General features: G+C 52.5%; 1 protein-coding gene and 1 pseudogene across 1 annotated transcript; both read right to left on the reverse strand.

Moving 5' to 3' along the window:
* Positions 1-2,806: 2,806 nt before the first annotated feature.
* Positions 2,807-54,653, reverse strand: LOC118453565 (uncharacterized). Its single transcript, XM_087838318.1, has 14 exons — positions 54,611-54,653; positions 17,510-18,472; positions 17,405-17,443; positions 16,481-16,582; positions 13,961-14,083; positions 12,557-13,873; positions 9,952-12,445; positions 8,227-8,790; positions 5,364-5,469; positions 4,963-5,027; positions 4,524-4,875; positions 4,280-4,341; positions 3,984-4,171; positions 2,807-3,869 (listed from the first exon to the last, which is right to left on the reverse strand). Exons 1-14 carry the CDS (start codon positions 54,651-54,653, stop codon positions 3,634-3,636), a joined length of 6,654 nt encoding a protein of 2,217 aa, XP_087694444.1. The 3' UTR covers positions 2,807-3,633.
* An 8,132-nt stretch (positions 54,654-62,785) lies between these two features.
* On the reverse strand, positions 62,786-64,997 carry LOC148104275 (uncharacterized; annotated as a pseudogene).
* Between the last annotated feature and the right edge of the window lie 1,608 nt (positions 64,998-66,605).

The following is a 66,605-nucleotide window of genomic DNA, read 5'->3' on the forward strand; positions in this document are numbered from 1 at the left end:
TAAACATTAGGTCTCTCTCTTCCAAGTCTCTGTTAGTACATGACTTAATAACTGATCAACAAATCAATTTATTCTGTCAACAGAAACCTGGTTGCAGCAGGATGATTATGTTAGTTTCAATGAGTCAACACCCCCCCCCCCCCCCCCCCCCCCCTCCAATGGCTGGTTCCCGACAGCCCCCAAACAAAAAACAGAATGAAACAAGAGCACCAAACCAGGGCGGGCGGAGGGGGTCCAGGAAGGAGGGTCCGAAACAAAACAGAAAACAAGGAACATGAGTCCAGAGTAGTTTATAAGCACAAGAAAAACAGTGCAACACAAACACTGGGGGTCAGGGAAACAGGTCAAAAACCAAAAAACACTGGAGACCTAGAAACAGTCCAAGAAATCAAAAGTCCAGGAATACAGAAATGATCAAACAAAACCAGAGCGGATCTCAACAGGAGTCCACGAAAAAGTTCAGGGGGTCGACCATGCAGACGGCAACGGTCATGACGGGGAAACAATTCTAGGGGCCGACCGTGCACGCGGCAATGGCGGCGGCGAAGACAAAACAAATCAGGGGGCCGGCCATGCGGGTGGCAGTGGCGGCAACAGAGCAGGTCCGGAGGTCGGCCGCGAAGCCAGCGGAGGCGGCAAATTCTTTCAGGAGGCCGCCCTCGACGGCCATGATACCAACTTTGGGGCCTGGAAAGTGGCCGACGAAGGCGAGGTGGAACAGGCCAAGCTGGCTCTGACGGCGCTGTTGCAACCGCAGGACCAGATGAGGCAGGACCAGACGAGTCAGGACCAGACGAGGCAGGACCAGACGAGGCAGGACCAGACGAAGATGAAGACGGAGCTGAAGCTGGACCAGGTGAAGTCACGGAGGCTGGGCCAGACGAGGATGAAGACACAGAGGCTGGACCAGGCGTGGATGAAGACACGGAGGCTGAACCAGGCGTGCATGAAGGCACGGAGGCTGGACCAGGAGTGGATGAAGGCACGGAGGCTGGACCAGGCGTGGATGAAGACACGGAGGCTGGACCTGACGGCAGCGTGGCGGCTGCGGATGCTGCACACGGTGATGCGGATGCTACACGCGGTTATGCTGCAGGCGGTGATGCAGTTGCTGGTGGCTGGACGGGCTCCTCGGGCCTCCAGCTGACGACACTTGAGGCTGGAAGGGCGACTCGGGCCCCCCAGCTGACGACACTTGAGGCTGGAAGGGCGACTCGGGCCCCCCAGCTGACGACACTTGAGGTTGGACGGGCGACTCGGGCCCCCCAGCTGACGACACTTGAGGCTGGCTGGGTTCTCCCGAACCCTCCAGCTGATGACACTTGAAGCTGGCTGGGTTCCCCCGAACCCCCAGCTAACGAGACTTGAGGCTGGCTGGGCTATCCCGAACCTCAAGCTAACGAGACTTGAGGCTGGCTGGGTTCTCCCGAACCCCCAGCTGACGAGACCTGAGGCTGGCTGGGTTCTCCCGAACCCCCAGCTGACGAGACCTGAGGCTGGCTGGGTTCTCCCGAACCCCCAGCTGACGAGACTTGAGGCTGGCTGGGTTCTCCTGAACCCCCAGCTGACGAGACCTGAGGCTGGCTGGGTTCTCCCGAACCCCCAGCTGACGAGACTTGAGGCTGGACGGGCTCCTCGGGCCCTCCAGCTGACGAAACCTGAGGCTGGACGGGCTCCTCGGGCCCTCCAGCTGACCAAACCTGAGGCTGGATGGGCTCCTCGAGCCCTCCAGCTGGAGCAGATGCAGGGCCAGAGGCAATTGGGACCCCTGGCTGAGGGTGAAGATGAGTGGCTGACTGAGCAGATGACAAAGTTAATGATTCCTCTACTAACTGCGCTACTGACTGGGGTATGGACTGTAACAAAGTTTGCAGAAAGTCTGGTTGTGGTGATGACTGAGCTACGGGTAGTGGGGCTGAATGTGGTGGAGGTGTTAACTGAGCTGAAGATGGCTGCTGGGCAGGGGACACTGGAAACTGAGCTGGGAACTGCCATAAAGGTTGTAGTGATGGTGGTTGTGATGGTGACTGAGCTAATCCTCCTGAGCCTTCTGAACACGAGAAAAACTGCTGGAAGGGCTCACTTGAGCCTCCAGCTGACACAGGAACAGGTGCCGGCACCATCTGAACACCAACCCCTCCCACCCGAGGAACTGAAACGGGTGGAGGGGAACGCTGGGCCCGAGCTACCCTAGGAGCAGAAACAGGAGGAGAGAGAAGCTCAGGAACGGTCTCAAAATGCCCAATATTGCCAACTGGGTCTGGGCATAAAGTCTTAGCAGAGTCCCTGGGAAGAGCCACAGTCTTAATAGATTGTAGAGAGGTGCAACTAGAGTCCTTAAATGTCCTTGGGGAACAGACAGCCTCTTCCTTCAGAGAACCTAAGTTACAGCCTGCAATTTATGTCTCTACCAACTGCCTGTGCCCCTGCTGAAAAGTACATGGCTGAAAGGCTGGCTTAGAAACATTAACCACCTCCCTTTCAGCTGACTTGAAAACAGAACTTGAAGCCTCCGGAAATTTCACAGCAGTTCGAACATTTCTCCCCCCAGATTTAAGTAGAGTAGTCTTAGTCATTTTAACACAGAAAATGGATGGATGGATGAATGGATGGATGGACATAAAGGTATGGCTCTCTCTTGCAAGCTCACCCCCTGACATATCTGAGTGTGACACTATCAGGTTGTGAGAAATTATTGCAAAAATTCATTTAAGGAAATGACATAACAGAAACCAATCTGTAAATATTCTATTTTTATTAAAGCTTTTTACATGCAGTTGTTGCACATCCTGAAAGTTCCCTGATTTGTTTTTTATTTACCCAAACCTAAATAGTGTTAATTAATAGAGTTAATTTCTCATAAAGATGTATTCTGGTCATTTTGACTTTTCTTACAGAAAATGTGCAAATTAAAAGAGATTTCACAGAATACATGTAAAGATACTTATAAAAATACATTTGTATAAATAAGAAAAGTGACAGTGCATGTTTTGGGACACCAAAACCAAGATCTATTCTTAACACTATTACATGTAATTTGTGATCTATACTGTGTATGATATATATGAAATAGAACTCAAAATATATAATTTTACAAGCATTTAGAAACAATGAATTGATGTAAAGAATGAAAAAATGCTGTCGATAATTATATTAAAAAGATGAAAAGAAGAAAAAAAGAAGAATTTATGTACTTTTGGCCTCATATTCGAAAGAGGAATAGTTAACAGACATGAAGACAGAGATACACTTACAAGCAAAAGACCTGGACTTCACTTAATTTCAGGCCACTGCATAGTACTAATTACTAAGCCTCTATGTTACGGGACACCCACAGTATATTTTAAATGTTTTGCCCATGCATTGTCAGGCTTTTTATTGGTGATTTAATTAACCGGATGCTTAAAATTATTTGTGTCATTCTGTTCAGGGCAGGGTCATTCCCACCTGAAAATATTTTAATGTAGATAAACATACTAGAGCTACTCTTTCTGATGTGTCCAGTGCACCTAAACGAACCCAACAACCCTTATAAATAATAACATATCAGATTTCTGCTGACATTACATTTTTTTCATGTTATTAAAAGAGATTGTGTTCTGCTGGCCTTTCACATGGAAACCAGCACAGATGCTATTGCTGGCTTGATAGAAGGCATAACAACAGCACCAGGAGGAAACCAATCCTGGGATTAATCTTGTGGGATACTCCACTTGAAACTGTAGCTGTAGGTACAACAGTTGTAGCTGAAGCAGTAGTGGAACTAGTAGTCAGTGCAGCAGTAGTGGAACTAGTAGTCGGTGCAGCAGTAGTGGAAGTGACAGTGGTTGGTAGAGGTGTGGTGGAATTGTCCGTGACAATGACAGGAACTATAAAATATTTTTCAAAAATAGATTAATATATATTTCTGTACAGACTAAAATAATTTATTTATCACTGATTAATTACCAAACTAACTTTTGTTTGCATTTTCTAATACTCACCAGAAGTTACTGATACCGTCTCAGGAACTATTTGGATGGTGAAATTAATGCTGGACCTGTTAATAGCATCTCTTAAAGCTTCAACAATAGTAATATTATCTGGGACTTGTGCATTGGGAATTGTTTGATTGAACACAAGCTCCACCAATGCCTCAGTTCTATCCACTCGTTTTTGGACTATAACAGATCTGTGTCATGAAAGAGATTGAGGCAGATGTTACATGTCACTTTTAACATTCAAAATGAAATTTAATTAATAAGTGTCTGAAAAATAACCAATGTTAAAAAACATCTACCTGAACCCAACCACAATGGCACGGATGAAGTTCAAAAATTGTGCTCTGTATATTCTATCACACTGCAAAAAATAAACACAAAAAGAAAATTTAAACCAGGTGAAACAACTTCAAAATTACATTATCTAAAAACCCTTATTTAAAATACATCATTTGAAATACATCTATCTTTTGCTTCTATATTTGTTCTCTAGATACTGTTTCAGTCAATATGTAATTTGTATTAAGTTCAAATATTACTCACCGTCTCTTCAACTCGTTTTTTGCGATCTTGATATGCACTGCTGGTGGGGTCTGCGAGATCAGGTACATATGGTTCAAGGAACTGTAGAAAGAGAACAATTTGGACAGGTCCAGTTGGTGCTTTTGTAGTTGGGATAGTGGTTGTAGTTGCTGCAACTGTTGTTGTAGTTGCAGTTGTTTCTGGTAGAGTGGCTGTTGTTGGAGCAGTGTCACTGATGTTGATGGAGGCCCTTTCGATGTCAAAGCCGTTCACATTTGAGGCTTGACCGATCAAAACATTCCTAATCTCAGTGTAATTTGGGACAGAAAAGTTTACAAACTGAAGTTCCATGGTGTTTATGACTGATCCCTTCCTGCAAATGCAGAAACACAAGTTATTGTTTTGAATATTAGCTTTTTAGGTCAGTGCCCTACATGATATGTCAAAATATGGAAATTACCTGAAGCTCACCACATCCAAGGAGACAAAGGAAGAGGGGAAGGCCTTACTGTAAACAGGTTCAATCTACACACACAAAAGAGATTTTCTTAAAACTATTTTTTCTGTTGTTTTTTTTTTTTAAATATTTGACATATTTGACAATGTATGAACATTATAGACATCTCCTTGTGTGTGGAAAGTTCATCCCTTTGAATGAAGGATAACAAAAAAGAAATTATATTGAACTAAAGCGCTCTGTAGGTATTGAAACAGACTGATGTGTTAGGATTACGGTCATGGTAGAGGTGCTTATGTAGTTAAACAAAAAAACTTAACATGAAAATATTGTTGGAAAAGGGTATTAACCTAATACTGAGAGGAAATTAATTTCACAAAAGATTTTGGGAAAAAGTTACTGACCTGTTTCTTTATCATTAAAGATCGATTTGTAAAGGCTGCAGATGATGAATTCAACAAGTCTGTTTCAAAATTGCTCTGAAGTGATCTGAATGTGACATATCTCATTACTGTATCCCTGCCAGTTGTTGGAGGAGTTTTTGTGTTTTGAACTGCTGTTGTGGTTGTTGAAGGAGCGGTCATGGTAAATGGAAGGGCTGTGGTGGAGGGCGGGGCTGTGGTGGTTGATGGGGAAGGGGCCGTCAATGTTGGAGGTGCAGTCGTGGTTGTTGTTGCGGCTGTTATGGTTGTCAGAGATGCTGTTGTGGTTGTAGGAGCTGTGGTTGTGGTTGTTGGTGTTGCTGTTCTGGTTGTTGGAGCTGCAGTCATGGTTGTTGGTGCGGCTGTTGTGCTTGCTGGAGGTGCACTCGTGGTAGTTGGAGCGGGTGTTATGGTTGTTGGAACTGCAGTTGTGGATGTTGGAGCCGGTGTTGTGGTTGTTGGAGCTGCAGTCGTGGTTGTTGGTGCGGTGGTTATTGATGTTGGAGCTGTAGTTGTGGTTGTTGGAGCAGGTGCTGTGGTTGATGGAGCTGCAGTCGTGGTTGTTGTTGCAGCTGTTATGGTTGTCAGAGCTGCTGTTGTGGTTGTTGGAGCTGTGGTTGTGGTAGTTGGTGTTGCTGTTGTGATGGTTGGAGCTGCAGTCATGGTTGTTGGTGCGGCTGTTGTACTTGCTGGAGCTGCACTCGTGGTTGTTGGAGGCGGTGTTGTGGTTGTTGGTGCGGCTGTGGTGGTTGTTGGAGCGGGTGTTGCGGTTGTTGGAGCTGTAGTTGTGGTTGATGGAGCTGCAGTTGTGGTTGCTGGAGCGGGTGTAGTGGTTGTTGGAGCTGCACTCGTGGTTGTTGGTGTGGCTGTTGTGGTTGCTGGAGTTGCAGTCGTGGTTGTTGGAGCTGCTGTTGTAGGTGTTGGTGCGGCTGTTGTGGTTGTTGGAGCTGCAGTGGTTGTTGGTGTGCCTGTCGTAGTTGTTGGAGCTCTACTTGTGGTTGTTGGTGCGCTTGTTGTGGTAGGTTGAGCTGCAGACGTGGTTGTTGGTGCGGCTGTCGTGGTTGTTGGAGCTGCAGTCGTGGTTGTTGGAGCTGCTGTCGCGGTTGTTGGAGCTGCAGTCGTGGTTGTTGGTGTGGTTATTGTGGTTGCTGGAGCTGCAGTCGTGGTTGTTTGTGCGGCTGTCGTGGTTGTTGGTGCGGCTGTTGTGGTTGTTGGAGCTGCAGTCGTGGTTGTTGGAGCTGCAGTCGTGGTTGTTGGAGCTGCAGTCGTGGTTGTTGGTGCGGCTGTAGCGGTTGTTGGTGCGGCAGTCGTGGTTGTTGGAGCTGCAGTAGTGGTTGTTGGTGCACTTGTCGTGGTTGTTGGTGCGGCTGTCGTGGTTGTTGGAGCTGCAGTCGTGGTTGTTGGTGCGGCTGTCGTGGTTGTTGGAGCTGCAGTCGTGGTTGTTGGAGCTGCAGTCGCGGTTGTTGGAGCTGCAGTCGTGGTTGTTGGTGCGGTTATTGTGGTTGCTGGAGCTGCAGTCGTGGTTGTTTGTGCGGCTGTCGTGGTTGTTGGTGCGGCTGTTGTGGTTGTTGGAGCTGCAGTCGTGGTTGTTGGTGCGGCTGTTGTGGTTGTTGGAGCTGCAGTCGTGGTTGTTGGAGGTCCCGTTGTGGTTGTTGGTGCGGCTGTACTGGTTGTTGGTGCGGCAGTCGTGGTTGTTGGAGCTGCAGTCGTGGTTGTTGGTGCGGCTGTCGTGGTTGTTGGAGCTGCAGTCGTGGTTGTTGGAGCTGCAGTCGTGGTTGTTGGTGCGGCTGTAGTGGTTGTTGGAGCTGCAGTCGTGGTTGTTGGAGCTGCAGTCGTGGTTGTTGGTGCGGCTGTAGTGGTTGTTGGAGCTGCAGTCGTGGTTGTTGGAGCTGCAGTCGTGGTTGTTGGTGCGGCTGTAGTGGTTGTTGGTGCGGCCGTCGTGGTTGTTGGTGCGGCTGTAGTGGTTGTTGTAGCTGCAGTCGTGGTTGTTGGTGCGGCTGTCGTGGTTGTTGGTGCGGCCGTCGTGGTTGTTGGAGCTGCAGTCGTGGTTCTTGGTGCGGCTGTAGTGGTTGTTGTAGCTGCAGTCGTGGTTGTTGGTGCGGCTGTCGTGGTTGTTGGAGCTGCAGTCGTGGTTGTTGGAGCTGCAGTCGTGGTTGTTGGAGCTGCAGTCGTGGTTGTTGGTGCGGCAGTCGTGGTTGTTGGAGCTGCAGTCGTGGTTGTTGGTGCGGCCGTCGTGGTTGTTGGAGCTGCAGTCGTGGTTGTTGGTGCGGCCGTCGTGGTTGTTGGAGCTTCAGTCGTGGTTGTTGGTGCCGCCGTCGTGCTTGCTGGAGGTGCGGTCGTGGTTGTTGGTGCGGCCGTCGTGGTTGTTGGAGCTGCAGTCGTAGTTGTTGGAGCTGCGGTCGTGGTTGTTGGTGCGGCTGTAGTGGTTGTTGGAGCTGCAGTCGTGTTTGTTGGTGCGGCTGTCGTGGTTGTTGGAGCTGCTGTCGTGGTTGTTGGAGCTGCAGTCGTGGTTGTTGGAGCTGCAGTCGTGGTTGTTGGTGCGGCAGTCGTGGTTGTTGGAGCTGCAGTCGTGGTTATTGGAGCTGCAGTCGTTGTTGCTGGTGCGGCCGTCGTGGTTGTTGGAGCTGCAGTCGTGGTTGTTGGTGCGGCCGTCGTGGTTGTTGGAGCTGCAGTCGTGGTTGTTGGTGCGGCTGTCGTGGTTGTTGGAGCTGCAGTCGTGGTTGTTGGAGCTGCAGTCGTGGTTGTTGATGCGGCTGTAGTGGTTGTTGGTGCGGCCGTCGTGGTTGTTGGAGCTGCAGTCGTGGTTGTTGGTGCGGCTGTAGTGGTTGTTGGTGCGGCTGTAGTGGTTGTTGGAGCTGCAGTCGTGGTTGTTGGTGCGGCTGTCGTGGTTGTTGGAGCTGCAGTCGTGGTTGTTGGAGCTGCAGTCGTGGTTGTTGGTGCGGCAGTCGTGGTTGTTGGAGCTGCAGTCGTGGTTGTTGGAGCTGCAGTCGTGGTTGTTGGAGCTGAAGTGGTTGTTGGAGCTGCAGTCGTGGTTGTTGTAGCTGCAGTCGTGGTTGTTGGAGCTGCCGTCGTGGTTGTTGGTGCGGCTGTCGTGGTTGTTGGAGCTGCAGTCGTGGTTGTTGGTGCGGCAGTCGTGGTTGTTGGAGCTGCAGTCGTGGTTGTTGGAGCTGCAGTCGTGGTTGTTGGAGCTGAAGTGGTTGTTGGAGCTGCAGTCGTGGTTGTTGTAGCTGCAGTCGTGGTTGTTGGAGCTGCCGTCGTGGTTGTTGGTGCGGCTGTCGTGGTTGTTGGAGCTGCAATCGTGGTTGTTGGTGCGGCTGTCGTGGTTGTTGGAGCTGCAGTCGTGGTTGTTGGTGCACTTGTCGTGGTTGTTGGTGCGGCTGTCGTGGTTGTTGGAGTTGCAGTCGTGGTTGTTGGTGCGGCTGTCGTGGTGGTTGGAGCTGCAGTCGTGGTTGTTGGAGCTGCAGTCGCGGTTGTTGGAGCTGCAGTCGTGGTTGTTGGAGCAGCAGTCGCGGTTGTTGGAGCTGCAGTCGTGGTTGTTGGTGCGGTTATTGTGGTTGCTGGAGCTGCAGTCGTGGTTGTTTGTGCGGCTGTCGTGGTTGTTGGTGCGGCTGTAGTGGTTGTTGGAGCTGCAGTCGTGGTTGTTGGAGCTGCAGTCGTGGTTGTTGGTGCGGCTGTAGTGGTTGTTGGAGCTGCAGTCGTGGTTGTTGGAGCTGCAGTCGTGGTTGTTGGTGCGGCTGTAGTGGTTGTTGGTGCGGCCGTCGTGGTTGTTGGTGCGGCTGTAGAGGTTGTTGTAGCTGCAGTCGTGGTTGTTGGTGCGGCTGTCGTGGTTGTTGGTGCGGCCGTCGTGGTTGTTGGAGCTGCAGTCGTGGTTCTTGGTGCGGCTGTAGTGGTTGTTGTAGCTGCAGTCGTGGTTGTTGGTGCGGCTGTCGTGGTTGATGGAGCTGCAGTCGTGGTTGTTGGAGCTGCAGTCGTGGTTGTTGGAGCTGCAGTCGTGGTTGTTGGTGCGGCAGTCGTGGTTGTTGGAGCTGCAGTCGTGGTTGTTGGTGCGGCCGTCGTGGTTGTTGGAGCTGCAGTCGTGGTTGTTGGTGCGGCCGTCGTGGTTGTTGGAGCTTCAGTCGTGGTTGTTGGTGCCGCCGTCGTGCTTGCTGGAGGTGCGGTCGTGGTTGTTGGTGCGGCCGTCGTGGTTGTTGGAGCTGCAGTCGTAGTTGTTGGAGCTGCGGTCGTGGTTGTTGGTGCGGCTGTAGTGGTTGTTGGAGCTGCAGTCGTGTTTGTTGGTGCGGCTGTCGTGGTTGTTGGAGCTGCTGTCGTGGTTGTTGGAGCTGCAGTCGTGGTTGTTGGAGCTGCAGTCGTGGTTGTTGGTGCGGCAGTCGTGGTTGTTGGAGCTGCAGTCGTGGTTATTGGAGCTGCAGTCGTTGTTGCTGGTGCGGCCGTCGTGGTTGTTGGAGCTGCAGTCGTGGTTGTTGGTGCGGCCGTCGTGGTTGTTGGAGCTGCAGTCGTGGTTGTTGGTGCGGCTGTCGTGGTTGTTGGAGCTGCAGTCGTGGTTGTTGGAGCTGCAGTCGTGGTTGTTGATGCGGCTGTAGTGGTTGTTGGTGCGGCCGTCGTGGTTGTTGGAGCTGCAGTCGTGGTTGTTGGTGCGGCTGTAGTGGTTGTTGGTGCGGCTGTAGTGGTTGTTGGAGCTGCAGTCGTGGTTGTTGGTGCGGCTGTCGTGGTTGTTGGAGCTGCAGTCGTGGTTGTTGGAGCTGCAGTCGTGGTTGTTGGTGCGGCAGTCGTGGTTGTTGGAGCTGCAGTCGTGGTTGTTGGAGCTGCAGTCGTGGTTGTTGGAGCTGAAGTGGTTGTTGGAGCTGCAGTCGTGGTTGTTGTAGCTGCAGTCGTGGTTGTTGGAGCTGCCGTCGTGGTTGTTGGTGCGGCTGTCGTGGTTGTTGGAGCTGCAATCGTGGTTGTTGGTGCGGCTGTCGTGGTTGTTGGAGCTGCAGTCGTGGTTGTTGGTGCACTTGTCGTGGTTGTTGGTGCGGCTGTCGTGGTTGTTGGAGTTGCAGTCGCGGTTGTTGGTGCGGCTGTCGTGGTGGTTGGAGCTGCAGTCGTGGTTGTTGGAGCTGCAGTCGCGGTTGTTGGAGCTGCAGTCGTGGTTGTTGGAGCAGCAGTCGCGGTTGTTGGAGCTGCAGTCGTGGTTGTTGGTGCGGTTATTGTGGTTGCTGGAGCTGCAGTCGTGGTTGTTTGTGCGGCTGTCGTGGTTGTTGGTGCGGCTGTTGTGGTTGTTGGAGCTGCAGTCGTGGTTGTTGGTGCGGCTGTCGTGCTTGCTGGAGGTGCAGTCGTGGTTGTTGGAGCTGCAGTCGTGGTTGTTGGTGCGGCTGTAGTGGTTGTTGGTGCGGCCGTCGTGGTTGTTGGTGCGGCTGTAGTGGTTGTTGTAGCTGCAGTCGTGGTTGTTGGTGCGGCTGTCGTGGTTGTTGGTGCGGCCGTCGTGGTTGTTGGAGCTGCAGTCGTGGTTCTTGGTGCGGCTGTAGTGGTTGTTGTAGCTGCAGTCGTGGTTGTTGGTGCGGCTGTCGTGGTTGTTGGAGCTGCAGTCGTGGTTGTTGGAGCTACAGTCGTGGTTGTTGGAGCTGCAGTCGTGGTTGTTGGTGCGGCTGTCGTGGTTGTTGGAGCTGCAGTCGTGGTTGTTGGTGCGGCCGTCGTGGTTGTTGGAGCTGCAGTCGTGGTTGTTGGTGCGGCCGTCGTGGTTGTTGGAGCTGCAGTCGTGGTTGTTGGTGCCGCTGTCGTGCTTGCTGGAGCTGCGGTCGTGGTTGTTGGTGCGGCCGTCGTGGTTGTTGGAGCTGCAGTCGTAGTTGTTGGAGCTGCGGTCGTGGTTGTTGGTGCGGCTGTAGTGGTTGTTGGAGCTGCAGTAGTGTTTGTTGGTGCGGCTGTCGTGGTTGTTGGAGCTGCTGTCGTGCTTGTTGGAGCTGCAGTCGTGGTTGTTGGTGCGGCAGTCGTGGTTGTTGGAGCTGCAGTCGTGGTTGTTGGAGCTGCAGTCGTTGTTGCTGGTGCGGCTGTCGTGGTTGTTGGTGCGGCCGTCGTGGTTGTTGGAGCTGCAGTCGTGGTTGTTGGTGCGGCCGTCGTGGTTGTTGGAGCTGCAGTCGTGGTTGTTGGTGCGGCCGTCGTGGTTGTTGGAGCTGCAGTCGTAGTTGTTGGAGCTGCGGTCGTGGTTGTTGGTGCGGCTGTAGTGGTTGTTGGAGCTGCAGTCGTGTTTGTTGGTGCGGCTGTCGTGGTTGTTGGAGCTGCTGTCGTGGTTGTTGGAGCTGCAGTCGTGGTTGTTGGAGCTGCAGTCGTGGTTGTTGGTGCGGCAGTCGTGGTTGTTGGAGCTGCAGTCGTGGTTATTGGAGCTGCAGTCGTTGTTGCTGGTGCGGCCGTCGTGGTTGTTGGAGCTGCAGTCGTGGTTGTTGGTGCGGCCGTCGTGGTTGTTGGAGCTGCAGTCGTGGTTGTTGGTGCGGCTGTCGTGGTTGTTGGAGCTGCAGTCGTGGTTGTTGGAGCTGCAGTCGTGGTTGTTGATGCGGCTGTAGTGGTTGTTGGTGCGGCCGTCGTGGTTGTTGGAGCTGCAGTCGTGGTTGTTGGTGCGGCTGTAGTGGTTGTTGGTGCGGCTGTAGTGGTTGTTGGAGCTGCAGTCGTGGTTGTTGGTGCGGCTGTCGTGGTTGTTGGAGCTGCAGTCGTGGTTGTTGGAGCTGCAGTCGTGGTTGTTGGTGCGGCAGTCGTGGTTGTTGGAGCTGCAGTCGTGGTTGTTGGAGCTGCAGTCGTGGTTGTTGGAGCTGAAGTGGTTGTTGGAGCTGCAGTCGTGGTTGTTGTAGCTGCAGTCGTGGTTGTTGGAGCTGCCGTCGTGGTTGTTGGTGCGGCTGTCGTGGTTGTTGGAGCTGCAATCGTGGTTGTTGGTGCGGCTGTCGTGGTTGTTGGAGCTGCAGTCGTGGTTGTTGGTGCACTTGTCGTGGTTGTTGGTGCGGCTGTCGTGGTTGTTGGAGTTGCAGTCGCGGTTGTTGGTGCGGCTGTCGTGGTGGTTGGAGCTGCAGTCGTGGTTGTTGGAGCTGCAGTCGCGGTTGTTGGAGCTGCAGTCGTGGTTGTTGGAGCAGCAGTCGCGGTTGTTGGAGCTGCAGTCGTGGTTGTTGGTGCGGTTATTGTGGTTGCTGGAGCTGCAGTCGTGGTTGTTTGTGCGGCTGTCGTGGTTGTTGGTGCGGCTGTTGTGGTTGTTGGAGCTGCAGTCGTGGTTGTTGGTGCGGCTGTCGTGCTTGCTGGAGGTGCAGTCGTGGTTGTTGGAGCTGCAGTCGTGGTTGTTGGTGCGGCTGTAGTGGTTGTTGGTGCGGCCGTCGTGGTTGTTGGTGCGGCTGTAGTGGTTGTTGTAGCTGCAGTCGTGGTTGTTGGTGCGGCTGTCGTGGTTGTTGGTGCGGCCGTCGTGGTTGTTGGAGCTGCAGTCGTGGTTCTTGGTGCGGCTGTAGTGGTTGTTGTAGCTGCAGTCGTGGTTGTTGGTGCGGCTGTCGTGGTTGTTGGAGCTGCAGTCGTGGTTGTTGGAGCTACAGTCGTGGTTGTTGGAGCTGCAGTCGTGGTTGTTGGTGCGGCTGTCGTGGTTGTTGGAGCTGCAGTCGTGGTTGTTGGTGCGGCCGTCGTGGTTGTTGGAGCTGCAGTCGTGGTTGTTGGTGCGGCCGTCGTGGTTGTTGGAGCTGCAGTCGTGGTTGTTGGTGCCGCTGTCGTGCTTGCTGGAGCTGCGGTCGTGGTTGTTGGTGCGGCCGTCGTGGTTGTTGGAGCTGCAGTCGTAGTTGTTGGAGCTGCGGTCGTGGTTGTTGGTGCGGCTGTAGTGGTTGTTGGAGCTGCAGTAGTGTTTGTTGGTGCGGCTGTCGTGGTTGTTGGAGCTGCTGTCGTGCTTGTTGGAGCTGCAGTCGTGGTTGTTGGTGCGGCAGTCGTGGTTGTTGGAGCTGCAGTCGTGGTTGTTGGAGCTGCAGTCGTTGTTGCTGGTGCGGCTGTCGTGGTTGTTGGTGCGGCCGTCGTGGTTGTTGGAGCTGCAGTCGTGGTTGTTGGTGCGGCCGTCGTGGTTGTTGGAGCTGCAGTCGTGGTTGTTGGTGCGGCCGTCGTGGTTGTTGGAGCTGCAGTCGTGGTTGTTGGTGCGGCCGTCGTGGTTGTTGGAGCTGCAGTCGTGGTTGTTGGTGCCGCTGTCGTGCTTGCTGGAGCTGCGGTCGTGGTTGTTGGTGCGGCCGTCGTGGTTGTTGGAGCTGCAGTCGTAGTTGTTGGAGCTGCGGTCGTGGTTGTTGGTGCGGCTGTAGTGGTTGTTGGAGCTGCAGTAGTGTTTGTTGGTGCGGCTGTCGTGGTTGTTGGAGCTGCTGTCGTGGTTGTTGGAGCTGCAGTCGTTGTTGTTGGAGCTGCAGTCGTGGTTGTTGGTGCGGCAGTCGTGGTTGTTGGAGCTGCAGTCGTGGTTGTTGGAGCTGCAGTCGTTGTTGCTGGTGCGGCCGTCGTGGTTGTTGGTGCGGCCGTCGTGGTTGTTGGAGCTGCAGTCGTGGTTGTTGGTGCACTTGTCGTGGTTGTTGGTGCGGCTGTCGTGGTTGTTGGAGCTGCAGTCGTGGTTGTTGGTGCACTTGTCGTGGTTGTTGGTGCGGCTGTCGTGGTTGTTGGAGCTGCAGTCGTGGTTGTTGGTGCGGCTGTCGTGGTTGTTGGAGCTGCAGTCGTGGTTGTTGGAGCTGCAGTCGCGGTTGTTGGAGCTGCAGTCGTGGTTGTTGGAGCTGCAGTCGCGGTTGTTGGAGCTGCAGTCGTGGTTGTTGGTGCGGTTATTGTGGTTGCTGGAGCTGCAGTCGTGGTTGTTTGTGCGGCTGTCGTGGTTGTTGGTGCGGCTGTAGTGGTTGTTGGAGCTGCAGTCGTGGTTGTTGGAGCTGCAGTCGTGGTTGTTGGTGCGGCTGTCGTGGGTGTTGGAGCTGCAGTCGTGGTTGTTGGAGCTGCAGTCGTGGTTGTTGGAGCTGCAGTCGTGGTTGTTGGTGCGGCTGTAGTGGTTGCTGGAGCTGCAGTCGTGGTTGTTGGAGCTGCAGTCGTGGTTGTTGGTGCGGCTGTCGTGCTTGCTGGAGGTGCAGTCGTGGTTGTTGGAGCTGCAGTCGTGGTTGTTGTAGCTGCAGTCGTGGTTGTTGGTGCGGCTGTCGTGGTTGTTGGAGCTGCAGTCGTGGTTTTTGGTGCCGCTGTCGTGCTTGCTGGAGGTGCGGTCGTGGTTGTTGGTGCGGCCGTCGTGGTTGTTGGAGCTGCAGTCGTAGTTGTTGGAGCTGCGGTAGTGGTTGTTGGTGCGGCTGTAGTGGTTGTTGGAGCTGCAGTCGTGTTTGTTGGTGCGGCCGTCGTGGTTGTTGGAGCTGCTGTCGTGGTTGTTGGAGCTGCAGTCGTGGTTGTTGGAGCTGCAGTCGTGGTTGTTGGAGCTGCAGTCGTGGTTGTTGGAGCTGCAGTCGTTGTTGCTGGTGCGGCCGTCGTGGTTGTTGGAGCTGCAGTCGTGGTTGTTGGTGCACTTGTCGTGGTTGTTGGTGCGGCTGTCGTGGTTGTTGGAGCTGCAGTCGTGGTTGTTGGTGCGGCTGTCGTGGTTGTTGGAGCTGCAGTCGTGGTTGTTGGAGCTGCAGTCGCGGTTATTGGAGCTGCAGTCGTGGTTGTTGGTGCGGTTATTGTGGTTGCTGGAGCTGCAGTCGTGGTTTTTTGTGCGGCTGTCGTGGTTGTTGGTGCGGCTGTTGTGGTTGTTGGAGCTGCAGTCGTGGTTGTTGGTGCGGCTGTTGTGGTTGTTGGTGCTGCTGTAGTGGTTGTTGGTGCGGCCGTCGTGATTGTTGGAGCTGCAGTCGTGGTTGTTGGTGCCGCTGTCGTGCTTGCTGGAGCGGCCGTCGTAGTTGTTGGAGCTGCAGTCGTGGTTGTTGGAGCTGCAGTCGTGGTTGTTGGTGCGGCTGTAGTGGTTGTTGGAGCTGCAGTCGTGGTTGTTGGTGCGGCCGTCGTGGTTGTTGGTGCGGCTGTAGTGGTTGTTGGAGCTACAGTCGTGGTTGTTGGTGCGGCTGTCGTGGTTGTTTGAGCTGCAGTCGTGGTTGTTGGAGCTGCAGTCGTGGTTGTTGGTGCGGCTGTCGTGGTTGTTTGAGCTGCAGTCGTGGTTGTTGGAGCTGCAGTCGTGGTTGTTGTTGCGGCTGTCGTGGTTGTTGGAGCTGCAGTCGTGGTTGTTGGAGCTGCAGTCGTGGTTGTTGGTGCGGCTGTAGTGGTTGTTGGAGCTGCAGTCGTGGTTGTTGGAGGTGCCGTTGTGGTTGTTGGTGCGGCTGTAGTGGTTGTTGGAGTTGCAGTCGTGGTTGTTGGTGCGGCTGTAGTGGTTGTTGGAGCTGCAGTCGTGGTTGTTGGTGCGGCCGTCGTGGTTGTTGGAGCTGCAGTCGTGGTTGTTGGTGCGGCTGTTGTGCTTGCTGGAGGTGCAGTCGTTGTTGTTGGTGCGGCTGTCGTGGTTGTTTGAGCTGCAGTCGTGGTTGTTGGAGCTGCAGTCGTGGTTGTTGGTGCGGCTGTCGTGGTTGTTTGAGCTGCAGTTGTGCTTGCTGGAGGTGCAGTCGTTGTTGTTGGTGCGGCTGTAGTGGTTTTTGGTGCGGCTGTTGTGCTTGCTGGAGGTGCAGTCGTGGTTTTTGGTGCGGCTGTAGTGGTTGTTGGTGCGGCCGTCGTGGTTGTTGGTGCGGCTGTAGTGGTTGTAGTAGCTTCAGTTGTGGTTGTTGGTGCGGCTGTCGTTGTTGTTGGTGCTGCAGTCGTGGTTGTTGGTGCACTTGTCGTGGTTGTTGGTGCGGCTGTCGTGGTTGTTGGAGCTGCAGTCGTGGTTGTTGGTGCGGCCGTCGTGGTTGTTGGAGCTGCAGTCGTGGTTGTTGGTGCGGCCGTCGTGGTTGTTGGTGCGGCCGTCGTGGTTGTTGGAGCTGCAGTCGTGGTTGTTGGTGCGGCTGTCGTGGTTGTTGGTGCGGCCGTCGTGGTTGTTGTAGCTGCAGTCGTGGTTGTTGGTGCGGCTGTCGTGGTTGTTGGTGCGGCCGTCGTGGTTGTTGTAGCTGCAGTCGTGGTTGTTGGACCTGCCGTCGTGGTTGTTGGTGCGGCTGTCGTGGCTGTTGGAGCTGCAGTCGTGGTTGTTGGTGCACTTGTCGTGGTTGTTGGTGCGGCTGTCGTGGTTGTTGGAGCTGCAGTCGTGGTTGTTGGTGCGGCTGTCGTGGTTGTTGGAGCTGCAGTCGTGGTTGTTGGAGCTGCAGTCGCGGTTATTGGAGCTGCAGTCGTGGTTGTTGGTGCGGTTATTGTGGTTGCTGGAGCTGCAGTCGTGGTTGTTTGTGCGGCTGTCGTGGTTGTTGGTGCGGCCGTAGTGGTTGTTGGAGCTGCAGTCGTGGTTGTTGGAGGTGCCGTTGTGGTTGTTGGTGCGGCCGTAGTGGCTGTTGGAGCTGCAGTCGTGGTTGTTGGTGCGGCTGTAGTGGTTGTTGGTGCGGCCGTCGTGGTTTTTGGAGCTGCAGTCTCGGTTGTTGGAGCTGCAGTCGTGGTTGTTGGTGCGGCTGTCGTGGTTGTTGGAGCTGCAGTCGTGGTTGTTGGAGCTGCAGTCGTGGTTATTGGAGCTGCAGTCGTGGTTGTTGGTGCGGCTGTAGTGGTTGTTGGAGCTGCAGTCGTGGTTGTTGGTGCGGCCGTCGTGGTTGTTGGAGCTGCAGTCGTGGTTGTTGGTGCGGCTGTTGTGCTTGCTGGAGGTGCAGTCGTTGTTGTTGGTGCGGCTGTCGTGGTTGTTTGAGCTGCAGTCGTGGTTGTTGGAGCTGCAGTCGTGGTTGTTGGTGCGGCTGTCGTGGTTGTTTGAGCTGCAGTTGTGCTTGCTGGAGGTGCAGTCGTTGTTGTTGGTGCGGCTGTAGTGGTTTTTGGTGCGGCTGTTGTGCTTGCTGGAGGTGCAGTCGTGGTTTTTGGTGCGGCTGTAGTGGTTGTTGGTGCGGCCGTCGTGGTTGTTGGTGCGGCTGTAGTGGTTGTAGTAGCTTCAGTTGTGGTTGTTGGTGCGGCTGTCGTTGTTGTTGGTGCTGCAGTCGTGGTTGTTGGTGCACTTGTCGTGGTTGTTGGTGCGGCTGTCGTGGTTGTTGGAGCTGCAGTCGTGGTTGTTGGTGCGGCCGTCGTGGTTGTTGGAGCTGCAGTCGTGGTTGTTGGTGCACTTGTCGTGGTTGTTGGTGCGGCTGTCGTGGTTGTTGGAGCTGCAGTCGTGGTTGTTGGTGCGGCTGTCGTGGTTGTTGGAGCTGCAGTCGTGGTTGTTGGAGCTGCAGTCGCGGTTATTGGAGCTGCAGTCGTGGTTGTTGGTGCGGTTATTGTGGTTGCTGGAGCTGCAGTCGTGGTTGTTTGTGCGGCTGTCGTGGTTGTTGGTGCGGCCGTAGTGGTTGTTGGAGCTGCAGTCGTGGTTGTTGGAGGTGCCGTTGTGGTTGTTTGTGCGGCCGTAGTGGCTGTTGGAGCTGCAGTCGCGGTTGTTGGTGCGGCTGTAGTGGTTGTTGGTGCGGCCGTCGTGGTTTTTGGAGCTGCAGTCTCGGTTGTTGGAGCTGCAGTCGTGGTTGTTGGTGCGGCTGTCGTGGTTGTTGGAGCTGCAGTCGTGGTTGTTGGAGCTGCAGTCGTGGTTGTTGGAGCTGCAGTCGTGGTTGTTGGTGCGGCTGTAGTGGTTGTTGGAGCTGCAGTCGTGGTTGTTGGTGCGGCCGTCGTGGTTGTTGGTGCGGCCGTCGTGGTTGTTGGTGCGGCCGTCGTGGTTGTTGGTGCGGCCGTTGTGGTTGTTGGAGCTACAGTCGTGGTTGTTGGTGCGGCTGTCGTGGTTGTTTGAGCTGCAGTCGTGGTTGTTGGAGCTGCAGTCGTGGTTGTTGGTGCGGCTGTCGTGGTTGTTGGAGCTGCAGTCGTGGTTGTTGGAGCTGCAGTCGTGGTTGTTGGTGCGGCTGTAGTGGTTGTTGGAGCTGCAGTCGTGGTTGTTGGAGGTGCTGTTGTGGTTGTTGGTGCGGCTGTAGTGGTTGTTGGAGTTGCAGTCGTGGTTGTTGGTGCGGCTGTAGTGGTTGTTGGAGCTGCAGTCGTGGTTGTTGGTGCGGCCGTCGTGGTTGTTGGAGCTGCAGTCGTGGTTGTTGGTGCGGCTGTTGTGGTTGTTGGAGCTGCAGTTGTGGTTGTTGGTGCGGCAGTAGTGGTTGTTGGAGCTGCAGTCGTGGTTGTTGGTGCGGCCGTAGTGGTTGTTGGAGCTGCAGTCGGGGTTGTTGGTGCGGCCGTCGCTGTTGTTGGTGCAGCCGTCGTGGTTGTTGGAGCTGCAGTCGGGGTTGTTGGTGCGGCCGTCGTGGTTGTTGGTGCAGCCGTCGTGGTTGTTGGTGCTGCAGTCGTGGTTGTTGGAGCTGCAGTCGTGGTTTTTGGAGCTGCAGTCGTGGTTGTTGGTGCGGCCGTCGTAGTTGTTGGTGCGGCTGTCGTGGTTGTTGGTGCGGCTGTCGTGGTTGTTGGAGCTGCAGTCGTGGTTGTTGGTGCGGCTGTCGTTGTTGGTGCGGCCGTCGTGCTTGCTGAAGGTGCAGTCGTGGTTGTTGGAGCTGTAGTCGTGGTTGTTGGTGCTGCTGTAGTGGTTGTTGGTGCGGCCGTCGTGATTGTTGGAGCTGCAGTCGTGGTTGTTGGTGCGGCTGTAGTGGTGTTTGGAGCTGCAGTCGTGGTTGTTGGTGCGGCCGTCGTGGTTGTTGGAGCTGCAGTCGTTGTTGTTGGTGCGGCCGTCGTGGTTGTTGGAGCTGCAGTCGTGGTTTTTGGAGCTGCAGTCGTGGTTGTTGGAGCTGCAGTCGTGGTTGTTGGTGCGGCTGTAGTGGTTGTTGGTGCGGCCGTCGTGGTTGTTGGAGCTGCAGTCGTGGTTTTTGGAGCTGCAGTCGTGGCTGTTGGAGCTGCAGTCGTGGTTGTTGGAGCTGCAGTCGTGGTTGTTGGAGCTGCAGTCGTGGTTGTTGGTGCGGCTGTCGTGGTTGTGGGAGCTGCAGTCGTGGTTGTAGGAGCTGCAGTCGTGGTTGTTGGTGCGGCTGTAGTGGTAGTTGGAGCTGCAGTCGTGGTTGTTGGTGCGGCCGTCGTGGTTGTTGGTGCGGCCGTTGTGGTTGTTGGTGCGGCTGTCGTGGTTGTTGGAGCTACAGTCGTTGTTGTTGGTGCAGCCGTCGTGGTTGTTGGAGCTGCAGTCGTGGTTGTTGGAGCTGCAGTCGTGGTTGTTGGTGCGGCTGTAGTGGTTGTTGGAGCTGCAGTCGTGGTTGTTGGTGCCGCCGTCGTGGTTGTTGGTGCGGCTGTAGTGGTTGTTGGAGCTGCAGTCGTGGTTGTTGGTGCGGCCGTTTTGGTTGTTGGAGCTGCAGTAATGGTTGTTGGAGGTGCAGTCGTTGTTGTTGGAGGTGCCGTTGTGGTTGTTGGTGCGGCTGTAGTGGTTGTTGGAGCTGCAGTCGTGGTTGTTGGTGCGGCCGTCGTGGTTGTTGGAGCTGCAGTCGTGGTTGTTGGAGCTGCAGTCGTGGTTGTTGGAGCTGCAGTCGTGGTTGTTGGTGCGGCTGTTGTGCTTGCTGGAGGTGCAGTCGTGGTTGTTGGTGCGGCTGTAGTGGTTGTTGGTGCGGCCGTCGTGGTTGTTGGTGCGGCTGTAGTGGTTGTTGGTGCGGCTGTAGTGGTTGTTGTAGCTGCAGTCGTGGTTGTTGGTGCGGCTGTCGTGGTTGTTGGTGCGGCCGTAGTGGTTGTTGGAGCTGCAGTCGTGGTTGTTGGTGCGGCCGTAGTGGTTGTTGGTGCGGCCGTCGTGGCTGTTGGTGCGGCTGTAGTGGTTGTTGGTGCGGCCGTCGTGGTTGTTGGAGCTGCAGTCGTGGTTGTTGGTGCGGCTGTAGTGGTTGTTGGTGCGGCCGTCGTGGTTTTTGGAGCTGCAGTCGTGGTTGTTGGAACTGCAGTGGTGGCTGTTGGAGCTGCAGTCGTGGTTGTTGGACCTGCAGTCGTGGTTGTTGGAGCTGCAGTCGTGGTTGTTGGTGCGGCTGTCGTGGTTGTTGGAGCTGCAGTCGTGGTTGTTGGAGCTGCAGTCGTGGTTGTTGGAGCTGCAGTCGTGGTTGTTGGTGCGGCCGTCGTGGTTGTTGGTGCGGCTGTAGTGGTTGTTGGAGCTGCAGTCGTGGTTGTTGGTGCGGCCGTTTTGGTTGTTGGAGCTGCAGTAATGGTTGTTGGAGGTGCAGTCGTTGTTGTTGGAGGTGCCGTTGTGGTTGTTGGTGCGGCTGTAGTGGTTGTTGGAGCTGCAGTCGTGGTTGTTGGTGCGGCTGTAGTGGTTGTTGGAGCTGCAGTCGTGGTTGTTGGTGCGGCCGTCGTGGTTGTTGGAGCTGCAGTCGTGGTTGTTGGAGCTGCAGTCGTGGTTGTTGGAGCTGCAGTCGTGGTTGTTGGTGCGGCTGTCGTGCTTGCTGGAGGTGCAGTCGTGGTTTTTGGTGCGGCTGTAGTGGTTGTTGGTGCGGCCGTCGTGGTTGTTGGTGCGGCTGTAGTGGTTGTTGGTGCGGCTGTAGTGGTTGTTGTAGCTGCAGTCGTGGTTGTTGGTGCGGCTGTCGTGGTTGTTGGTGCGGCTGTAGTGGTTGTTGGAGCTGCAGTCGTGGTTGTTGGAGCTGCAGTCGTGGTTGTTGGTGCGGCTGTCGTGGTTGTTGGAGCTGCAGTCGTGGTTGTTGGAGCTGCAGTCGTGGTTGTTGGTGCGGCTGTAGTGGTTGTTGGAGCTGCAGTCGTGGTTGTTGGTGCGGCCGTCGTGGTTGTTGGTGCAGCCGTTGTGGTTGTTGGTGCGGCTGTCGTGGTTTTTGGTGCAGCTGTAGTGCTTGCTGGAGGTGCAGTCTCGGTTTTTGGAGGTGCAGTCTCGGTTGTTGGTGCGGCTGTAGTGGTTGTTGGTGCGGCCGTCGTGGTTGTTGGTGCGGCTGTAGTGGTTGTTGTAGCTGCAGTCGTGGTTGTTGGAGCTGCAGTCGTGGTTGTTGGAGCTGCAGTCGTGGTTGTTGGTGCGGCTGTTGTGCTTGCTGGAGGTGCAGTCTCGGTTGTTGGAGCTGCAGTCGTGGTTGTTGGTGCGGCTGTAGTGGTTGTTGGTGCGGCCGTAGTGGTTGTTGGAGCTGCAGTCGTGGTTGTTGGTGCGGCCGTCGTGGTTGTTGGAGCTGCAGTCGTGGTTGTTGGAGCTGCAGTCGTGGTTGTTGGTGCGGCTGTTGTGCTTGCTGGAGGTGCAGTCTCGGTTGTTGGAGCTGCAGTCGTGGTTGTCGGTGCGGCTGTAGTGGTTGTTGGTGCGGCCGTCGTGGTTGTTGGTGCGGCTGTAGTGGTTGTTGTAGCTGCAGTAGTGGTTGTTGGTGCGGCTGTCTTGGTTGTTGGAGCTGCAGTCGTGGTTGTTGGAGCTGCAGTCGTCGTTGTTGGTGCGGCTGTAGTGGTTGTTGGAGCTGCAGTCGTGGTTGTTGGTGCGGCTGTTGTGGTTGTTGGAGCTGCAGTTGTGGTTGTTGGAGGTGCCGTTGTGGTTGTTGGTGCGGCTGTAGTGGTTGTTGGAGCTGCAGTCGTGGTTGTTGGTGCGGCTGTAGTGGTTGTTGGAGCTGCAGTCGTGGTTGTTGGTGCGGCCGTCGTGGTTGTTGGAGCTGCAGTCGTGGTTGTTGGAGCTGCAGTCGTGGTTGTTGGTGCGGCCGTCGTGGTTGTTGGAGCTGCAGTCGTGGTTGTTGGAGCTGCAGTCGTGGTTGTTGGTGCGGCTGTCGTGGTTGTTGGTGCGGCCGTAGTGGTTGTTGGAGCTGCAGTCGTGGTTGTTGGTGCGGCCGTAGTGGTTGTTGGTGCGGCCGTCGTGGCTGTTGGTGCGGCTGTAGTGGTTGTTGGTGCGGCCGTCGTGGTTGTTGGAGCTGCAGTCGTGGTTGTTGGTGCGGCTGTAGTGGTTGTTGGTGCGGCCGTCGTGGTTTTTGGAGCTGCAGTCGTGGTTGTTGGAACTGCAGTCGTGGCTGTTGGAGCTGCAGTCGTGGTTGTTGGACCTGCAGTCGTGGTTGTTGGAGCTGCAGTCGTGGTTGTTGGTGCGGCTGTCGTGGTTGTTGGAGCTGCAGTCGTGGTTGTTGGAGCTGCAGTCGTGGTTGTTGGAGCTGCAGTCGTGGTTGTTGGTGCGGCCGTCGTGGTTGTTGGTGCGGCTGTAGTGGTTGTTGGAGCTGCAGTCGTGGTTGTTGGTGCGGCCGTTTTGGTTGTTGGAGCTGCAGTAATGGTTGTTGGAGGTGCAGTCGTTGTTGTTGGAGGTGCCGTTGTGGTTGTTGGTGCGGCTGTAGTGGTTGTTGGAGCTGCAGTCGTGGTTGTTGGTGCGGCTGTAGTGGTTGTTGGAGCTGCAGTCGTGGTTGTTGGTGCGGCCGTCGTGGTTGTTGGAGCTGCAGTCGTGGTTGTTGGAGCTGCAGTCGTGGTTGTTGGAGCTGCAGTCGTGGTTGTTGGTGCGGCTGTCGTGCTTGCTGGAGGTGCAGTCGTGGTTTTTGGTGCGGCTGTAGTGGTTGTTGGTGCGGCCGTCGTGGTTGTTGGTGCGGCTGTAGTGGTTGTTGGTGCGGCTGTAGTGGTTGTTGTAGCTGCAGTCGTGGTTGTTGGTGCGGCTGTCGTGGTTGTTGGTGCGGCTGTAGTGGTTGTTGGAGCTGCAGTCGTGGTTGTTGGAGCTGCAGTCGTGGTTGTTGGTGCGGCTGTCGTGGTTGTTGGAGCTGCAGTCGTGGTTGTTGGAGCTGCAGTCGTGGTTGTTGGTGCGGCTGTAGTGGTTGTTGGAGCTGCAGTCGTGGTTGTTGGTGCGGCCGTCGTGGTTGTTGGTGCAGCCGTTGTGGTTGTTGGTGCGGCTGTCGTGGTTTTTGGTGCAGCTGTAGTGCTTGCTGGAGGTGCAGTCTCGGTTTTTGGAGGTGCAGTCTCGGTTGTTGGTGCGGCTGTAGTGGTTGTTGGTGCGGCCGTCGTGGTTGTTGGTGCGGCTGTAGTGGTTGTTGTAGCTGCAGTCGTGGTTGTTGGAGCTGCAGTCGTGGTTGTTGGAGCTGCAGTCGTGGTTGTTGGTGCGGCTGTTGTGCTTGCTGGAGGTGCAGTCTCGGTTGTTGGAGCTGCAGTCGTGGTTGTTGGTGCGGCTGTAGTGGTTGTTGGTGCGGCCGTAGTGGTTGTTGGAGCTGCAGTCGTGGTTGTTGGTGCGGCCGTCGTGGTTGTTGGAGCTGCAGTCGTGGTTGTTGGAGCTGCAGTCGTGGTTGTTGGTGCGGCTGTTGTGCTTGCTGGAGGTGCAGTCTCGGTTGTTGGAGCTGCAGTCGTGGTTGTCGGTGCGGCTGTAGTGGTTGTTGGTGCGGCCGTCGTGGTTGTTGGTGCGGCTGTAGTGGTTGTTGTAGCTGCAGTAGTGGTTGTTGGTGCGGCTGTCTTGGTTGTTGGAGCTGCAGTCGTGGTTGTTGGAGCTGCAGTCGTCGTTGTTGGTGCGGCTGTAGTGGTTGTTGGAGCTGCAGTCGTGGTTGTTGGTGCGGCTGTTGTGGTTGTTGGAGCTGCAGTTGTGGTTGTTGGAGGTGCCGTTGTGGTTGTTGGTGCGGCTGTAGTGGTTGTTGGAGCTGCAGTCGTGGTTGTTGGTGCGGCTGTAGTGGTTGTTGGAGCTGCAGTCGTGGTTGTTGGTGCGGCCGTCGTGGTTGTTGGAGCTGCAGTCGTGGTTGTTGGAGCTGCAGTCGTGGTTGTTGGTGCGGCCGTCGTGGTTGTTGGAGCTGCAGTCGTGGTTGTTGGAGCTGCAGTCGTGGTTGTTGGTGCGGCTGTTGTGCTTGCTGGAGGTGCAGTCTCGGTTGTTGGAGCTGCAGTCGTGGTTGTTGGTGCGGCTGCAGTGGTTGTTGGTGCGGCCGTCGTGGTTGTTGGTGCGGCTGTAGTGGTTGATGTAGCTGCAGTCGTGGTTGTTGGTGCGGCTGTCGTGGTTGTTGGAGCTGCAGTCGTGGTTGTTGGTGCGGCTGTTGTGCTTGCTTGAGGTGCAGTCTCGGTTGTTGGAGCTGCAGTCGTGGTTGTTGGTGCGGCTGTTGTGCTTGCTGGAGGTGCAGTCTCGGTTGTTGGAGCTGCAGTTGTGGTTGTTGGTGCGGCTGTAGTGGTTGTTGTTGCGGCCGTCGTGGTTGTTGGTACGGCTGTAGTGGTTTTTGGAGCTGCAGTCGTGGTTGTTGGAGCTGCAGTCGTGGTTGTTGGAGCTGCAGTCGTGGTTGTTGGTGCGGCTGTAATGGTTGTTGGAGCTGCAGTCGTGGTTGTTGGTGCGGCCGTTGTGGTTGTTGGTGCGGCTGTTGTGGATTTTGGAGCTACAGTCGTGGTTGTTGGTGCGGCTGTTGTGGTTGTTGGAGCTGCAGTTGTGGTTGTTGGAGGTGCAGTCGTTGTTGTTGGAGGTGCCGTTGTGGTTGTTGGTGCGGCTGTAGTGGTTGTTGGAGCTGCAGTCGTGGTTGTTGGTGCGGCTGTAGTGGTTGTTGGAGCTGCAGTCGTGGTTGTTGGTGCGGCCGTCGTGGTTGTTGGAGCTGCAGTCGTGGTTGTTGAAGCTGCAGTCGTGGTTGTTGGAGCTGCAGTCGTGGTTGTTGGTGCGGCTGTTGTGCTTGCTGGAGGTGCAGTCGTGGTTGTTGGTGCGGCTGTAGTGGTTGTTGGTGCGGCCGTCGTGGTTGTTGGTGCGGCTGTAGTGGTTGTTGGAGCTGCAGTCGTGGTTGTTGGTGCGGCTGTCGTGGTTGTTGGTGCGGCTGTAGTGGTTGTTGGAGCTGCAGTCGTGGTTGTTGGTGCGGCTGTAGTGGTTGTTGGTGCGGCCGTCGTGGTTGTTGGTGCGGCTGTAGTGGTGGTTGGTGCGGCCGTCGTGGTTGTTGGAGCTGCAGTCGTGGTTGTTGGAGCTGCAGTCGTGGTTGTTGGAGCTGCAGTCGTGGTTGTTGGTGCGGCTGTAGTGGTTGTTGGTGCGGCCGTCGTGGTTGTTGGAGCTGCAGTCGTGGTTGTTGGAGCTGCAGTCGTGGCTGTTGGAGCTGCAGTCGTGGTTGTTGGAGCTGCAGTCGTGGTTGTTGGAGCTGCAGTCGTGGTTGTTGGTGCGGCTGTCGTGGTTGTTGGAGCTGCAGTCGTGGTTGTTGGAGCTGCAGTCGTGGTTGTTGGTGCGGCTGTAGTGGTTGTTGGAGCTGCAGTCGTGGTTGTTGGTGCGGCCGTCGTGGTTGTTGGTGCGGCCGTTGTGGTTGTTGGTGCGGCCGTTGTGGTTGTTGGAGCTACAGTCGTGGTTGTTGGTGCGGCTGTCGTGGTTGTTGGTGCGGCTGTTGTGCTTGCTGGAGGTGCAGTCTCGGTTGTTGGAGCTGCAGTCGTGGTTGTTGGTGCGGCTGCAGTGGTTGTTGGTGCGGCCGTCGTGGTTGTTGGTGCGGCTGTAGTGGTTGATGTAGCTGCAGTCGTGGTTGTTGGTGCGGCTGTCGTGGTTGTTGGAGCTGCAGTCGTGGTTGTTGGTGCGGCTGTTGTGCTTGCTTGAGGTGCAGTCTCGGTTGTTGGAGCTGCAGTCGTGGTTGTTGGTGCGGCTGTTGTGCTTGCTGGAGGTGCAGTCTCGGTTGTTGGAGCTGCAGTTGTGGTTGTTGGTGCGGCTGTAGTGGTTGTTGTTGCGGCCGTCGTGGTTGTTGGTACGGCTGTAGTGGTTTTTGGAGCTGCAGTCGTGGTTGTTGGAGCTGCAGTCGTGGTTGTTGGAGCTGCAGTCGTGGTTGTTGGTGCGGCTGTAATGGTTGTTGGAGCTGCAGTCGTGGTTGTTGGTGCGGCCGTTGTGGTTGTTGGTGCGGCTGTTGTGGATTTTGGAGCTACAGTCGTGGTTGTTGGTGCGGCTGTTGTGGTTGTTGGAGCTGCAGTTGTGGTTGTTGGAGGTGCAGTCGTTGTTGTTGGAGGTGCCGTTGTGGTTGTTGGTGCGGCTGTAGTGGTTGTTGGAGCTGCAGTCGTGGTTGTTGGTGCGGCTGTAGTGGTTGTTGGAGCTGCAGTCGTGGTTGTTGGTACGGCCGTCGTGGTTGTTGGAGCTGCAGTCGTGGTTGTTGAAGCTGCAGTCGTGGTTGTTGGAGCTGCAGTCGTGGTTGTTGGTGCGGCTGTTGTGCTTGCTGGAGGTGCAGTCGTGGTTGTTGGTGCGGCTGTAGTGGTTGTTGGTGCGGCCGTCGTGGTTGTTGGTGCGGCTGTAGTGGTTGTTGGAGCTGCAGTCGTGGTTGTTGGTGCGGCTGTCGTGGTTGTTGGTGCGGCTGTAGTGGTTGTTGGAGCTGCAGTCGTGGTTGTTGGTGCGGCTGTAGTGGTTGTTGGTGCGGCCGTCGTGGTTGTTGGTGCGGCTGTAGTGGTGGTTGGTGCGGCCGTCGTGGTTGTTGGAGCTGCAGTCGTGGTTGTTGGAGCTGCAGTCGTGGTTGTTGGAGCTGCAGTCGTGGTTGTTGGTGCGGCTGTAGTGGTTGTTGGTGCGGCCGTCGTGGTTGTTGGAGCTGCAGTCGTGGTTGTTGGAGCTGCAGTCGTGGCTGTTGGAGCTGCAGTCGTGGTTGTTGGAGCTGCAGTCGTGGTTGTTGGAGCTGCAGTCGTGGTTGTTGGTGCGGCTGTCGTGGTTGTTGGAGCTGCAGTCGTGGTTGTTGGAGCTGCAGTCGTGGTTGTTGGTGTGGCTGTAGTGGTTGTTGGAGCTGCAGTCGTGGTTGTTGGTGCGGCCGTCGTGGTTGTTGGTGCGGCCGTTGTGGTTGTTGGTGCGGCCGTTGTGGTTGTTGGAGCTACAGTCGTGGTTGTTGGTGCGGCTGTCGTGGTTGTTGGAGCTGCAGTCGTGGTTGTTGGTGCGGCCGTCGTGGTTGTTGGAGCTGCAGTCGTGGTTGTTGGAGCTGCAGTCGTGGTTGTTGGTGCGGCTGTTGTGCTTGCTGGAGGTGCAGTCTCGGTTGTTGGAGCTGCAGTCGTGGTTGTTGGTGCGGCTGCAGTGGTTGTTGGTGCGGCCGTCGTGGTTGTTGGTGCGGCTGTAGTGGTTGATGTAGCTGCAGTCGTGGTTGTTGGTGCGGCTGTCGTGGTTGTTGGAGCTGCAGTCGTGGTTGTTGGTGCGGCTGTTGTGCTTGCTTGAGGTGCAGTCTCGGTTGTTGGAGCTGCAGTCGTGGTTGTTGGTGCGGCTGTTGTGCTTGCTGGAGGTGCAGTCTCGGTTGTTGGAGCTGCAGTTGTGGTTGTTGGTGCGGCTGTAGTGGTTGTTGTTGCGGCCGTCGTGGTTGTTGGTACGGCTGTAGTGGTTTTTGGAGCTGCAGTCGTGGTTGTTGGAGCTGCAGTCGTGGTTGTTGGAGCTGCAGTCGTGGTTGTTGGTGCGGCTGTAATGGTTGTTGGAGCTGCAGTCGTGGTTGTTGGTGCGGCCGTTGTGGTTGTTGGTGCGGCTGTTGTGGATTTTGGAGCTACAGTCGTGGTTGTTGGTGCGGCTGTTGTGGTTGTTGGAGCTGCAGTTGTGGTTGTTGGAGGTGCAGTCGTTGTTGTTGGAGGTGCCGTTGTGGTTGTTGGTGCGGCTGTAGTGGTTGTTGGAGCTGCAGTCGTGGTTGTTGGTGCGGCTGTAGTGGTTGTTGGAGCTGCAGTCGTGGTTGTTGGTGCGGCCGTCGTGGTTGTTGGAGCTGCAGTCGTGGTTGTTGAAGCTGCAGTCGTGGTTGTTGGAGCTGCAGTCGTGGTTGTTGGTGCGGCTGTTGTGCTTGCTGGAGGTGCAGTCGTGGTTGTTGGTGCGGCTGTAGTGGTTGTTGGTGCGGCCGTCGTGGTTGTTGGTGCGGCTGTAGTGGTTGTTGGAGCTGCAGTCGTGGTTGTTGGTGCGGCTGTCGTGGTTGTTGGTGCGGCTGTAGTGGTTGTTGGAGCTGCAGTCGTGGTTGTTGGTGCGGCTGTAGTGGTTGTTGGTGCGGCCGTCGTGGTTGTTGGTGCGGCTGTAGTGGTGGTTGGTGCGGCCGTCGTGGTTGTTGGAGCTGCAGTCGTGGTTGTTGGAGCTGCAGTCGTGGTTGTTGGAGCTGCAGTCGTGGTTGTTGGTGCGGCTGTAGTGGTTGTTGGTGCGGCCGTCGTGGTTGTTGGAGCTGCAGTCGTGGTTGTTGGAGCTGCAGTCGTGGCTGTTGGAGCTGCAGTCGTGGTTGTTGGAGCTGCAGTCGTGGTTGTTGGAGCTGCAGTCGTGGTTGTTGGTGCGGCTGTCGTGGTTGTTGGAGCTGCAGTCGTGGTTGTTGGAGCTGCAGTCGTGGTTGTTGGTGCGGCTGTAGTGGTTGTTGGAGCTGCAGTCGTGGTTGTTGGTGCGGCCGTCGTGGTTGTTGGTGCGGCCGTTGTGGTTGTTGGTGCGGCCGTTGTGGTTGTTGGAGCTACAGTCGTGGTTGTTGGTGCGGCTGTCGTGGTTGTTGGTGCGGCTGTTGTGCTTGCTGGAGGTGCAGTCTCGGTTGTTGGAGCTGCAGTCGTGGTTGTTGGTGCGGCTGCAGTGGTTGTTGGTGCGGCCGTCGTGGTTGTTGGTGCGGCTGTAGTGGTTGATGTAGCTGCAGTCGTGGTTGTTGGTGCGGCTGTCGTGGTTGTTGGAGCTGCAGTCGTGGTTGTTGGTGCGGCTGTTGTGCTTGCTTGAGGTGCAGTCTCGGTTGTTGGAGCTGCAGTCGTGGTTGTTGGTGCGGCTGTTGTGCTTGCTGGAGGTGCAGTCTCGGTTGTTGGAGCTGCAGTTGTGGTTGTTGGTGCGGCTGTAGTGGTTGTTGTTGCGGCCGTCGTGGTTGTTGGTACGGCTGTAGTGGTTTTTGGAGCTGCAGTCGTGGTTGTTGGAGCTGCAGTCGTGGTTGTTGGAGCTGCAGTCGTGGTTGTTGGTGCGGCTGTAATGGTTGTTGGAGCTGCAGTCGTGGTTGTTGGTACGGCTGTAGTGGTTTTTGGAGCTGCAGTCGTGGTTGTTGGAGCTGCAGTCGTGGTTGTTGGAGCTGCAGTCGTGGTTGTTGGTGCGGCTGTAATGGTTGTTGGAGCTACAGTCGTGGTTGTTGGTGCGGCTGTTGTGGTTGTTGGAGCTGCAGTTGTGGTTGTTGGAGGTGCAGTCGTTGTTGTTGGAGGTGCCGTTGTGGTTGTTGGTGCGGCTGTAGTGGTTGTTGGAGCTGCAGTCGTGGTTGTTGGTGCGGCTGTAGTGGTTGTTGGAGCTGCAGTCGTGGTTGTTGGTACGGCCGTCGTGGTTGTTGGAGCTGCAGTCGTGGTTGTTGAAGCTGCAGTCGTGGTTGTTGGAGCTGCAGTCGTGGTTGTTGGTGCGGCTGTTGTGCTTGCTGGAGGTGCAGTCGTGGTTGTTGGTGCGGCTGTAGTGGTTGTTGGTGCGGCCGTCGTGGTTGTTGGTGCGGCTGTAGTGGTTGTTGGAGCTGCAGTCGTGGTTGTTGGTGCGGCTGTCGTGGTTGTTGGTGCGGCTGTAGTGGTTGTTGGAGCTGCAGTCGTGGTTGTTGGTGCGGCTGTAGTGGTTGTTGGTGCGGCCGTCGTGGTTGTTGGTGCGGCTGTAGTGGTGGTTGGTGCGGCCGTCGTGGTTGTTGGAGCTGCAGTCGTGGTTGTTGGAGCTGCAGTCGTGGTTGTTGGAGCTGCAGTCGTGGTTGTTGGTGCGGCTGTAGTGGTTGTTGGTGCGGCCGTCGTGGTTGTTGGAGCTGCAGTCGTGGTTGTTGGAGCTGCAGTCGTGGCTGTTGGAGCTGCAGTCGTGGTTGTTGGAGCTGCAGTCGTGGTTGTTGGAGCTGCAGTCGTGGTTGTTGGTGCGGCTGTCGTGGTTGTTGGAGCTGCAGTCGTGGTTGTTGGAGCTGCAGTCGTGGTTGTTGGTGTGGCTGTAGTGGTTGTTGGAGCTGCAGTCGTGGTTGTTGGTGCGGCCGTCGTGGTTGTTGGTGCGGCCGTTGTGGTTGTTGGTGCGGCCGTTGTGGTTGTTGGAGCTACAGTCGTGGTTGTTGGTGCGGCTGTCGTGGTTGTTGGTGCGGCTGTAGTGCTTGCTGGAGGTGCAGTCTCGGTTGTTGGAGGTGCAGTCTCGGTTGTTGGTGCGGCTGTAGTGGTTGTTGGTGCGGCTGTAGTGGTTGTTGGTGCGGCCGTCGTGGTTGTTGGTGCGGCTGTAGTGGTTGTTGTAGCTGCAGTCGTGGTTGTTGGAGCTGCAGTCGTGGTTGTTGGAGCTGCAGTCGTGGTTGTTGGTGCGGCTGTTGTGCTTGCTGGAGGTGCAGTCTCGGTTGTTGGAGCTGCAGTCGTGGTTGTTGGTGCGGCTGTAGTGGTTGTTGGTGCGGCCGTAGTGGTTGTTGGAGCTGCAGTCGTGGTTGTTGGTGCGGCCGTCGTGGTTGTTGGAGCTGCAGTCCTGGTTGTTGGAGCTGCAGTCGTGGTTGTTGGTGCGGCTGTTGTGCTTGCTGGAGGTGCAGTCTCGGTTGTTGGAGCTACAGTCGTGGTTGTTGGTGCGGCTGTAGTGGTTGTTGGTGCGGCCGTCGTGGTTGTTGGTGCGGCTGTAGTGGTTGTTGTAGCTGCAGTCGTGGTTGTTGGTGTGGCTGTCGTGGTTGTTGGAGCTGCAGTCGTGGTTGTTGGAGCTGCAGTCGTGGTTGTTGGTGCGGCTGTAGTGGTTGTTGGAGCTGCAGTCGTGGTTGTTGGTGCGGCCGTTGTGGTTGTTGGTGCGGCTGTTGTGGTTGTTGGAGCTACAGTCGTGGTTGTTGGTGCGGCTGTTGTGGTTGTTGGAGCTGCAGTTGTGGTTGTTGGAGGTGCCGTTGTGGTTGTTGGTGCGGCTGTAGTGGTTGTTGGAGCTTCAGTCGTGGTTGTTGGTGCGGCTGTAGTGGTTGTTGGAGCTGCAGTCGTGGTTGTTGGTGCGGCTGTAGTGGTTGTTGGTGCGGCCGTCGTGGTTGTTGGAGCTGCAGTCGCGGTTGTTGGAGCTGCAGTCGTGGTTGTTGGTGCGGCTGTTGTGCTTGCTGGAGGTGCAGTCTCGGTTGTTGGAGCTGCAGTCGTGGTTGTTGGTGCGGCTGTAGTGGTTGTTGGTGCGGCCGTAGTGGTTGTTGGAGCTGCAGTCGTGGTTGTTGGTGCGGCCGTCGTGGTTGTTGGAGCTGCAGTCCTGGTTGTTGGAGCTGCAGTCGTGGTTGTTGGTGCGGCTGTTGTGCTTGCTGGAGGTGCAGTCTCGGTTGTTGGAGCTACAGTCGTGGTTGTTGGTGCGGCTGTAGTGGTTGTTGTAGCTGCAGTCGTGGTTGTTGGTGTGGCTGTCGTGGTTGTTGGAGCTGCAGTCGTGGTTGTTGGAGCTGCAGTCGTGGTTGTTGGTGCGGCTGTAGTGGTTGTTGGAGCTGCAGTCGTGGTTGTTGGTGCGGCCGTTGTGGTTGTTGGTGCGGCTGTTGTGGTTGTTGGAGCTACAGTCGTGGTTGTTGGTGCGGCTGTTGTGGTTGTTGGAGCTGCAGTTGTGGTTGTTGGAGGTGCCGTTGTGGTTGTTGGTGCGGCTGTAGTGGTTGTTGGAGCTTCAGTCGTGGTTGTTGGTGCGGCTGTAGTGGTTGTTGGAGCTGCAGTCGTGGTTGTTGGTGCGGCTGTAGTGGTTGTTGGTGCGGCCGTCGTGGTTGTTGGTGCGGCTGTAGTGGTTGTTGTAGCTGCAGTCGTGGTTGTTGGTGCGGCTGTCGTGGTTGTTTGAGCTGCAGTCGTGGTTGTTGGTGCGGCTGTTGTGCTTGCTGGAGGTGCAGTCTCGGTTGTTGGAGGTGCAGTCTCGGTTGTTGGAGCTGCAGTCGTGGTTGTTGGTGCGGCTGTAGTGGTTGTTGGTGCGGCCGTCGTGGTTGTTGGTGCGGCTGTAGTGGTTGTTGTAGCTGCAGTCGTGGTTGTTGGAGCTGCAGTCGTGGTTGTTGGAGCTTCAGTCGTGGTTGTTGGTGCGGCTGTTGTGCTTGCTGGAGGTGCAGTCTCGGTTGTTGGTGCGGCCGTCGTGGTTGTTGGAGCTGCAGTCGTGGTTGTTGGTGCTGCAGTCGTGGTTGTTGGAGCTGCAGTCGTGGTTGTTGGAGCTGCAGTCGTGGTTGTTGGTGCGGCTGTCATGGTTGTTGGAGCTGCAGTCGTGGTTGTTGTAGCTGCAGTCGTGGTTGTTGGTGCGGCTGTAGTGGTTGTTGGAGCTGCAGTCGTGGTTGTTGGTGCGGCTGTAGTGGTTGTTGGTGCGGCCGTCGTGGTTGTTGGTGTGGCTGTAGTGGTTGTTGGTGCGGCCGTCGTGGTTGTTGGAGCTGCAGTTGTTGTTGTTGGTGCGGCCGTCGTGGTTGTTGGAGCTGCAGTCGTGGTTGTTGGTGCGGCCGTCGTGGTTGTTGGAGCTGCAGTCGTGGTTGTTGGAGCTGCAGTCGTGGTTGTTGGTGCGGCTGTTGTGCTTGCTGGAGGTGCAGTCTCGGTTGTTGGAGCTGCAGTCGTGGTTGTTGGTGCGGCTGTAGTGGTTGTTGGTGCGGCCGTCGTGGTTGTTGGTGCGGCTGTAGTGGTTGTTGTAGCTGCAGTCGTGGTTGTTGGTGCGGCTGTCGTGGTTGTTGGTGCGGCTGTAGTGGTTGTTGGAGCTGCAGTCGTGGTTGTTGGTGCGGCCGTTGTGGTTATTGGTGCGGCTGTTGTGGTTGTTGGAGCTACAGTCGTGGTTGTTGGTGCGGCTGTTGTGGTTGTTTGAGCTGCAGTTGTGGTTGTTTGAGGTGCCGTTGTGGTTGTTGGTGCGGCTGTAGTGGTTGTTGGAGCTTCAGTCGTGGTTGTTGGTGCGGCTGTAGTGGTTGTTGGTGCGGCCGTCGTGGTTGTTGGTGCGGCTGTAGTGGTTGTTGTAGCTGCAGTCGTGGTTGTTGGTGCGGCTGTCGTGGTTGTTGGAGCTGCAGTCGTGGTTGTTGGTGCGGCTGTTGTGCTTGCTGGAGGTGCAGTCTCGGTTGTTGGAGGTGCAGTCTCGGTTGTTGGAGCTGCAGTCGTGGTTGTTGGTGCGGCTGTAGTGGTTGTTGGTGCGGCCGTCGTGGTTGTTGGTGCGGCTGTAGTGGTTGTTGTAGCTGCAGTCGTGGTTGTTGGAGCTGCAGTCGTGGTTGTTGGAGCTTCAGTCTTGGTTGTTGGTGCGGCTGTTGTGCTTGCTGGAGGTGCAGTCTCGGTTGTTGGTGCGGCCGTCGTGGTTGTTGGAGCTGCAGTCGTGGTTGTTGGTGCTGCAGTCGTGGTTGTTGGAGCTGCAGTCGTGGTTGTTGGAGCTTCAGTCATGGTTGTTGGTGCGGCTGTAGTGGTTGTTGGAGCTGCAGTCGTGGTTGTTTGTGCGGCTGTAGTGGTTGTTGGTGCGGCCGTCGTGGTTGTTGGTGTGGCTGTAGTGGTTGTTGGTGCGGCCGTCGTGGTTGTTGGAGCTGCAGTTGTTGTTGTTGGTGCGTCTGTCATGGTTGTTGGAGCTGCAGTTGTGGTTGTTGGTGCGGCCGTCGTGGTTGTTGGAGCTGCAGTCGTGGTTGTTGGAGCTGCAGTCGTGGTTGTTGGTGCGGCTGTTGTGCTTGCTGGAGGTGCAGTCTCGGTTGTTGGAGCTGCAGTCGTGGTTGTTGGTGCGGCTGTAGTGGTTGTTGGTGCGGCCGTCGTGGTTGTTGGTGCGGCTGTAGTGGTTGTTGTAGCTGCAGTCGTGGTTGTTGGTGCGGCTGTCGTGGTTGTTGGAGCTGCAGTCGTGGTTGTTGGTGCGGCTGTAGTGGTTGTTGGTGCGGCCGTCGTGGTTGTTGGTGCGGCTGTAGTGGTTGTTGTAGCTGCAGTCGTGGTTGTTGGTGCGGCTGTCGTGGTTGTTGAAGCTGCAGTCGTGGTTTTTGGTGCGGCTGTTGTGCTTGCTGGAGGTGCAGTCTCCGTTGTTGGAGGTGCAGTCTCGGTTGTTGGAGCTGCAGTCGTGGTTGTTGGTGCGGCTGTAGTGGTTGTTGGTGCGGCCGTCGTGGTTTTTGGTGCGGCTCTAGTGGTTGTTGTAGCTGCAGTCGTGGTTGTTGGAGCTGCAGTCGTGGTTGTTGGAGCTGCAGTCGTAGTTGTTGGTGCGGCTGTTGTGCTTGCTGGAGGTGCAGTCTCAGTTGTTGGTGCGGCCGTCGTGGTTGTTGGAGCTGCAGTCGTGGTTGTTGGTGCTGCAGTCGTGGTTGTTGGAGCTGCAGTCGTGGTTGTTGGAGCTGCAGTCGTGGTTGTTGGTGCGGCTGTCGTGGTTGTTGGAGCTGCAGTCGTGGTTGTTGGAGCTGCAGTCGTGGTTGTTGGTGCGGCTGTAGTGGTTGTTGGAGCTGCAGTCGTGGTTGTTGGAGCTGCAGTCGTAGTTGTTGGTGCGGCTGTTGTGCTTGCTGGAGGTGCAGTCTCAGTTGTTGGTGCGGCCGTCGTGGTTGTTGGAGCTGCAGTCGTGGTTGTTGGTGCTGCAGTCGTGGTTGTTGGTGCGGCTGTCGTGGTTGTTGGAGCTGCAGTCATGGTTGTTGGAGCTGCAGTCGTGGTTGTTGGTGCGGCTGTAGTGGTTGTTGGAGCTGCAGTCGTGGTTGTTGGTGCGGCCGTTGTGGTTATTGGTGCGGCTGTTGTGGTTGTTGGAGCTACAGTCGTGGTTGTTGGTGCGGCTGTTGTGGTTGTTGGAGCTGCAGTTGTGGTTGTTTGAGGTGCCGTTGTGGTTGTTGGTGCGGCTGTAGTGGTTGTTGGAGCTTCAGTCGTGGTTGTTGGTGCGGCTGTAGTGGTTGTTGGTGCGGCCGTCGTGGTTGTTGGTGCGGCTGTAGTGGTTGTTGTAGCTGCAGTCGTGGTTGTTGGTGCGGCTGTCGTGGTTGTTGGAGCTGCAGTCGTGGTTGTTGGTGCGGCTGTTGTGCTTGCTGGAGGTGCAGTCTCGGTTGTTGGAGGTGCAGTCTCGGTTGTTGGAGCTGCAGTCGTGGTTGTTGGTGCGGCTGTAGTGGTTGTTGGTGCGGCCGTCGTGGTTGTTGGTGCGGCTGTAGTGGTTGTTGTAGCTGCAGTCGTGGTTGTTGGAGCTGCAGTCGTGGTTGTTGGAGCTTCAGTCTTGGTTGTTGGTGCGGCTGTTGTGCTTGCTGGAGGTGCAGTCTCGGTTGTTGGTGCGGCCGTCGTGGTTGTTGGAGCTGCAGTCGTGGTTGTTGGTGCTGCAGTCGAGGTTGTTGGAGCTGCAGTCGTGGTTGTTGGAGCTGCAGTCATGGTTGTTGGTGCGGCTGTAGTGGTTGTTGGAGCTGCAGTCGTGGTTGTTGGTGCGGCTGTAGTGGTTGTTGGTGCGGCCGTCGTGGTTGTTGGTGTGGCTGTAGTGGTTGTTGGTGCGGCCGTCGTGGTTGTTGGAGCTGCAGTTGTTGTTGTTGGTGCGGCTGTCATGGTTGTTGGAGCTGCAGTCGTGGTTGTTGGTGCGGCCGTCGTGGTTGTTGGAGCTGCAGTCGTGGTTGTTGGAGCTGCAGTCGTGGTTGTTGGTGCGGCTGTTGTGCTTGCTGGAGGTGAAGTCTCGGTTGTTGGAGCTGCAGTCGTGGTTGTTGGTGCGGCTGTAGTGGTTGTTGGTGCGGCCGTCGTGGTTGTTGGTGCGGCTGTAGTGGTTGTTGTAGCTGCAGTCGTGGTTGTTGGTGCGGCTGTCGTGGTTTTTGGAGCTGCAGTCGTGGTTGTTGGTGCGGCTGTAGTGGTTGTTGGTGCGGCCGTCGTGGTTGTTGGTGTGGCTGTAGTGGTTGTTGGTGCGGCCGTCGTGGTTGTTGGAGCTGCAGTTGTTGTTGTTGGTGCGGCTGTCTTGGTTGTTGGAGCTGCAGTCGTGGTTATTGGTGCGGCCGTCGTGGTTGTTGGAGCTGCAGTCGTGGTTGTTGGAGCTGCAGTCGTGGTTGTTGGTGCGGCTGTTGTGCTTGCTGGAGGTGCAGTCTCGGTTGTTGGAGCTGCAGTCGTGGTTGTTGGTGCGGCTGTAGTGGTTGTTGGTGCGGCCGTCGTGGTTGTTGGTGCGGCTGTAGTGGTTGTTGTAGCTGCAGTCGTGGTTGTTGGTGCGGCTGTCGTGGTTGTTGGAGCTGCAGTCGTGGTTGTTGGTGCGGCTGTTGTGCTTGCTGGAGGTGCAGTCTCCGTTGTTGGAGGTGCAGTCTCGGTTGTTGGAGCTGCAGTCGTGGTTGTTGGTGCGGCTGTAGTGGTTGTTGGTGCGGCCGTCGTGGTTTTTGGTGCGGCTCTAGTGGTTGTTGTAGCTGCAGTCGTGGTTGTTGTAGCTGCAGTCGTGGTTGTTGGAGCTGCAGTCGTGGTTGTTGGAGCTGCAGTCGTAGTTGTTGGTGCGGCTGTTGTGCTTGCTGGAGGTGCAGTCTCAGTTGTTGGTGCGGCCGTCGTGGTTGTTGGAGCTGCAGTCGTGGTTGTTGGTGCTGCAGTCGTGGTTGTTGGAGCTGCAGTCGTTGTTGTTGGAGCTGCAGTCGTGGTTGTTGGTGCGGCTGTCGTGGTTGTTGGAGCTGCAGTCGTGGTTGTTGGAGCTGCAGTCGTGGTTGTTGGTGCGGCTGTAGTGGTTGTTGGAGCTGCAGTCGTGGTTGTTGGTGCGGCCGTTGTGGTTATTGGTGCGGCTGTTGTGGTTGTTGGAGCTACAGTCGTGGTTGTTGGTGCGGCTGTTGTGGTTGTTGGAGCTGCAGTTGTGGTTGTTGGAGGTGCCGTTGTGGTTGTTGGTGCGGCTGTAGTGGTTGTTGGAGCTTCAGTCGTGGTTGTTGGTGCGGCTGTAGTGGTTGTTGGAGCTGCAGTCGTGGTTGTTGGTGCGGCTGTAGTGGTTGTTGGTGCGGCCGTCGTGGTTGTTGGTGCGGCTGTAGTGGTTGTTGTAGCTGCAGTCGTGGTTGTTGGTGCGGCTGTCGTGGTTGTTGGAGCTGCAGTCGTGGTTGTTGGTGCGGCTGTTGTGCTTGCTGGAGGTGCAGTCTCGGTTGTTGGAGGTGCAGTCTCGGTTGTTGGAGCTGCAGTCGTGGTTGTTGGTGCTGCAGTCGTGGTTGTTGGAGCTGCAGTCGTGGTTGTTGGTGCGGCTGTAGTGGTTGTTGGAGCTGCAGTCGTGGTTGTTGGTGCGGCTGTAGTGGTTGTTGGTGCGGCCGTCGTGGTTGTTGGTGTGGCTGTAGTGGTTGTTGGTGCGGCCGTCGTGGTTGTTGGAGCTGCAGTTGTTGTTGTTGGTGCGGCTGTCGTGGTTGTTGGAGCTGCAGTCGTGGTTGTTGGTGCGGCCGTCGTGGTTGTTGGAGCTGCAGTCGTGGTTGTTGGTGCGGCCGTCGTGGTTGTTGGTGCGGCCGTCGTGGTTGTTGGTGCGGCTGTAGTGGTTGTTGTAGCTGCAGTCGTGGTTGTTGGTGCGGCTGTCGTGGTTGTTGGAGCTGCAGTCGTGGTTGTTGGAGGTGCCGTTGTGGTTGTTGGTGCGGCTGTAGTGGTTGTTGGAGCTGCAGTCGTGGTTGTTGGTGCGGCTGTAGTGGTTGTCTGAGCTGCAGTCGTGGTTGTTGGTGCGGCCGTCGTGGTTGTTGGTGCGGCTGTTGTGCTTGCTGGAGGTGCAGTCGTGGTTGTTGGTGCGGCTGTCGTGGTTGTTGGTGCGGCTGTAGTGGTTGTTGGAGCTGCAGTCGTGGTTGTTGGTGCGGCTGTAGTGGTTGTTGGAGCTGCAGTCGTGGTTGTTGGTGCGGCCGTCGTGGTTGTTGGAGCTGCAGTCGTGGTTGTTGGAGCTGCAGTCGTGGTTGTTGGTGCGGCTGTTGTGGTCGTTGGAGCTGCAGTCGTGGTTGTTGGAGCTGCAGTCGTGGTTGTTGGTGCGGCTGTTGTGCTTGCTGGAGGTGCAGTCTTGGTTGTTGGAGCTGCAGTCGTGGTTGTTGGTGCGGCTGTAGTGGTTGTTGGTGCGGCTGTAGTGGTTGTTGGTGCGGCCGTCGTGGTTGTTGGTGCGGCTGTAGTGGTTGTTGTAGCTGCAGTCGTGGTTGTTGGTGCGGCTGTCGTGGTTGTTGGAGCTGCAGTCGTGGTTGTTGGTGCGGCTGTAGTGGTTGTTGGTGCGGCCGTCGTGGTTGTTGGTGCGGCTTTAGTGGTTGTTGGTGCGGCCGTCGTGGTTGTTGGAGCTGCAGTTGTTGTTGTTGGTGCGGCTGTCGTGGTTGTTGGAGCTGCAGTCGTGGTTGTTGGTGCGGCCGTCGTGGTTGTTGGTGCGGCTGTTGTGCTTGCTGGAGGTGCAGTCTCGGTTGTTGGAGCTGCAGTCGTGGTTGTTGGTGCGGCTGTAGTGGTTGTTGGTGCGGCCGTCGTGGTTGTTGGTGCGGCTGTAGTGGTTGTTGTAGCTGCAGTCGTGGTTGTTGGTGCGGCTGTCGTGGTTGTTGGAGCTGCAGTCGTGGTTGTTGGTGCGGCTGTTGTGCTTGCTGGAGGTGCAGTCTCGGTTGTTGGAGGTGCAGTCTCGGTTGTTGGAGCTGCAGTCGTGGTTGTTGGTGCGGCTGTAGTGGTTGTTGGTGCGGCCGTCGTGGTTTTTGGTGCGGCTGTAGTGGTTGTTGTAGCTGCAGTCGTGGTTGTTGGAGCTGCAGTCGTGGTTGTTGGAGCTGCAGTCGTAGTTGTTGGTGCGGCTGTTGTGCTTGCTGGAGGTGCAGTCTCAGTTGTTGGTGCGGCCGTCGTGGTTGTTGGAGCTGCAGTCGTGGTTGTTGGTGCTGCAGTCGTGGTTGTTGGAGCTGCAGTCGTGGTTGTTGGAGCTGCAGTCGTGGTTGTTGGTGCGGCTGTCGTGGTTGTTGGAGCTGCAGTCGTGGTTGTTGGAGCTGCAGTCGTGGTTGTTGGTGCGGCTGTAGTGGTTGTTGGAGCTGCAGTCGTGGTTGTTGGTGCGGCCGTTGTGGTTATTGGTGCGGCTGTTGTGGTTGTTGGAGCTACAGTCGTGGTTGTTGGTGCGGCTGTTGTGGTTGTTGGAGCTGCAGTTGTGGTTGTTGGAGGTGCCGTTGTGGTTGTTGGTGCGGCTGTAGTGGTTGTTGGAGCTGCAGTCGTGGTTGTTGGTGCGGCTGTAGTGGTTGTCTGAGCTGCAGTCGTGGTTGTTGGTGCGGCCGTCGTGGTTGTTGGTGCGGCTGTTGTGCTTGCTGGAGGTGCAGTCGTGGTTGTTGGTGCGGCTGTCGTGGTTGTTGGTGCGGCTGTAGTGGTTGTTGGAGCTGCAGTCGTGGTTGTTGGTGCGGCTGTAGTGGTTGTTGGAGCTGCAGTCGTGGTTGTTGGTGCGGCCGTCGTGGTTGTTGGAGCTGCAGTCGTGGTATTTGGAGGTGCCGTTGTGGTTGTTGGAGCTGCAGTCGTGGTTGTTGGAGCTGCAGTCGTGGTTGTTGGAGCTGCAGTCGTGGTTGTTGGTGCGGCTGTAGTGGTTGTTGGAGCTGCAGTCGTGGTTGTTGGTGCGGCCGTTGTGGTTGTTGGTGCGGCTGTTGTGGTTGTTGGAGCTACAGTCCTGGTTGTTGGTGCGGCTGTTGTGGTTGTTGGAGCTGCAGTTGTGGTTGTTGGAGGTGCCGTTGTGGTTGTTGGTGCGGCTGTAGTGGTTGTTGGAGTTGCAGTCGTGGTTGTTGGTGCGGCTGTAGTGGTTGTTGGAGCTGCAGTTGTGGTTGTTGGTGCGGCCGTCGTGGTCGTTGGAGCTGCAGTCGTGGTTGTTGGAGCTGCAGTCGTGGTTGTTGGTGCGGCTGTCGTGGTTGTTGGAGCTGCAGTCGTGGTTGTTGGAGCTGCAGTCGTGGTTGTTGGTGCGGCTGTAGTGGTTGTTGGAGCTGCAGTCGTGGTTGTTGGTGCGGCCGTCGTGGTTGTTGGTGCGGCCGTTGTGGTTGTTGGTGCGGCTGTTGTGGTTGTTGGAGCTACAGTCGTGGTTGTTGGTGCGGCTGTTGTGGTTGTTGGAGCTGCAGTCGTGGTTGTTGGAGCTGCAGTCGTGGTTGTTGGTGCGGCTGTCGTGGTTGTTGGAGCTGCAGTCGTGGTTGTTGGAGCTGCAGTCGTGGTTGTTCGTGCGGCTGCAGTCGTGGTTGTTGGAGCTGCAGTCGTGGTTGTTGGTGCGGCTGTAGTGGTTGTTGGAGCTGCAGTCGTGGTTGTTGGTGCGGCCGTCGTGGTTGTTGGTGCGGCCGTTGTGGTTGTTGGTGCAGCCGTTGTGGTTGTTGGAGCTACAGTCGTGGTTGTTGGTGCGGCTGTCGTGGTTGTTGTTGCGGCTGTAGTGGTTGTTGGTGCGGCCGTCGTGGTTGTTGGAGCTGCAGTCGTGGTTGTTGGAGCTGCAGTCGTGGTTGTTGGAACTGCAGTCGTGGTTGTTGGAGTTGCAGTATTGGTTGTTGGTGCGGCTGTCGTGGTTGTTGGAGCTGCAGTCGTGGTTGTTGGAGGTGCCGTTGTGGTTGTTGGTGCGGCTGTAGTGGTTGTTGGAGCTGCAGTCGTGGTTGTTGGTGCGGCTGTAGTGGTTTTTGGAGCTGCAGTCGTGGTTGTTGGTGCGGCCGTCGTGGTTGTTGGAGCTGCAGTCGTGGTTGTTGGAGCTGCAGTCGTGGTTGTTGGTGCGGCTGTTGTGCTTGCTGGAGGTGCAGTCTCGGTTGTTGGAGCTGCAGTCGTGGTTGTTGGTGCGGGGTTAGTGGTTGTTGGTGCGGCCGTCGACGTTGTTGGTGCGGCTGTAGTGGTTGTTGTAGCTGCAGTCGTGGTTGTTGGTGCGGCTGTCGTGGTTGTTGGTGCGGCTGTAGGGGTTGTTGGTGCGGCCGTCGTGGTTGTTGGAGCTGCAGTCGTGGTTGTTGGTGCGGCTGTAGTGGTTGTTGGAGTTGCAGTCGTGGTTGTTGGAGCTGCAGTCGTGGTTGTTGGTGCGGCTGTTGTGCTTGCTGGAGGTGCAGTCCTGGTTGTTGGAGCTGCAGTCCTGGTTGTTGGTGCGGCTGTAGTGGTTGTTGATGCGGCCGTCGTGGTTGTTGGAGCTGCAGTCGTGGTTGTTGGTGCGGCTGTCGTGGTTGTTGGTGCGGCTGTAGTGGTTGTTGGAGCTGCAGTCGTGGTTGTTGGTGCGGCTGTCGTGGTTGTTGGAGCTGCAGTCGTGGTTGTTGGAGCTGCAGTCGTGGTTGTTGGTGCGGCAGTCGTGGTTGTTGGAGCTGCAGTCGTGGTTGTTGGAGCTGCAGTCGTGGTTGTTGGTGCGGCCGTCGTGGTTGTTGGAGCTGCAGTCGTGGTTGTTGGTGCGGCCGTCGTGGTTGTTGGAGCTGCAGTCGTGGTTGTTGGTGCGGCCGTAGTGGTTGTTGGAGCTGCAGTCGGGGTTGTTGGTGCGGCCGTCGTGGTTGTTGGTGCGGCCGTCGTGGTTGTTGGTGCGGCCGTCGTGGTTGTTGGAGCTGCAGTCGTGGTTGTTGGTGCGACTGTAGTGGTTGTTGGAGCTGCAGTCGTGGTTGTTGGTGCGGCCGTCGTGGTTGTTGGAGCTGCAGTCGTGGTTGTTGGTGCGGCCGTCGTGGTTGTTGGTGCGGCTTTAGTGGTTGTTGTAGCTGCAGTCGTGGTTTTTGGTGCGGCTGTCGTGGTTGTTGGTGCGGCTGTAGTGGTTGTTGGTGCGGCCGTCGTGGTTGTTGGAGCTGCAGTCGTGGTTGTTGGTGCGGCCGTCGTAGTTGTTGGTGCGGCCGTCGTGGTTGTTGGTGCGGCTGTCGTGGTTGTTGAAGCTGCAGTCGTGGTTGTTGGTGCGGCTGTAGTGGTTGTTGGAGCTGCAGTCGGGGTTGTTGGTGCGGCCGTCGTGGTTGTTGGTGCAGCCGTCGTGGTTGTTGGTGCGGCCGTCGTGGTTGTTGGAGCTGCAGTCGTGGTTGTTGGTGCGGCTGTAGTGGTTGTTGGAGCTGCAGTCGTGGTTGTTGGTGCGGCCGTCGTGGTTGTTGGAGCTTCAGTCGTGGTTGTTGGTGCGGCCGTCGTGGTTGTTGGTGCGGCTTTAGTGGTTGTTGTAGCTGCAGTCGTGGTTGTTGGTGCGGCTGTCGTGGTTGTTGGTGCGGCTGTAGTGGTTGTTGGTGCGGCCGTCGTGGTTGTTGGAGCTGCAGTCGTGGTTGTTGGTGCGGCTGTAGTGGTTGTTGTAGCTGCAGTCGTGGTTGTTGGTGCGGCTGTCGTGGTTGATGGAGCTGCAGTCGTGGTTGTTGGAGCTGCAGTCGTGGTTGTTGGAGCTGCAGTCGTGGTTGTTGGTGCGGCTGTCGTAGTTGTTGGTGCGGCCGTCGTGGTTGTTGGTGCGGCTGTCGTGGTTGTTGGAGCTGCAGTCGTGGTTGTTGTTGCGGCTGTAGTGGTTGTTGGAGCTGCAGTCGTGGTTGTTGGTGCGGCCGTCGTGGTTGTTGGTGCGGCTATTGTGGTTGTTGGTGCGGCTGTTGTGGTTGTTGGAGCTGCAGTCGTGGTTGTTGGTGCGGCTGTAGTAGTTGTTGGAGCTGCAGTCGTGGTTGTTGGAGCTGCAGTCGTGGTTGTTGGTGCGGCTGTCGTGGTTGTTGGAGCTGCAGTCGTGTTTGTTGGAGCGGCACTTGTGGTTGTTGGTGCGGCTGTTGTGCTTGTTGGAGCAGGTGTTGTGGTTGTTGGTGCGGCTGTTGTGGTTGTTGGAGCTGCACTCGTGGTTGTTGGAGCTGCCGTCACAGTTGTTGGAGTTGCCGTTGTGGTTGTTGGTGCGGCTGTTGTGGCTGTTGGAGCTGCAGTCGTGGTTGTTGGTGCGGCTGTCGTGGTTGTTGAAGCTGCAGTCGTGGTTTTTGGTGCGGCTGTTGTGCTTGCTGGAGGTGCAGTCTCCGTTGTTGGAGGTGCAGTCTCGGTTGTTGGAGCTGCAGTCGTGGTTGTTGGTGCGGCTGTAGTGGTTGTTGGTGCGGCCGTCGTGGTTTTTGGTGCGGCTCTAGTGGTTGTTGTAGCTGCAGTCGTGGTTGTTGGAGCTGCAGTCGTGGTTGTTGGAGCTGCAGTCGTAGTTGTTGGTGCGGCTGTTGTGCTTGCTGGAGGTGCAGTCTCAGTTGTTGGTGCGGCCGTCGTGGTTGTTGGAGCTGCAGTCGTGGTTGTTGGTGCTGCAGTCGTGGTTGTTGGAGCTGCAGTCGTGGTTGTTGGAGCTGCAGTCGTGGTTGTTGGTGCGGCTGTCGTGGTTGTTGGAGCTGCAGTCGTGGTTGTTGGAGCTGCAGTCGTGGTTGTTGGTGCGGCTGTAGTGGTTGTTGGAGCTGCAGTCGTGGTTGTTGGAGCTGCAGTCGTAGTTGTTGGTGCGGCTGTTGTGCTTGCTGGAGGTGCAGTCTCAGTTGTTGGTGCGGCCGTCGTGGTTGTTGGAGCTGCAGTCGTGGTTGTTGGTGCTGCAGTCGTGGTTGTTGGTGCGGCTGTCGTGGTTGTTGGAGCTGCAGTCATGGTTGTTGGAGCTGCAGTCGTGGTTGTTGGTGCGGCTGTAGTGGTTGTTGGAGCTGCAGTCGTGGTTGTTGGTGCGGCCGTTGTGGTTATTGGTGCGGCTGTTGTGGTTGTTGGAGCTACAGTCGTGGTTGTTGGTGCGGCTGTTGTGGTTGTTGGAGCTGCAGTTGTGGTTGTTTGAGGTGCCGTTGTGGTTGTTGGTGCGGCTGTAGTGGTTGTTGGAGCTTCAGTCGTGGTTGTTGGTGCGGCTGTAGTGGTTGTTGGTGCGGCCGTCGTGGTTGTTGGTGCGGCTGTAGTGGTTGTTGTAGCTGCAGTCGTGGTTGTTGGTGCGGCTGTCGTGGTTGTTGGAGCTGCAGTCGTGGTTGTTGGTGCGGCTGTTGTGCTTGCTGGAGGTGCAGTCTCGGTTGTTGGAGGTGCAGTCTCGGTTGTTGGAGCTGCAGTCGTGGTTGTTGGTGCGGCTGTAGTGGTTGTTGGTGCGGCCGTCGTGGTTGTTGGTGCGGCTGTAGTGGTTGTTGTAGCTGCAGTCGTGGTTGTTGGAGCTGCAGTCGTGGTTGTTGGAGCTTCAGTCTTGGTTGTTGGTGCGGCTGTTGTGCTTGCTGGAGGTGCAGTCTCGGTTGTTGGTGCGGCCGTCGTGGTTGTTGGAGCTGCAGTCGTGGTTGTTGGTGCTGCAGTCGAGGTTGTTGGAGCTGCAGTCGTGGTTGTTGGAGCTGCAGTCATGGTTGTTGGTGCGGCTGTAGTGGTTGTTGGAGCTGCAGTCGTGGTTGTTGGTGCGGCTGTAGTGGTTGTTGGTGCGGCCGTCGTGGTTGTTGGTGTGGCTGTAGTGGTTGTTGGTGCGGCCGTCGTGGTTGTTGGAGCTGCAGTTGTTGTTGTTGGTGCGGCTGTCATGGTTGTTGGAGCTGCAGTCGTGGTTGTTGGTGCGGCCGTCGTGGTTGTTGGAGCTGCAGTCGTGGTTGTTGGAGCTGCAGTCGTGGTTGTTGGTGCGGCTGTTGTGCTTGCTGGAGGTGAAGTCTCGGTTGTTGGAGCTGCAGTCGTGGTTGTTGGTGCGGCTGTAGTGGTTGTTGGTGCGGCCGTCGTGGTTGTTGGTGCGGCTGTAGTGGTTGTTGTAGCTGCAGTCGTGGTTGTTGGTGCGGCTGTCGTGGTTTTTGGAGCTGCAGTCGTGGTTGTTGGTGCGGCTGTAGTGGTTGTTGGTGCGGCCGTCGTGGTTGTTGGTGTGGCTGTAGTGGTTGTTGGTGCGGCCGTCGTGGTTGTTGGAGCTGCAGTTGTTGTTGTTGGTGCGGCTGTCTTGGTTGTTGGAGCTGCAGTCGTGGTTATTGGTGCGGCCGTCGTGGTTGTTGGAGCTGCAGTCGTGGTTGTTGGAGCTGCAGTCGTGGTTGTTGGTGCGGCTGTTGTGCTTGCTGGAGGTGCAGTCTCGGTTGTTGGAGCTGCAGTCGTGGTTGTTGGTGCGGCTGTAGTGGTTGTTGGTGCGGCCGTCGTGGTTGTTGGTGCGGCTGTAGTGGTTGTTGTAGCTGCAGTCGTGGTTGTTGGTGCGGCTGTCGTGGTTGTTGGAGCTGCAGTCGTGGTTGTTGGTGCGGCTGTTGTGCTTGCTGGAGGTGCAGTCTCCGTTGTTGGAGGTGCAGTCTCGGTTGTTGGAGCTGCAGTCGTGGTTGTTGGTGCGGCTGTAGTGGTTGTTGGTGCGGCCGTCGTGGTTTTTGGTGCGGCTCTAGTGGTTGTTGTAGCTGCAGTCGTGGTTGTTGTAGCTGCAGTCGTGGTTGTTGGAGCTGCAGTCGTGGTTGTTGGAGCTGCAGTCGTAGTTGTTGGTGCGGCTGTTGTGCTTGCTGGAGGTGCAGTCTCAGTTGTTGGTGCGGCCGTCGTGGTTGTTGGAGCTGCAGTCGTGGTTGTTGGTGCTGCAGTCGTGGTTGTTGGAGCTGCAGTCGTTGTTGTTGGAGCTGCAGTCGTGGTTGTTGGTGCGGCTGTCGTGGTTGTTGGAGCTGCAGTCGTGGTTGTTGGAGCTGCAGTCGTGGTTGTTGGTGCGGCTGTAGTGGTTGTTGGAGCTGCAGTCGTGGTTGTTGGTGCGGCCGTTGTGGTTATTGGTGCGGCTGTTGTGGTTGTTGGAGCTACAGTCGTGGTTGTTGGTGCGGCTGTTGTGGTTGTTGGAGCTGCAGTTGTGGTTGTTGGAGGTGCCGTTGTGGTTGTTGGTGCGGCTGTAGTGGTTGTTGGAGCTTCAGTCGTGGTTGTTGGTGCGGCTGTAGTGGTTGTTGGAGCTGCAGTCGTGGTTGTTGGTGCGGCTGTAGTGGTTGTTGGTGCGGCCGTCGTGGTTGTTGGTGCGGCTGTAGTGGTTGTTGTAGCTGCAGTCGTGGTTGTTGGTGCGGCTGTCGTGGTTGTTGGAGCTGCAGTCGTGGTTGTTGGTGCGGCTGTTGTGCTTGCTGGAGGTGCAGTCTCGGTTGTTGGAGGTGCAGTCTCGGTTGTTGGAGCTGCAGTCGTGGTTGTTGGTGCTGCAGTCGTGGTTGTTGGAGCTGCAGTCGTGGTTGTTGGTGCGGCTGTAGTGGTTGTTGGAGCTGCAGTCGTGGTTGTTGGTGCGGCTGTAGTGGTTGTTGGTGCGGCCGTCGTGGTTGTTGGTGTGGCTGTAGTGGTTGTTGGTGCGGCCGTCGTGGTTGTTGGAGCTGCAGTTGTTGTTGTTGGTGCGGCTGTCGTGGTTGTTGGAGCTGCAGTCGTGGTTGTTGGTGCGGCCGTCGTGGTTGTTGGAGCTGCAGTCGTGGTTGTTGGTGCGGCCGTCGTGGTTGTTGGTGCGGCCGTCGTGGTTGTTGGTGCGGCTGTAGTGGTTGTTGTAGCTGCAGTCGTGGTTGTTGGTGCGGCTGTCGTGGTTGTTGGAGCTGCAGTCGTGGTTGTTGGAGGTGCCGTTGTGGTTGTTGGTGCGGCTGTAGTGGTTGTTGGAGCTGCAGTCGTGGTTGTTGGTGCGGCTGTAGTGGTTGTCTGAGCTGCAGTCGTGGTTGTTGGTGCGGCCGTCGTGGTTGTTGGTGCGGCTGTTGTGCTTGCTGGAGGTGCAGTCGTGGTTGTTGGTGCGGCTGTCGTGGTTGTTGGTGCGGCTGTAGTGGTTGTTGGAGCTGCAGTCGTGGTTGTTGGTGCGGCTGTAGTGGTTGTTGGAGCTGCAGTCGTGGTTGTTGGTGCGGCCGTCGTGGTTGTTGGAGCTGCAGTCGTGGTTGTTGGAGCTGCAGTCGTGGTTGTTGGTGCGGCTGTTGTGGTCGTTGGAGCTGCAGTCGTGGTTGTTGGAGCTGCAGTCGTGGTTGTTGGTGCGGCTGTTGTGCTTGCTGGAGGTGCAGTCTTGGTTGTTGGAGCTGCAGTCGTGGTTGTTGGTGCGGCTGTAGTGGTTGTTGGTGCGGCTGTAGTGGTTGTTGGTGCGGCCGTCGTGGTTGTTGGTGCGGCTGTAGTGGTTGTTGTAGCTGCAGTCGTGGTTGTTGGTGCGGCTGTCGTGGTTGTTGGAGCTGCAGTCGTGGTTGTTGGTGCGGCTGTAGTGGTTGTTGGTGCGGCCGTCGTGGTTGTTGGTGCGGCTTTAGTGGTTGTTGGTGCGGCCGTCGTGGTTGTTGGAGCTGCAGTTGTTGTTGTTGGTGCGGCTGTCGTGGTTGTTGGAGCTGCAGTCGTGGTTGTTGGTGCGGCCGTCGTGGTTGTTGGAGCTGCAGTCGTGGTTGTTGGAGCTGCAGTCGTGGTTGTTGGTGCGGCTGTTGTGCTTGCTGGAGGTGCAGTCTCGGTTGTTGGAGCTGCAGTCGTGGTTGTTGGTGCGGCTGTAGTGGTTGTTGGTGCGGCCGTCGTGGTTGTTGGTGCGGCTGTAGTGGTTGTTGTAGCTGCAGTCGTGGTTGTTGGTGCGGCTGTCGTGGTTGTTGGAGCTGCAGTCGTGGTTGTTGGTGCGGCTGTTGTGCTTGCTGGAGGTGCAGTCTCGGTTGTTGGAGGTGCAGTCTCGGTTGTTGGAGCTGCAGTCGTGGTTGTTGGTGCGGCTGTAGTGGTTGTTGGTGCGGCCGTCGTGGTTTTTGGTGCGGCTGTAGTGGTTGTTGTAGCTGCAGTCGTGGTTGTTGGAGCTGCAGTCGTGGTTGTTGGAGCTGCAGTCGTAGTTGTTGGTGCGGCTGTTGTGCTTGCTGGAGGTGCAGTCTCAGTTGTTGGTGCGGCCGTCGTGGTTGTTGGAGCTGCAGTCGTGGTTGTTGGTGCTGCAGTCGTGGTTGTTGGAGCTGCAGTCGTGGTTGTTGGAGCTGCAGTCGTGGTTGTTGGTGCGGCTGTCGTGGTTGTTGGAGCTGCAGTCGTGGTTGTTGGAGCTGCAGTCGTGGTTGTTGGTGCGGCTGTAGTGGTTGTTGGAGCTGCAGTCGTGGTTGTTGGTGCGGCTGTAGTGGTTGTCTGAGCTGCAGTCGTGGTTGTTGGTGCGGCCGTCGTGGTTGTTGGTGCGGCTGTTGTGCTTGCTGGAGGTGCAGTCGTGGTTGTTGGTGCGGCTGTCGTGGTTGTTGGTGCGGCTGTAGTGGTTGTTGGAGCTGCAGTCGTGGTTGTTGGTGCGGCTGTAGTGGTTGTTGGAGCTGCAGTCGTGGTTGTTGGTGCGGCTGTAGTGGTTGTCTGAGCTGCAGTCGTGGTTGTTGGTGCGGCCGTCGTGGTTGTTGGTGCGGCTGTTGTGCTTGCTGGAGGTGCAGTCGTGGTTGTTGGTGCGGCTGTCGTGGTTGTTGGTGCGGCTGTAGTGGTTGTTGGAGCTGCAGTCGTGGTTGTTGGTGCGGCTGTAGTGGTTGTTGGAGCTGCAGTCGTGGTTGTTGGTGCGGCCGTCGTGGTTGTTGGAGCTGCAGTCGTGGTATTTGGAGGTGCCGTTGTGGTTGTTGGAGCTGCAGTCGTGGTTGTTGGAGCTGCAGTCGTGGTTGTTGGAGCTGCAGTCGTGGTTGTTGGTGCGGCTGTAGTGGTTGTTGGAGCTGCAGTCGTGGTTGTTGGTGCGGCCGTTGTGGTTGTTGGTGCGGCTGTTGTGGTTGTTGGAGCTACAGTCCTGGTTGTTGGTGCGGCTGTTGTGGTTGTTGGAGCTGCAGTTGTGGTTGTTGGAGGTGCCGTTGTGGTTGTTGGTGCGGCTGTAGTGGTTGTTGGAGTTGCAGTCGTGGTTGTTGGTGCGGCTGTAGTGGTTGTTGGAGCTGCAGTTGTGGTTGTTGGTGCGGCCGTCGTGGTCGTTGGAGCTGCAGTCGTGGTTGTTGGAGCTGCAGTCGTGGTTGTTGGTGCGGCTGTCGTGGTTGTTGGAGCTGCAGTCGTGGTTGTTGGAGCTGCAGTCGTGGTTGTTGGTGCGGCTGTAGTGGTTGTTGGAGCTGCAGTCGTGGTTGTTGGTGCGGCCGTCGTGGTTGTTGGTGCGGCCGTTGTGGTTGTTGGTGCGGCTGTTGTGGTTGTTGGAGCTACAGTCGTGGTTGTTGGTGCGGCTGTTGTGGTTGTTGGAGCTGCAGTCGTGGTTGTTGGAGCTGCAGTCGTGGTTGTTGGTGCGGCTGTCGTGGTTGTTGGAGCTGCAGTCGTGGTTGTTGGAGCTGCAGTCGTGGTTGTTCGTGCGGCTGCAGTCGTGGTTGTTGGAGCTGCAGTCGTGGTTGTTGGTGCGGCTGTAGTGGTTGTTGGAGCTGCAGTCGTGGTTGTTGGTGCGGCCGTCGTGGTTGTTGGTGCGGCCGTTGTGGTTGTTGGTGCAGCCGTTGTGGTTGTTGGAGCTACAGTCGTGGTTGTTGGTGCGGCTGTCGTGGTTGTTGTTGCGGCTGTAGTGGTTGTTGGTGCGGCCGTCGTGGTTGTTGGAGCTGCAGTCGTGGTTGTTGGAGCTGCAGTCGTGGTTGTTGGAACTGCAGTCGTGGTTGTTGGAGTTGCAGTATTGGTTGTTGGTGCGGCTGTCGTGGTTGTTGGAGCTGCAGTCGTGGTTGTTGGAGGTGCCGTTGTGGTTGTTGGTGCGGCTGTAGTGGTTGTTGGAGCTGCAGTCGTGGTTGTTGGTGCGGCTGTAGTGGTTTTTGGAGCTGCAGTCGTGGTTGTTGGTGCGGCCGTCGTGGTTGTTGGAGCTGCAGTCGTGGTTGTTGGAGCTGCAGTCGTGGTTGTTGGTGCGGCTGTTGTGCTTGCTGGAGGTGCAGTCTCGGTTGTTGGAGCTGCAGTCGTGGTTGTTGGTGCGGGGTTAGTGGTTGTTGGTGCGGCCGTCGACGTTGTTGGTGCGGCTGTAGTGGTTGTTGTAGCTGCAGTCGTGGTTGTTGGTGCGGCTGTCGTGGTTGTTGGTGCGGCTGTAGGGGTTGTTGGTGCGGCCGTCGTGGTTGTTGGAGCTGCAGTCGTGGTTGTTGGTGCGGCTGTAGTGGTTGTTGGAGTTGCAGTCGTGGTTGTTGGAGCTGCAGTCGTGGTTGTTGGTGCGGCTGTTGTGCTTGCTGGAGGTGCAGTCCTGGTTGTTGGAGCTGCAGTCCTGGTTGTTGGTGCGGCTGTAGTGGTTGTTGATGCGGCCGTCGTGGTTGTTGGAGCTGCAGTCGTGGTTGTTGGTGCGGCTGTCGTGGTTGTTGGTGCGGCTGTAGTGGTTGTTGGAGCTGCAGTCGTGGTTGTTGGTGCGGCTGTCGTGGTTGTTGGAGCTGCAGTCGTGGTTGTTGGAGCTGCAGTCGTGGTTGTTGGTGCGGCAGTCGTGGTTGTTGGAGCTGCAGTCGTGGTTGTTGGAGCTGCAGTCGTGGTTGTTGGTGCGGCCGTCGTGGTTGTTGGAGCTGCAGTCGTGGTTGTTGGTGCGGCTGTCGTGGTTGTTGGAGCTGCAGTCGTGGTTGTTGGTGCGGCCGTAGTGGTTGTTGGAGCTGCAGTCGGGGTTGTTGGTGCGGCCGTCGTGGTTGTTGGTGCGGCCGTCGTGGTTGTTGGTGCGGCCGTCGTGGTTGTTGGAGCTGCAGTCGTGGTTGTTGGTGCGACTGTAGTGGTTGTTGGAGCTGCAGTCGTGGTTGTTGGTGCGGCCGTCGTGGTTGTTGGAGCTGCAGTCGTGGTTGTTGGTGCGGCCGTCGTGGTTGTTGGTGCGGCTTTAGTGGTTGTTGTAGCTGCAGTCGTGGTTTTTGGTGCGGCTGTCGTGGTTGTTGGTGCGGCTGTAGTGGTTGTTGGTGCGGCCGTCGTGGTTGTTGGAGCTGCAGTCGTGGTTGTTGGTGCGGCCGTCGTAGTTGTTGGTGCGGCCGTCGTGGTTGTTGGTGCGGCTGTCGTGGTTGTTGAAGCTGCAGTCGTGGTTGTTGGTGCGGCTGTAGTGGTTGTTGGAGCTGCAGTCGGGGTTGTTGGTGCGGCCGTCGTGGTTGTTGGTGCAGCCGTCGTGGTTGTTGGTGCGGCCGTCGTGGTTGTTGGAGCTGCAGTCGTGGTTGTTGGTGCGGCTGTAGTGGTTGTTGGAGCTGCAGTCGTGGTTGTTGGTGCGGCCGTCGTGGTTGTTGGAGCTTCAGTCGTGGTTGTTGGTGCGGCCGTCGTGGTTGTTGGTGCGGCTTTAGTGGTTGTTGTAGCTGCAGTCGTGGTTGTTGGTGCGGCTGTCGTGGTTGTTGGTGCGGCTGTAGTGGTTGTTGGTGCGGCCGTCGTGGTTGTTGGAGCTGCAGTCGTGGTTGTTGGTGCGGCTGTAGTGGTTGTTGTAGCTGCAGTCGTGGTTGTTGGTGCGGCTGTCGTGGTTGATGGAGCTGCAGTCGTGGTTGTTGGAGCTGCAGTCGTGGTTGTTGGAGCTGCAGTCGTGGTTGTTGGTGCGGCTGTCGTAGTTGTTGGTGCGGCCGTCGTGGTTGTTGGTGCGGCTGTCGTGGTTGTTGGAGCTGCAGTCGTGGTTGTTGTTGCGGCTGTAGTGGTTGTTGGAGCTGCAGTCGTGGTTGTTGGTGCGGCCGTCGTGGTTGTTGGTGCGGCTATTGTGGTTGTTGGTGCGGCTGTTGTGGTTGTTGGAGCTGCAGTCGTGGTTGTTGGTGCGGCTGTAGTAGTTGTTGGAGCTGCAGTCGTGGTTGTTGGAGCTGCAGTCGTGGTTGTTGGTGCGGCTGTCGTGGTTGTTGGAGCTGCAGTCGTGTTTGTTGGAGCGGCACTTGTGGTTGTTGGTGCGGCTGTTGTGCTTGTTGGAGCAGGTGTTGTGGTTGTTGGTGCGGCTGTTGTGGTTGTTGGAGCTGCACTCGTGGTTGTTGGAGCTGCCGTCACAGTTGTTGGAGTTGCCGTTGTGGTTGTTGGTGCGGCTGTTGTGGCTGTTGGAGCTGCAGTTGTGGTTGTTGGAGCTGCAGTCGTGGTAGTTGGTGAGGCTGTCGTAATTGTTTGAGATGCAGTCGTGGTTTTTGGAGCGGGTGTTGTTGTTGCGGCTGTTGTGGTTGTTGGTGTGGCTGTTGTGGTTGTTGGATCTGTCGTCATCGTTGTTGGTGCAGCTGTCGTGGGTTTGCAACATGTGATAGTTATTTTAGTAGTTTTGATACACATTTTTGCATTCCTGAATCTCCAATTCCGAAACATTATTTGCTATTTGCCAGATGTTTGATATATTCATTTAGCATTTTTCCAAGTAGATTCTTCCTGTGTGTTGTACACACATATATTTCCCTTTTTATGTTCAGTAAATTCCATCTTCTTGACAACTTTCTATTAATCAGGATATCAGTATTAGGAGGCATTTCATTTCTTTTGTGATCATATGAACCAAAGTCGTATGTTGGAATGCAACGGGACTTCTTTGTTGCACTGATTGGGACATATGGATTTTTTCTGTATAATGCTGTAGTTGACTGGAGTTATTCTTATAAAACATGTTATTTTTTTCCTTTTTTTTTTGTTCCCCTAGGTCAGGGGTCGGCAACCTGCGGCTCTTTAGTCCTTATAGTGCAGCTCCGCTTGGTTTGGGAAAATAAATTAGAAGTATTTAGCTGAAGTGTATTTTATTTATGTTACTTATTTTTTTTAACTTGTAGTTCTAAATTGGAAGATTATTGTGACATTGAGATATAAAAATAAAAGTCAATTTTATTATTTTTTCATCGCTCAAAATAAGCGTCAGACTCGCGGAAGTCGGTGTGCCTGCCGAAATGCTGTGCATTTATCGAGACTTTGAACCCCAGGTAGGACAGTTATGAATCTTCGGATCCACATTGTCAGCAGCTATTCTCCACCGTGAACTATGTTAAAAACAAACACCGCTCACGCCTCACAGATGGCAGCTTACAGTCTTGCGTAAAGATGAAAGTACAGCCCCGATTTGCAGACGCTGTGCGCATACAGCCGGCTGTAGCTTTTCAGCTCACAGCCCGACACATACCAACACAACAGCATAGATGGCACAGACGTTAAGGCGGCGAGGCATGATTGTGGGTGCCGCTCAGGTGCGTCCGCCTCCCCTGCAGCAGTGCTGCAGACCACGCCATGCCACACACATTAACCTGGTAAAATACATATTTAGGCAGAATTTTGCAAATATCTATTTTTCATATTTTAGCAGCATAGTGCTTTTTTTTCCAATTATTTTTTAAAGTCAGGTCAAGTCTTCAAAAGCCCAAAGGATATATATGGGTGGCGGCTCACAACAGTTTTTGTTTGCTACATGGATCCTTTTAGTTCAGCTTTCCTTTTGTTATATTTCTTTAAGAGTTCAAAATGTGTTCATTACATAAATAAAATCTAATTTTCTCTGTAGAACTTCATGGATTTCATAAGCAACACACCTTAGCTGTTCACACAAAGCATAAAGGTAAAAAACAATATATACAGTGTTATCTTAATTTTAGATGTCAGAAAGTATTTGCGGCTCGCTGTGTTTTCTTTTGCGTGGAAACCGGGGCCAAATGGCTCTTTGGGTCTTAAAGGTTGCTGACCCCTGCCCTAGGTAGTTAATTGCTTTGGATTTATTACTTTTTAAGTTAAAATAAGTAGATAATGGATTGGATTTGTTTGTTATTTGTTTTTGTTATTTAATTGTTTGCGTTCTTTGTGTTTCTGAAATCATCTTATCCACCAGTATTTATACTCCTCTTTTTGTCTTGCTTTTTGGTCAGTTTTGGTGCTATTTTTTGTTAATTTTCCTGTTAAGTTTGTTTTTTGTTGAATTGTTTTTTTGTGATACTTCGGTCTTATGTTGCGATTAAATGCACAAGCGTTTCAGTGGTTGAAAAATGGATTATGTGTATATTTGGCGCTGAATCCTTTATGTGCCTAGATTGTGTCTGTCTTTCATTCTTGACAAGCTGATAGAATAGCAATGTTAAAGAATGAGAATTTAGTTCTGTATATTAAATGAACTGTACAACAATATACTTTCATTCTATAACTATTACCTTAATATACACAGCAGTTTGTCTCAGTTTCATAGGTGAAGAAGAAAATTTAGAATAGTGGAACATGAAAGGCATTTAGAATTTTTACATTTATTACTCACGACAAGTGTCAATGTCTGAAGTTAATTTGAGTTTAAATGATCTGAATTTTAGGAGCAGGACCACGCCTCCAGACACATCCCTTCTCGTTCTTATCTGTAGATATGATTCCCCTGTCCTACAAGCTGTTCGTTCTTGTTTTTGCGCCCCACCCTCCTTCCCCTTTTTCAGTTCTTTCACCTTTTCACTTCTTCACTTCTCATTAGTACATGGGGATTTCCCAGGCCCGGGAGCTGCCACCAGTCTTCTCCAAGCCCTTCCCCAAACCACACCTCAATTCAAGTTTAAGCCATTCACCTTTATCTACTAAAAACGCTCTCAAGCCTAAAATGAGAACGTGGGTCAAGCTAGTGAAATATAATTTTTGTTTAGCACATTTTTTCTATAACAAGCAATGTCATGAGATATGACATAGTTCAAGTAGTGAAACTTTAATGGTGCAGCCTAGGTAAACTTATTACCATGCTGTATAAATGTTTTGCCAAAATTAATTATGGCAAATAAAGGTATCACCGTTAGCCATATTTTTGATATATGGCAACCTTTACCTGTTATTCCTTCTGTGTGAATATTTTTTTAATACAGTCATTTTTTAATGATATTGCTAAAAGTGTCACAAATCTAGCCTCAATCATGTGCCTTAATGTTTTGAGGACCTTTTTCAGAACTGAATGATTTTAAATGGAATGATGCAAGTGTGCTATTCCATATACTGTGAGGAAAACCAAATGCTGAGTCAAGAGGGGAAGAATCAGAGAGAAATTGTGGGGTTCTTTTAAGAAAAACATTTGCCAGACATGCACTCAGAGTGTTCACTGAACCCACAACTTGTAGGTATTAAAAAAACTCAACTAGATTTAGTTACTGCACTCAAAATAAAGAAATGCTTAACCATTAAACTACTATGACACACAACTTTAATACAGTCTGCATATTCTCTATAGCAATTATTCTTGAGGTTATACTTTCCAGTGCTACAACAGTTTATTGATTTTGCATCAACAGTAAGTTTAGCATCGCTTAGCTTACCTGCTAGAAGCAAGGAAACTGATATCATCAGTGCAACACCCATTGTTCAACCAGTTAAATCTGTAAAAGAAACATATGTCAAGGTTTGTTTTATGGTCTGGTTCTTTTTACTCTGCACTTGAGTTTCTGGACTTGTGTTGTTTATTTAATTCTTATATGAGGGCCCAGGGTTTTGTAACTTTATATTATTTCATGTATTCATTCTCTTAGAATATGTAACCTTGTTCTCTCTTTAGAGTCAAATTCTTCCCCGAGTGTTCCCCTGCTTCCTGTGTCATGTCTGTTGTATTAACTCAGTGGTTCCCAAACTTTTTTTGCTGGGCCCCCCTTTGTTTTACACGAAAAAAAATTCGTGCCCCCCCTCCTTCCCCCGCGCGCACGCACATGCACTAACACATCCTCCAACCACACACACTCATATTTTGCTCCATTGCGGTTTATTTCACACCTCAAACATTTAGTAAACAATTAAGCAAATACAAGTAACCTGCAATAAATAACAGGTAGTAGTAAAATAAACTACTAACTCTTTTACGCTACGTCCGCACCTACACAGGTATTTTTGAAAACGCAGCTGTTTCATCCACACGTAAACGGCGTTTTGAATCACCGAAAACTGAGATTTTTCAGTAACTCCTTTATTGCAGACAAGGAATACAGAGTTCATCCAGCAACATCAAAGGTATGTGCCTCTTTTCACGTCAGGCTGTGCGCCACGTTATTGTTTACATGAGATGAATTGCAGAATGGCAGATCGAGATGAAATACTGTTACTGTTAATCTGACTGTCTTCAGGCTTTACAATCAGTTACTGTCCCTCCATTTACAAAGGCAGAGGCGTCACCATGTGATTATTTTACGTGTAGTTGTTTTTTTCCCTTCTGTGTAATAATATTCAACATGGCTATCGATAAATTTTTCAAAAACTGCCTCTCTGTGCAAAATAGATTTAAAAACATAAACAACTGTGGGATACTGTTTGTCCGTGATTTAGACAGGAGGAACAAATCGTGGCAGGATCAGCCTGATATTATTTGTAACTCTACTGTATACAGAGCTAGCATCTCCAAAATGTCAGGAGTAGTTAGTCATTACAGCAAGTGTTTGTGAACTAAAAATCAAGAATGTGGGATACTGTTTGTCCGTGATTTGAACAGCCCAGTGCTGCTCCCAACAAAGGGAAAACCAATTCTGCAGGGGAGACCTACCTCGGCACTTGTGCAGGTGAAACCAAAGGGAAGATATGCTTCACCATATTTTCTAGTCTTTGGCTTAGAATGAAGTTGGTTTGGAAACATATTCAGTGATGCTTCATCTCCTGCTTTGCGTTTCTGTGGGCGCCCCGTGCTAGCAGTGTCCAAGCGTTTTGTTTTTTTCCTTTTCTTACTGCGCCCCCTCCCCCCTGCCATGGCTCTGCACCCCCCCTAGGGGGCAGGCCCCACACTTTGGGAAGGTCTGTATTAACTGAATTTGTGTGTCTGTCTTCCCCCTTTAGTTGTCACTTCATCTGGATTTTAGCATTTTTGCCATTTTGGCTGTATCACAATAAACCTAATCAACAGCTCATTTGTTGCTCAATGCTGCCTGGCTGTGAGTGTGCACTTTGTTCCTCATCTCCACAACTAGGGATGAAGGACTGGTTCTTGCAGCAAACTGGTTTTCAGTAATTCAGTTCCTTGGAATTGCTTGCCTATTTATTCTGCTTATAGGTTCCTTTTAGACTTACATTACAATAAGCTCAAGAAGTGATATCAATATTGGAATTCCTAAATTCTTATCAATTCCCATCCCTATCTACAACACATACACAAACACGCACACACAAAATCTGTCATTATGTTACTAAGTTAAAAAAATTAGTAAGTGGAATTTTAAGTGGAATTAATATTATTATGCTTTAAAATGAAATGATAAATCATTACTATTTAAAAAATCATATTGGTACAAACATCATTAGTTTTATAAGTCATAATACAAAAAAAATCAGATTTACAGTACAGAAAATATGTTCCATTGTACTTACCAAAACTGGAATCAAATGGAAATGTTTTAATTCCTGTTTGTTTTTTGGTTTTTTTATCTGTAGATGTCTTCAATTTTTTATTTTAAAATGGTGCAGTTCACCTCTTTGCTTTGGTAAATCTTTCACCTTATGTTCCTGTCAAAACACCTTTCGTCCTTATATATTTCAGCAGAATTAGGGCTAATGACGTAAGTGAGAAATGATTAATGAGGTTGTGGCACCTCTAGAATGTCACATCACAGGATTCACAAGTTTGTCAAGCCACGTTTCTTGGCTTAATATAACATTGCCTCTCCCTTCTTTTTGTTTCTCAAGAGTGACTCAAAGATATAATGACAGACCACATACAGAATTCTAGTATGGTGAGAAGAAGTTGTAAGAAATGAAAGAGATGTATGATCAAAGTAAAGGGACATCTTTACAGAGTGTGAGCCTCTCGAGTTATTTACCACACGACACGACAACTTTATAGTGATATTCTGTAGCTCAGAATCACAGCTAAATTTCCTGATACTTTTTCAAGTGATTGCAAACTCATTAAATCAAAATGATTTAATATGAAATTAGAATATCTCATAATTGAAACCTGACATGTATCAGTAGGAAGTACTTTATATTAACATTCTAAAAGTGCTTTTACTACTTTGTTAGAACAATTTGTTTTAAAAGTGGCTCAATAATACATTTTCGATCACACTGATTTTATTCATTTAATATCCCCTCTCTGTTTACTGCATAGAAAGGATAAAATGCTCTGAATTATTGTTTAAACACTTTGATCTTATTTGTTTCATTTTGTTCATACATTTTTTCTAAGCCAAGACAAGGAGACTTTGCAAGGAGGTTTCTGAGAGTTCAAAGAAATGCAAAGGAATCTGGCATTGAGCACCAACAGAATTACTGAAATGAAAGTGAAAATAGCTGCTTATGTGTTTTACATCAAGGCTCCAATTTGATAATTTTAGCAAGGTCTTTCCTGTTGTTTTTAAATATGCACTTTCTGCAGATGCCCAACAATGGGGAATGGTGATGTATTCATATGTAAATGCTTTCTCATACTTCCAAATTACAGTTCTGCCGAAGAGTTCAAAATAAGAATAAACAAACAAAGAAACAAGAACAAGAGTTCAAGAATATTGGTCCAGCTTAACATGCTATTTATGTATTTTCTCCATCATAACAACAACTTACCTCGCAGCTTACTTATTGAGTCATTAAGCTGGCTGCAGCTTTAGCATTACCTTCATAAAACATAGCAACAATTCCTCATCTAAAAAAACTGTGAATCTTTTGTTGAACTTTCATCATCTCCAGTTCCTCTTTTAAATTCTGCTTTTGAGAGAAAACATTTTAGAAGAGAAGTGTAATTAGATTTGATATTTGCAGGTGAGTTTGTCAAACCAGAATTTTCAGCAAATGCCTCTCCATCACGCCTTCAGGTTAAGAGAAAATTTGGTTTGAAACATGTTGAACAAGCTTTGTAGTGCAAATGGGATCGAGGGAGAGGGGCATCATACAAATAGCATAGTTCTTTCACCATAGTTCTTTAAGAACAAATGCAGTCTACAAAACAGTGATGAACTGTTGCAACACCAACACCTTAGGAATGTATAGGTCACACCTCTTCTTTGGAAATTGTGTCAGTCAGACAATAAATTATAGATAGTGGCTTATTTAATATTTTTTTAAAGGAAGAAATTCATTTGTTTTACCTGTGTCTTTTCCTGAGGACCTAGCCTGAATATGGCTAAGCATTAGAGTTAAACTGACCCACCACGGTCGTGTCCAAATTCAAGGGTCTTCGCGGTCTACATGGGCCGGGTCCTCAGAAGGTCGGGTAGGCCGGAAGTAAACGGCTGGGGAAATTGGATGGTCTAGCCTTCTGATTAGTGTCACCGCTGTCTCGGTGGAGTTTAATAAACTCGGCCGTCTGCTCCTTGCTATCTAAAATATAACAGGACACTGGCGTAAATTCTCGACCGTCTCATACTTCTGTTTAATTAGTTTTCTGTTTGATGTTTATTCAGCTGTGTAATAACCAAGGAGGAACCCACCAGGGGGATTAATAAAGTTTTATTTTATCTAATCTAATAACTTTAATCTCAGCCAAACCGATTGACTCACGAACAAATAAAACACTGAAAAAAGCCCAACAATAAAATTTTTAGGTTGTCTAAGTGACTTATATATTACGTTTAACCCGAGTAGCGAAAGTTCGCGGTGATCTGAAAATGATGTACCGGGAGTTGTGCCGTTCTCGGCGGCTTCAGTGACCCTCGAGCTCCCGACTAGCTATCGAGCTGGTGGGTAGCAGACGTCTCGGACGCTGTGCCAAGATGGCGGAGTGAGTAGATGCTCTCTACCGAGTTCTGCACAGAAAGTTCGTGAACAACTGTAAAACCTCAACTTTATGCTGCTAACACTAACAATTCACTAAACAAGAGAAGATACAGCAATCATAGGGCAAGAAGCAGCAGAATGCTGAATCAGAAAGGAGCAAAAAGGGGACTGGAAAGTTCCAAGTCTAAGATAGCGCCTGAGAATGCTAGCGAGGAGAGTGTTACGCCCAGCAACGTGCTAATGGATAGCTTCCATAACTACGCAGCTACTACGGTGGCACTCACGTTAGCCGAAGAAGAAATTGATGAGTTCCCACCTCTCCCTGTTACACCTCTTAAATCACCAGCTCCGAAGAAGGTGATGTACAAACGCAGCAGCTCTGACCCAGTTGATGTAAATCAGATAATTCCTCGTCTGTCGGCACTAATAAACACCAGGTCTGATAACATTGAGAGCATGGTGAGAGAGAACTCGAACATGGTGAAAGAGAATACGCTCCAGATTGAGGGTCTCAAAAAGACGATTGATTTTGTGTGCGCGGAAATGAAAGATATGAAGGGGAAAGTTTGCGACCTAAAAAAAAAGTAACTAAAAAGGAAGGTCGAGTGGACAGCTGCCAACAGAGAATATCTGAGTTGGAAAGATATTCCAGGAGGTGGAATCTCAGACTACATGGAGTCAAGGAGGCTGAGAAAGAAGACATAAGGGGAAAGGTGATTGAGATATGCCAGTCTGTTCTGCCAGAACAAAATCATAGGCTGCCTGACGTCATCGACACCGTACACCGACTCGGAGCCAAGCGACAAGGTAGCACCAGACCTAGAGGCATCATTGTGCAGTTCACCTCCCGAATCTACAGAGATGCTGTATGGAAAGCAGCCAAAACATCCTCCTACCTGCAGGACAATCATTTGAGGTTCGCTGAAGATCTGTCCAGGGAGGACAGAGAATGTTGTGACAAACTGTGGCCGATGATAGACAAAGCCCGTAAGGAGGGTAAGCCGGCTTATGGGAGGCCGAGGATTCATCAGTGGATCAGAAGTTTTCCCTCCTTCATAGAGACGCTTATTCAGTCTCCGAAATGACATTTCTGTAAGCTTGTTTACATGGTGAACTTGATATTTTCACCCTCAGGTTAAAGTTTTATTTTGTGTTGAAGAGTGTGTTTATCTATAAGAAGCTATATTTAAACCATAGCAGATAGTTAAATACTATATTTTTATAAGCTTAGTCACTCGGGGTTTTTACTGTTCTACTACCTAAATTGTGCAGCACCCGGTCCCCTTATTCTATAGATATATTCTTAGCTGTAGAAGTTTAGAACTTACTTTTTCTCTTTCTTTTTTCTAATAACTTTGTCTTTTTCATTTGTTTCTCTTATTACCAGGGGTTTAAGACAAACCTGTAAACGCAAAGCTTTGTTTTTGTTTGCCAAACAATTTAAAACAGATTTTTGCTTTTTCCAAGAGAGTCATTCCACACCTACTGATACAAATTTTTGGAAATCACAATGGGGTAATGAAGTCTGGTTGTCCCATGGCTCTGAGCGTTCTGCTGGAGTTGCCATGCTTAAAAATTCTTTTTCTGGGGATGTGTTACACTCTGACTGTGACACCTTAGGACACTACCTCTGCTCAATAATCAGACACAATAACAGTACTTTCATTGCAGTAAATATATATGGTTACAATAACAAAACTGAAAATGATAAATTACTTGACTCCTTAGAAGAAAGAATTAATTTCTGGCTCTCCAAATACCCAAATTTAGTCCTCTTAATTGGTGGAGACTTTAATATCGCTTTAGACAATACGGTTGATAGGTGGCCTCCAGGGCAGCAGTCTTCATACAGTGCAAACTTAAAAAATTTTATGGGAAAATTTAATGTTGTGGATATTTGGAGAGAAAAATTTCCAGATGACAGACTCTTTACTTGGAGCAATAAGACAGGATCCAGGCAATCATGTATTGACTTTTGGCTTGTTTCTGACGGTATTGATAAAGATAATATTACCGTTAATATACTTGCCACCCCCCTCACCGATCATAGAGCAATTCACATTAACGTCCAAATGTTTACACTGGATAATATACCTCATAAATTCTCTTATTGGAAGTTAAATAATTCTTTACTAAAAGATAAAATGGTTAACATGCAGATTCATAAATTAATTGTTTATTATTGGAATAAAGCTAACAGACAGAAGTCCTTTTTTACCAATTGGGAACTTTTTAAATTTGAAGCTTGCAAATTCTTGAGAAGATATAGGAGTCAAATTGCTAAATTAAGGAAAGCTGAAGAACAAGAAGTAATAAGCAGAATTGCCTCTTATTACCAGAAGTCCCCAGAAGAAATCTCAGAGGAAGATAAATTAAGTTTACTAGAACTTCAAAATAAATTGGACGGTTTATATCGACGCAAGGCTGAGGGTGCTTTTATAAGATCCAGGAAGAGGTGGCTGGAGGACGGCAAACAAAATTCTGCTTACTTTTTCAGGCTTGAAAAATACAGATCAAAAATAAACTCTATTCATCAACTAAATATTAATGGCACTGTCTCTGACAACCCTAGAGAAATTTCACATTTCTGTGCCGAATTCTATACTAAACTATACAACTCAAAATATAATGAGGATGTCTCAACACGATTTCTCAATAATATTAAAAACCTAAAAACTATTGTTGTGGAAGATAGAAGTTATTGTGACAGCCCTCTGACTGTGGAGGAAGTTTGTAATTCCATTTCTGCACTTAAGGCCGATAAATCTCCCGGCACAGATGGTTTGACTGCAGAGTTTTATAAATCATTTTCTAATCTCCTGGCTCCGTTTTTACTGCAGGTTTTTACAGAAAGTATAGAGAATAACACCCTCCATCCTACTCTTACTCAAGGTCTCATAACACTTATTCCAAAACCAAAAGAAGACTTACTTTTTATTGATAATTGGAGACCCATGTCCCTGCTCAATAATGACTATAAGATTATGGGTTTAATACTTGTTAACAGAATAAAAGAGGTCTTGGACACAATTATTGATGAGACACAATCAGGCTTTATGAGAAACAGACACATTTCTAATAACATTAGACTGGTTTTGGATTTACTTGATTACTCTGATTTGGTACCTGACAATAGCTTCATTGTCTTCCTGGATTTTTATGAGGCTTTTGATACAATTGAACATCAATTTATTTTCCACTCTTTGGAAAAATTTGGCTTTGGCAAGTTTTTCTGTAAAGCTGTCAAAACCTTATATACAAATGGCAATAGTTCTATTAAAATGATTAACGGCTCCAACCCGAGATTTGACCTGAAACGTGGTATTCGCCAAGGATGTCCTATTTCACCATATTTATTTTTACTTTGTACACAAATTCTTGCAACTAATATTTCAAACAGTGTTGTACAAGGAATTACCATAGCTGATAAGGAGCTTGTCATCAGCCAGTTAGCCGATGACGCCACACTCTTCTTGAAAAATGCAAACCAAATCCCTCCAGCCCTTAGTGTGATTAGTGATTTCTCTGAAGCCTCTGGTTTATGCCTACATCTAAAAAAGTGTGAGTTACTAGCAATTAAAGACTGCCCTGCAAATACTATCTGTAATATTTCTGTTAAACAAGAAGTCACATACTTGGGACTGTTAATATCCAAAGACCAAAAATCAAGATGCTCGTCAAACTTCACTCCAATTATAAAGAAAACCCTAAAAAAGTTCAACCAGTGGCTGCAAAGGGACTTGTCGTTGAAAGGTAGAGTGTTAATTACTAAAGCTGAAGGGATATCCCGATTAATATATGCTGCTCTCTCTTTACATCTGGATAAGAAAATTGGTAAAGAGATTGACCGTATGCTCTTTAATTTTATATGGAAAAACCGTACGCATTATATTAGAAAAACTGTTTTGATGAATAAGTACGAATCAGGTGGGCTTAACGTCTTAGACTTTTCTACTTTAAATAACACTTTCAAAATTAATTGGGCTAAACATTTTCCTAAAAATCCTACCTCTATCTGGAACTTTATACCATATCATATTTTCTCTCGTTTTGGTGGCTTTAATTGTATTTTAAATTGTAATTACAATGTTGAGAAACTCCTTGTAAAGCTTTCATCCTCCCATAAGCAAGTCCTCTTAGCATGGACCCTTGTTTATAAACACAACTTCTCACCACACAAATACCTTATCTGGAATAACAGAGATATTTTATATAAAAATAAATCACTTTTCTTGGAAACTTGGGTCCAACATGGGATCCTATTGGTGGCTCAGCTGGTTAATAAAGAGGGACAACTACTTACTTACAACGACTTTATTGCACTATATAATTTTCCAATCAGTGTTCAGGAATTCTCAATGGTGCTTGGTGCCATACCCTCAGGGACTTTAATGTTATATAAAAACACTGACAGCTCAATATCTACCTCAGTCACTCTCCCTGATCCAGCTGAGTCACCAACAGGAAAAATCTGCTTTTCACAAGAACTTGGTAACAGCAATAAGAGAATACGTAGTTTATTCCAAGAAGATATCGTCTCTCTCCCATATATAATATCTTATTGGAACCGATATGTTCCAGATATCAAGTGGAAGACAGTCTGGATGATCCCCCATAAATATTTGATTGTAAATAAGGTGAAAGAAGTCTCATTTAAAATTCTACATAAAATGTTATCCAGCCAGTCACTATATGGTAAAATTTAAAAGGGACATAAATACTGATTGTACTTTCTGTGGGGATCATCCAGAAACTGTGACACATCTTTTTTGGTACTGTTCTTTTACACAGAAATTCTGGAAGGAATTTAGCAGGTTTGTTATTGTCCATATTTTAAGGGAGTTTTCTTTACGATGGGAAAATGTTTTATTAAGTTCCCCAAGAAGAATGATAAATGTTTTTTTATGATAAATTTATTAATACTTTTAGCTAAATTCTTTATCCATAAATGTAAGTTTACTAACAAAACACCATATTTCTGTCATTTTTTTAAGGATAGGGAATTGTACATACAATCAATATCAGACTCCACCAATAAAAAGGCTCTCAAAACAATATATGTATGTGAATTTTTGCGTGTATTCTTATAATAGTTACTTTTTTCTTTTACCCCAGTAGGAGATGCTCCTACTTCAGGAAAAGCCGTGTTAACAAGAAAACCACACATACGGACCTGTAGGTTTTTGTGACATGCTGACATTTTCTGGGTGTAGGCGTGTCGAGCATCCTGTTCATGCTCCAGTCCCCAAGTTGTTTGCACATTACAGAGTTAACAGGGTAGCAAACACGATTAACCACAGTAATGGCGGGTTTTTCTACAGTGGTGGCACAGCGTGCATCATTGAAGCTGTGATTCTTCCAGCACGCCACACATACCATTCTGGGCTCTTGTGTTGCAGTCTTGTGCGTACCTCAATAGCTTCTGCCTGTTCTTCAGTAACTTTTGCTGCGTTTATGTACTTTACACAGTGCAGTTGTAGCTCGGTAAGGCTAACGGACTGTGCACCTGTGTTGTGCAAACACGCCAGAGACAGTGGTAATGTGGATGACTGTACAGTGTGTGATGTGTAGTATTTCTCCAATCCAGACAAACACACTGCTTTATTGTGTTTTTGAAGTGTGTCTAACACTGGTGACAACTCCTCAAACGTAGCAGAATGAATCTTTCTTTTTGAAGGACGGCTTCTTCTGCCTTTCACCACAGACGGTCCATTTATATTTTCATCAAGAGTCTTTTTTTGTGCTGCTGAAGATGTAAAGTCAATGTTATGGCCAACCTGGCTGTATCTTGGTTGTGTTCCCCGGCAAAACCCAGTAGGCTGGTTCATCCGTGACAGTCTTTGTGCCACGGATCCTCACTGTTGCCTCCACTTTAAACAGAAGTGCAGCGACATGGGTGCAGGTCTCAGCAACTCCGGCCATACAGGTGAAGTGTGCAGCTTCAACCTTCCCCGTGGTGCTTACAATTACCCATGGTCGTAATGTAGGTTCATTCAATCTTTGGGAGTGCAGTACCTGTAACATACAAGGACAAGGTTGATGTAAAGACAATAAATGAAATAAGACAGGGAGGACACAAATTGGTGTTAATAATTTGCCCGATTATCAATGTGTTAATTTGCATCTACTTTACAATTATGGGCACATAATATGATAACAATATTTTAGCAGTTCAATGATAAATGTATAACATTAATTATGGTGGGGGGTGGAAAATGGCTATTTCACTCGATGCACTCCAGCTGACTTACCTTGGTATGAATGACGACGTACTCAGAGTTTGGCGGCTTGAAAATAGCCAAATCTTGCACCCAGCCATTTGTAAATTGAATGTGCGCCTCCAGTGACTTGTAATTATGAAACTGGTTTGCAGTGTAAGCGCTTACTCCACAAACAAGATACGTGAAGATATCGGGGTAGGACAGTGGCGGAAAGTCGTCTGGGTCTTTACTCCACTGCCGTATTTCATATGGGTCCAGATTTGCGATGCACTCTATTTTTTTTCAAGTACCGCTGCTTCGCCTCTGGACGCAATCGGTCTCTATACCGTCCGTTTTCTTTTGAGCTGCTTTTAAGCATGTTTCTTGTCGTCGTCGTTCCAACACAGTGAATTTGTTTAGATTCGTAGACCCCGAAAATGGCGCCGCGCTCCCACAATGCATTGCGGCGTGACGTCGACTCCAAAGCTTTATACAGACACAACCGAAAGACAATTCCTAAAACATGAATAAACAGACACATAGAATTCCAATAATAATAATAATAATAATAATAATAATCAACAAAGCACAAGAGTAACAAAACGATCATTCAAAAATAAATCAAAACATAATAAACTCAAAATGCTGGGTCGAACCGACCCAGAACCGTGACAGACAGAGCATCTTCTAGCTCCAACTCTGCTTTGAGCATGTCACTAATCCGCACTGCTACAACTGCTGCAGACAGCTCCAATCTTGGCACCGTAGTAACCTTCGTGGGTGCTACTCTGGACTTGGCAAAGACAAGAGAGCAGTGGACTTGTCCTGCTTCACTGACAGCTCTCAGGTATGTACAAACACCATACCCTGAAACACTTGCATTTGAGAAATAGTGAAGCTCTGTTTGAAAATCTCTTGGCACGTAACAATTTGTTGCTCGCCCAGTGACAAGTCTTTTCTTACTGTTTCTGCACAATCTTCTTTCGGCAGCAAATTAAGTACTTGCTTACTGTTTGAAACAAACTTGTGAAGTCGCAAGCCTCCTGTGCTGAAAAGTTCCTTAGCTTACTTTACCAAACTTTACCAAAAATTGCCTCTTCTTCTGAGTGGAAACTGATAAGACCATCGTCCACATAAAAATTTCGCTCAATGAACCTTATGGTAGCTTCACTGAACTTGGTTGTCCTTGTGCACCAATATACTTGAGACCAAAGTTCGCACAGGCAGGGGAAGAAGCAGCTCCAAACAGGTGTACGCGCATGCAATAGACAGATGGAGTAGAGTTAAAGTCTCCATTTCCCACCACAAGAAGCAAAAGTAATCTTGATCTTCCTCTCTGACTCCGAATTGATGAAACATGCGCTCAATGTCGCACATCACTGCAAATGGACCTTTCTGAAATCGGCACAGGACCCCAACCAGAGAGTTGGTT

This window comes from Neolamprologus brichardi, chromosome 3, assembly GCF_056152115.1.
Source record: "Neolamprologus brichardi isolate AB-2024 chromosome 3, ASM5615211v1, whole genome shotgun sequence".
Lineage (NCBI taxonomy): Eukaryota > Metazoa > Chordata > Actinopteri > Cichliformes > Cichlidae > Neolamprologus > Neolamprologus brichardi.

What these genes read in the sequence shown, in the direction of transcription:
- LOC118453565 (XM_087838318.1), bottom strand. Translation starts at nt 54,653, where the DNA reads ATGGGTGTTGCACTGATGATATCAGTTTCCTTGCTTCTAGCAG. An exon ending in AGTTTCCTTGCTTCTAGCAG is followed by an intron (nt 18,473 to 54,610) that starts GTAAGCTAAGCG and finishes CCACAACTGCAG; the next exon opens with CTCCAACAACCACAACAGCC. An exon ending in CGCACCAACAACCACGACAA is followed by an intron (nt 14,084 to 16,480) that starts GTGCACCAACAA and finishes CCACGACTGCAG; the next exon opens with CTCCAACAACCGCGACTGCA.